Here is a 72089-nt window from a genome sequence, read left to right as displayed (position 1 = left end):
TAATGACTGACAGGTAGAAAAGGTACAGAAATACAACTTAGGCATGGACAAAATAACTGTTCTCACTGGCAGATGAATTTCCAGGTGTCAGACTGTTCAATAGGGTGGCCATAGTTCATATTTGTACAGTACCTTACAGTCTGCTCTGCCTTCTGTCACATTTGATAAGGAAATTGTCCACTTAGTGTATTGAAATTTCAACTGCAGACCTCTGCAGAGAGTAATCATCCATTCCTAAGGCATTTTCCATCCCGGCTATCTGGTGCTATTTATTGAACTTTTCAATTTGTTACCCATGCTTTTTGCAGTGATTGTACCTTTTATTTCTTTCTCAGCGCTCTTTCTGTTTGCTGTTGTTCGCAGAAATCTCCAAGACCAGGTGTCCAAGTACAAAGCAATTCTGCACAGTCCAGGCCTGGGGACTTCATATCTTAGACAAGGAGCTCCTACTGTGTGCATCCTTCTGGCACTCTCAGAAAGATGCTGGTTTTCTCCTTCAGTTTCCCTGGCCCTACAATTGTAATGTTTACATCTGGTACTCTTTTTTATCTGAAACGAAGCCAAAAGAACTCAACATAGGCTGAATACATGTGCTTGTAGATGAAAAGCTCTATAAGCTGGTTCTCCAGTGTGATGTTCTGCATCCAAATATGCAGAGAAAGAAGGGGGATAAAGGATCTATTGTCTGCTCAGAAAAAGCAGGATGTCTATAAATGAAAACACAGGTAAGAAAGAACCAGAAATTACCAGAATGTTGATGCATCTCAATTTCAGTCTCCAAAGTTACAAGCAAGAAAATGAGCTGCATCTCAATGATCTGTAAAAGAAACTGGGACATTGACTACCATGAGCTTGAAGCTGGTCTAATGAAATCATTCCATCAGATGTGAGCAAACAGCTGGAAGAGAAAAACTGCTGGTGTAAAGACCCTGGGATAAATTGCTCACCAAAGTAACAGCAAGTGCAGAAATATGTCAAATTTGTTAAAGTTTCAAGAAGAAAAGACAACTGCTGACCACACTGCTGCAAAGGAAAATGTGGCTGCCAAAAAAAATCAAAGGTTATGAGCCGTGAAATATCCACAGTATCAACAGAACAGATCCTCTCCTCTCAGCAGCTCTTACTGGGACTTCTGCCACTTCAGGATGCTCACAGAATGGAGGAAAAGCAGTGACTGAAGGTTTTGCTGAGCTGCACATTCACACTGAAGGGAGCCTCAGCTGATAACAAGGCTGCTGCAAGCAAGACCATGCTAGTCCTGTTGTTGCAGCTGGGATGCCCCGGGGAACTCCTGAGACCTGATCTGGGACTCTGCTGGGACTGTGGGTGATAGGGTAGTGTGTCATGGTTTAACACCATTTGGCACTCGCTCATTCCTTGCTGGTGGGATGAGGGAAAGAATCAGAAGGGTAAAAATGAGAAGTCTCATGGGTTTAGTCAAAGACAGATTAATAGGCAAAGCAAAAGCCATGTGCACAAGCAAAGCAAAACAAGGAATTCATTCACCACCTCCCATGGGCAGGCGGGTGCTCAGCCCTCCCCAGGAAAGCAGGGCCCCATCACCTGTAAGGGTGACCTGAGAAGACAAATGCCATCACTTGAGTATCTCCCCCCACCTTCCTTCTTCTTCCCCCACATTTTTACACTAACAATGATACCATATGGTGGGGAATATCTATTTGGTCAGTTGGGGTCAGCTGTCTCAGGTGTGCTGCCTCTTAACTTCTTGAACACCCCCAGCCTCCTCACTGAGATTTTTCTTCTGTATTTGAGGTGTTATTTTAATGCTGTCAATAATTCAGCTAATTTTGATGGAAAATGAGCCCATCTGCTCTCTACTAGTGTAAATATTTCATTTATCATCGTGCTTTTTCCAGCTTTCAAACTTATGCTGCTGAGAGAGCTCAAAGGTAATCCTGTGCATCTTGTGAGTGGGACAGAACAAACAGAAAGGCCACAGCACTGCTAGCTCACCCACTCATCCCTCCACAAATCCATGCTTTTCCTGTTAAAGTGCTTTAGAAAGTAATATTACACACCAAAAAGATTAAGCTTTTCAAATGAAGGAAGAAGCTCTGTCACAGCTTGGTGAGCAGTGGGTGAACAGTAACTGGGAAAAAAAAAGCCTCTTCATATCATGTACAATGGAAACTTTACAGCATATTGTAGGAGGCACTTGGTTATTTTAAATCTTGTCCACCACCCTGTTCACATACACGCACAAGTAAATTAGATGTTACTTAGTTTTCACTATCTGTCAGAGAAGAGTAGGAGGCTGGGCAAATTCACCAGAAGAGACATGATTCCCAAGAGTATCCACAGCTTCAGTTCAGAGCTCAGATCAATAAGGTATTCCTGGGCCTCAGAATAAAGACTTGTAAATATGTGCTTGCCACCTGATTCTCTTTGTAATATAACCAGGGGGTATGTCTCAACAAGTGATAATTGGAAAACAACGACATGTGAGAAATCACCTTTCTTCAGCAAGGAGACAGCCAAAAACAGAACTGAGCAGATCACAGCCCAGGGCACTGCAGGGTCTTTCCACGTGAATGAGAGCAAGTGAAAATGGAACGGCAAAATCAGAGCTGATGACAGCCTGCCTGCCTGTTAGATCTGACCTGAAAATGGATTTTAAAACATTTCCAACTACTATCACAATTCAGGCTGCATATCTTTGTTACCTGCACACAGAGTGGCATTTTAGAGGGAAATGGGTGTCTCTTTTTCTGGCCATGCCTCTTAGTAGGCATGATGTATCCCCAGACTCTTTGGCTCAGTCTGTGGTATCTGCTATGCATTTTTCTGTGCCAAGCACACCTATTTCACATTGAGCAAATTGTTTCAGGAGTAATGAAACTGCCATTTCCATCAGACATGAATGTTGTGCCAGCCCTGGCTTGCTGCTGGAAAGCAGGGTCCACTGTGCAGGTTGGAGCTTGGCAGCAATAGATGGGCAGGATGGTTTTCAAGAAAGCAGCAGGTTTTTAAGAGAGGAGACCAAACCCAGGGTCTATTTGGTTTGGTACCCTGCTTTCAACAACCACCATGGCTGGGTGCCTACAGGTTTGGGCAGAACAAGATATCCCAGGAATCTGGAAGTCTTCTTCCAGGGAGAAGTCACCAGACTGGCCACTACACAGATCAGATTTACGTACATCAGTGTAGCTTATTTCACCATCAAGAGCATTTTTGTTTTGCTTCTGACAAAGTGTGGGGAGAATCATCAGAGAGGCATCAGAGAGCCCCACTGTACCTAGGTTACCTGCATGCCTAGATAGAAGCATGGCCCAAGGGAAGTGCAGTTTTGTCTAAGGTTATTTTAAGGAAGGAACAAACATCTCATCCAATTTTCTGCTCTTTGACAGCAGCCAGATCCATTACTCACAGGAATTTTTCAATGTACCTGTTGAGCAGGACAGGCTGACTAGGAGAAATCTGAAGTGCAGGATTAGAGCACAGGCTTCTATTACAGCACGTGCCTTCCTCGTCTGTCTTCACCACACCAATCACCTTGAGAGGAGAGTGACCATGGAGATTTAGACTGGGCATGGAGACAACAGGCAGCTACAATAGGATAAAGAAACAGGAAAAGAAAATAACACACTAGTGATCAGTGTTGAATCATGATATTCCCCTGGTGGCGGATCCGCTGTCTGACTCCCTTTGGGGAGCGAGTGGCTTCTGACTGTGACAGGTAATTTGTTCTGTACTTTTTAAACTCCAAGAACCACCATCACTTTTCCTATCTTGTTCAACATGCAAAAAATTAAGGGATCACCTTCCTTCTCTGGACTATGGGTTTAATTGTAATTTGGGATCTGTAGTGTTTGGTAGGTTTGTATTTCAAGGGAAAGATTTTTTTCTGTGCTCCAGTGATGGTCATGGTGTGGTTGGTGGGTCACCTGAGGAGGTCCCTGCTTGGACTCCCTCCTCCTCTGCCAGATAAAGCAAAAGGATAGCATGTTAAGTTAATCAAAATGGTTAACCAAATTATGAGGCAAATGACCTCATAATAATAATAATGATTGAATGTTGTGTTCTCCCTTCATAAGGAAAAAGGAGAGAGTAAAGGAGTGGCTGACAGCAGCCCAGCACAGTCCTCTGGGGTGACCCCAGTGCTTGGTTGCAGAGGGTTACATCTTCCCATGAGGTGATGAAGACCATCTTTCCACAACACCATTTCTGCTTGTTACAGCGCTAATGAAGAATGAAAGCAAGCAGTGACACAGCGTCAGCTCCCATGGGACATGATCACCATGTTTCTGGCCAAGACCATCAAGTCTCCCCCCCGGCATCCCAGCTCCTTGGTCCCAAACAACAGGACTAAAATGCCCATTTCACTGAAATCCATGGGGAGATTTCCTCTCACTCCAACAGCACTGGCATTTCAGCATTTTTTTTCTTCGTGTGACAAAATGCCACACTTTCCCAGAGTGATTTTTTTGCCCCAGTAGCAAAGTTTCAACTAGTATTGGATAGACTTTCACCTGCCTTTGGCCTTGAGTGGTGAGATCTCCATACTTGGACAAAGAGAAAGAAACATTTGTCATGTAGTTTGAATTTAATAAAGAAAAAGAAAAAAGCAAAGGAAAAGCAAGAGCAAAAGAAATGGAGGAAGACAGAGGCACAGCTGAGGGGGCTAGGACACCTGAAATGAGATAGTCCCAAGGAGACAGAGCATTAAAAAGACAGTAGGTCAAAGCTACACATTAAATTTATCACCAGGCTGTTATTTTTATATAGTTGGGTCATCCATCCCAGGGATGTTTTTTCTAAATGAGTGAAGCATATGGCAAGCTGCCCTTATAGTTATGTGCACATACACGAGTAAAAGACCTTGTCCTAGTTTTTGCCAGAAATTTCTGTGTATACTAAGAACACAAGGAGATTTTTTTTCTGATTCCACTTGCCCTAGGAACATTCTTTTCCCTCTGTTTTATAATAACCCTGCTGTGAAGGTGGCACATAATAGAATTCATTGTATTTCATTTATCAAGTTTGCAAAGATACACAGAAGATATCCCTTGAGGGTTGGGAAGTCCTGATATTCAGAAATAAAAGTTAATGTCTACTTTGCTGGTGCAATGGGAAATTTTATTACTTTCAGAAACATATTTCAAGTTGAGAGACAAAGGTTTTAAGCAGATCTTTGGGAGAAAATTGTACTTTATTGAAAATGGATATAGAAGTAGATTAAGTCTCTTTCCATACATAAATTCAGCAATGCTTCAGACTGCTTCAAGAGGTCTGGCCGGGTTATGAAAAATCTGAATTTGTAAAACTGATAGTCAAGTTTACCAAGGGACATCTTACAGGGGGGCCCAGTGTTTACATTAAAGCATCCTGAATGCAGGGAGGCATCTGTAAAACCAGGCAAACAAAAATAAACTAGACAATTTGAAAATCCATTATTACTGAAAAGAATAAGCATGACAAACACCCTGGCAAAAATCTGAAATGTTATAAAATACTGTAGCAGCAGTAACTTCAGCAGACAAACTGGAACTTGTGTCTTGGAGGGATAAGCAGAGTTTTGTCTTCTGCTCTTCTGGCAGTGCCTAGATAATCAGCTAAGGTTTGATGCCATTGCCTGAGAGCTAGTTAATGTCTCAGAGAAAAATGCCATTCTCTGGTGTTAATGTTCTGCTCACATCAGTGGATTTGTAAAGCAGAGAGGGCAGGACATCACCAGGGAACTTCAGCTATGTTGAGCCTCTTACCCAGGCAGGACTCTTGGCACCAAGAGAGTCTGAGATATCCATCTCAGTTCCTCAAAGGGATGCAAAGGATCTAGCACAGCTCTGAGATGGCCTGTAGTTGGCACCACTGCTGAGGAGATTGGCTGCTCTGGATGCTGTTCTGGGGTGGTGACAAAGTGCATCAGACCTGCCTGAGCCTCCAGCAACAAACAGGTTGAGAGATTATAGCCTCCATAAAGGAAAATAGTGTCCTGAAGGGTATCAGGAAGTGATGCTGTTTTTAATCTAGTACCATAAATTAATAAAATTCCTTCACTGTGGGTAAATTATTTTTTCTCCTCAATATTATTCTAAACAAATTTGTTCTGCTACATGTTCCCGATGCTCACCAGGTTTTTCTGTATGTCCGTACATTCCTACCAACAGATAGTGTTTTGTAACACAGATCAGGCTGTGCATGGACCTAGATTAGCAAGGAACACTCATATATGCTTTCAGCTTAATGGAAAAGCAGAAAAACTGGAATGTCATTTGAACATTGCTTCCATTGAATCTACAAGAGAAAACTAGAGACAAAGTAATTTATACAGGGAAAATGCAGGAGAGAATTCTACTGGAACTGGAATTGTGTTGCTTCACTAAGGTAAGCATTACTGTGGATAGCAGATCTGTGCCAGAAGTGACCTGGGATGGGAATTTATGGGCACAGAGAAAGAGAAATTTCCATAAATAATGAGAAAATAGAATCACAGAATGATAGAATGATTTGGATTGGAGGGGACCTAAAAGATTATTTCATTCCAGCTCCCTGCCGAGGCAGGGACACTTTCACACAATGTCTTGTCCAATCTGGCCTTGAACGCTTCCAGGGATGTGTTCACAACTTCTCTGGACAGTTTCACTACTCTCTGAATAAAAAATATCTTCCTTATGTCTAATCTGAATCTACCTGCTGGAAGTTTAAAGCCATTTCTCTTTGTCCTATCACTACATGTTCCTGTAAAAAGTCCCTCTCCATCTTTCTTGTAGACCCTTTGAGATACTGAAAGGCTGCTATAAAGTCTCCCCAGAGTTTTCTCATCTTCAGGCTGAACAACCTCAACTCTCTCTAATTGTATCATAAAAGAGGTGCTCCAGCCCTCTGATCATCTTTGAGTCCCTCCTCTGGACTTGCTCCAGCAGGTTCACGTCCTTCTTATGTTGGGGACCCCAGAGCTGGATGCAGTACTCCAGGTGGGGTCTCACCAGAGTGGAAAAAAGGGAGAGAATCATCTCCCTTGACCTGCTGGTCACACTGCTTTTCATAGAATACACTGAGTTAGATAGGACTCATCAGGATCATCAGGTCCAGCTCCTGGACCTGCACAGGACACCCCAGGAGTCACATCATATGACTGAGAGCATTTTTCAAACACCTTGAAGTGAGACTTGGTGCTGTGACCACTTCCCTGGGGAGCCTGTCCGAGTGCCCAACCACCTTCTGGGTGAAAAACCTTTGCCTGATATCCAATCTAAACCTCCCCTGACTCAGCTTCATGCAGTTGCCTTGAGTCCTGACACTGGTCATGAGAGTGAAGAGATCTATATCTGCCTCTCCACTTGCTCTTGTGAGAATGTTGTAGCCTGCAGTGAGGTCTCTCCTCAGTCTCTTCTCCAGGCTGAACAGATCAGCTGCTTCTCATACAGCTTCCCTTCAAGGCCCTTCACCATCCTTGCTGCCCTCCTTTGGACACTCCCTAACAGATTAATATCTTTCTTATATTGTGGTGACTAAAATTTCACACAATATTCAAGGTGAGGCCACGCCAGTGCAGAGCCTGGCTGGTGATGCTGTGCCTGCTGCCCCCCAGGACTCAGTTGGCCCTCCTGGCTGCCAGGGCACTGCTGACTCAGATTCAACTTGCTGCTGACCAGAAGCCCCATGTCCCTTTTCACAGTGCTGCTTTCCAGCCTCTTGTTTCCCAGTCTGTATATACATCCAGGGTTGCCCCATCCCAGGTGCAGAATCTGGCCCTTCCCCTTGTTAAACTTCATATGGTTGGTGATTGCCCATCTCTCTAATTTGTCAACAGCTTTCTGCAGGGCTTTTGATGCAGCCAGGGACATGGTTGGCTTTCTGAACCATCAGTGCACATTGCCAAGTCTTGCTGAGCTTCTTGTCCACCAACCTCCCCAAGTCTGTCCCCTCAGGGATGCTCTCAATCCACTCTCTGCCCAACCTATATTGGTGCTTGGAATTGCCCTGGCCCCTTGTACTTGGCCTTGTTGAATGAACTTCATGAGGTTCACAGAGGCCCGTCTGTCCAGCCTGTCCAGGTCTCTCTGGATGGCATCCCTTCCCTCCAGAGTGTGGACTGCACCACACAGCTTGGTGTCATTTGCAAACTTGCTCAGGGTGTACTGACAACAACCATGTCACCAACAAAGGTGTTAAACAGTGCCAGTCCCAGCACCAACCCCTGAGGAATGCCAGTTGTCATTGGTCTCCCCATTAACAGTCCTCCATGGGCTTTGTTGTAGAGAACTTTCCCTATTGGGCTGTATCCTACTTGGATAATTTTAAATAAAATTTTATATTGTCTGTCTGGGTTATTTAGGTCTTTTGGGTTGTTTTTGTCAGTTGGGTGGTCTGATAGCTGTGATTACCTCCAGGGCAGCTGGCCTGACCTTTCCTGGGAAGTCTGTGCTCTGCTGCTGATCTCTTTTAGCTTCTTCGAGCTTCCTAAAACCTTCTGAAACCTCCCCCTTGCTCAGGAAGTCATTCCCTGGCTGTAAGCCCCACCCTAAGAAGCACAGCTCCTATAAATTGGTGTCTCCTGTTGCTGGGAGTTGCCACCACTTTTTGAGTGTGTGGATGATCTTGGCCTCTGGGATTTCTGATGAAGACTCCAAAAAAGCTGGTTAACGTAAGTCCAAATTAAGAAGGAACTGGACCATTACTTTCAAAGTTTTGTCACATGTCTAAATTGCCTCAGGAACATTGTTTAGATGTGATCTGCTTCTAACTAGAAGGGTGAAGCTTCTTTTGCCTGGAAGACCTTTCAGATTTGAGGACAGAAGAAAAAGGGAGTAGAAAGAGTCTCAAAATCTGTTTTATGTACAGCTAAACTTCTCCATGGCAAAGAAAGCATATGGTATGAATGCAGAAACTCATTAGTGCAGACCTTTGGGAGACACTACAATTAAGCAAAACAGAGCCAGATGAACATTTGAGAAAAACAAAAAATCACCAGTGCTGGAGAAAAATAACTGAAAGCCAAATAACTACAGTTGCAGACTCACAAAAAGGATATTCAGGAACGTGATTTCTGGGAAAGACTTTTTCCAAGGAAGGTTTTCTGTCTCTGTGAGACCAATCCAGAGATGAAGGGAGTAGGTTAGCCCAGTCCTCAGTGGTGGTGCAGGAAGATATGTAGGTTGGTAAGCAGAAAGATAATGACATTTTTCTGTGGACTATTTCCACTTCATAGTATTTTAAATATTTGAAGAATTTAAGTTTCTTCCCTGGGCTACTTAGATTCTTCACCCTTTTTATAGTAAGGTATTCTAAAATTAATATACAGTCCAGAAATGCCATGAAGACAACTTTCCTATTTCCAGAAGGAAATATGGAGTCACAATGGAAGATAAATACAGATGACCTCACACACCTCCTTCAGTCACCAGGAAATTAACTGCTTTAAATCTTCTTTTCTTGGCCTTTTGCCCACAGTTACATGGCTTTCATCAAGAACTCATGCCTACCAGCCTTTATGGTGCTTTTAAACCCTAAGCCTGAAAAAGAAGATCTAATTTAGTTGATTGAAGGAAAAAATTAGAGGGAAACTACAGTTTGTAAGGAACAGTATTAGCTGCTTCTACTACATTTAACTAGGATCTAGAAGCTAGTTATAGGAGGGTGTGTTTTAAACATGTACAAACTATGTATTGTGGTGATGATTTATCAAATTATAGGTTCTGCATTCAAAAAGGTAGTGCCTCATTGCTACTGGTACCTTTTGGCTAAACTGGATTTCTCTATCCTTTGTTTGGAACAGAATTATTTTGAGTAGAATTAATTAGAAGCTGAAGTTTTCAAATAATATGCAGGTTTTGTAGAAGGCTTGTCCAATGACCTTAAAATATTGGGGGTTTGATTTAAACGTCAGATCCAAATTTACTGTAATGTTTTAAGTTACATTGTTGGATTTAAAACCTCTTGCTAGCTTGGTACTTCTCTGTTGGAGTAGGCAGAAAAGAGTCATGGATGAACATTGATTACGCACATCTGTGTAACGTTCAGGTGAAACCAGCTTGATTTTTCCTTAAAAGTACCTTTTCCTGGTCTAAGCCTTTCCCAAGTGATGAAGATTGACCACAAGTGACTTGCATGCAAGGACTCAGTCCTAACTGTGAGCTCCTCCTGGTGAGAGGTGCTCTCTCCACCTCGGCAGGTTGTGCTGTAATGGGGAAGAGAGTGGTGGCTTCCCTGTGCAGCTGTGATGTGCTTGAGGTGATGAGATGTAGGAGTGGGATGTCAAGGCACGTAGCTCTGTCATCCTCACAGGGTTCTCTCACATGGGCTTCACCCTGGGCTTTCTACTAGGACAGACTGGGAAATTCCTTTATCAGGGGGAATGAGAGTGGAACTTTGTAGTTAGGTAGCTTCTCAAGTGTTCTTGCACAGTGTATTCCTGAGGAAAATGTCAGCTTCTGTGGAGCAGGAAACCCCAAGTCCAAGGCTGCCAGGGAACTCCTGGCAGCTAACAGCTGAGTACCAGATTCTGGGCCCTGGCATAACAGCATCCATTTTTCCTTTGGGCAGAAGAACACTCAGGCAAAGCTTTTTATCTGTGTGCTCAAAATGGTGCATAAGCCAGGCACTACACTGCAGGAATCCAACAGCTGTGGTACTCTTCTTGCACAGTGTTGCCTACTTCAACCAGGCACAGCCATTGATACCATGTGCCCATTTTTTTCACGTTTAGATCCCATCTACTGCACTGCCATGTACCCAGGCATTTTGCAGACCAGATCCTCCTACCATAAGGAAGAAAGTGTCAGGTTAAGAAAATCACTGTTTTTTAGTTGTTAACTAAAACTACACCGATTAATACAAAACCAGAAGTAGCACTCTTGAAAGACAAGAGCATGTAATCACAAATATCTAGAGAGTAAGAGTAGTCTTTCCCTCCAGTATGGGAAACATGTCTGGGTTGTGATTTTCCACTGATGATGCCTAATTTTGCACGTGCGGTAAAGGTGCGCTTTGTTTTATGGTACAGAATGAGGACATGTAGCCTCAGTTCCAGAAACTGGTCCCTGAATCACAGAATCAGTTGGGTTGGAAAAGACCTCTGAGATCATCAAGTTCAACCTATGACCAAACACCACTATGTCAACTAGACCATAGCACTAAGTGCCACATCCAGTTTTCCCTTAAACATCTCCCAAGACAGGAACTCCACCACCTCTCTGGGCAGCCCATTCCAATGTTTAATCACCCTTTCTGTCTTTTGGTGCAAAGTCTTGGGCCTAAAATCAAGCAGAAAATTCTTTGTTACTGTTGAAAAACTGGGTCAGAGATGACAGGATTTTGAAGAAAGACCACAGAGACAGCATGTTCATGTTTGTACCTGTGATCTATTGTGCAGGCGGGTAATTTTGTCATACCCTGCAGGCCCTGTCTCCCATCCTGCTGAATCCACCTCCACAGCTGGCAGACCTTATGTCTTCACCTCATTTGCAATGAAAATTCACAGTTCCCAGTCACCTCACTTTCAGTCCAGCCTCAAGGATTCACTGTCCTATGGCTCCACTGTACGTAGGCACCACACATCTGTCTGGATTTGGTACCTGCTGTATTTCCCTCAGGGTGTCAATGACCTGCACATCACACTGAGCCAGAAGAGCCCTTTCCTAACAGAAATGGCATGTGCAGTCCCTTAGCTAGGCCTAACACTGCTCTCTGGGGAAGGCTCATCCTCCTCCTTCCCAGCTCTGCCTGTTGAGAGAAACCTGCATCTGCCCTCGAGGGAATAGCTCTGGGCAACCACACTGCACCAACACCTCCCTGCACAGCTGTGTGCACCAGCAACTGAGCTGCTTGCTCAGCTGTACCTCACCAAAAGCAGCTTGTTGAAGATCAGCAAAACCTGCCAAACACCTGCAACGCTCCAATGGTCACATCACCCTGCCGAGGGAATAGCACAGCAGAGGGGGGAATGATGCTGGCTTTGCTGCTGCTGTGAGGGTGACTTAAATATTCCTGATTTCCTCTTGCATACAGCAGGTCTGCTCTTCTTGGGCTTGGTTTTAAACCTTTTTAGTATCAGCTTTGAACAGAGCCTCCCTGTAATTCCACAGGGTCAGTGGTGAAGGCAAGAGATCCCAGGGATCCCAGACCCAACTCACATGCCAGGGAGCAGCCTGCCACAATTAATGAACTGGAACTGCTTCTCACAGATGTGAAAATGAAACTTTGCACTGGAAGCACCAGTGTCTTCTGCACTTATTTCAGTCTTGAGATGTGATCAAGGAAAACCTACAGCTCATGTTGCTAAGTAGCTGCCACCATAACAAATCCTTTTGTGTCTTTTCTGGCTCACTGCTGCCTCCCTCAGCATCATCCAGACTAGTAACAAGTTTGCATTTATATAATTACAAAATGCAAAATGGTAAAATTAGTTTATTTTCAGGGTCTCTCATGTGTTATTTGACCAATCAGAGAAACATTCCTAAGCAACAAATTTGGCTTTGAAATCCAAATATTAAACTTCTATTTTTTCTCACAACATTTGATTGTGGTTTCTTATTCCTTAAACATCAGCATTTCTTTTGTTTTGGAGATTAGTCCTGTAGTCAAGGAATATGAGAAGCAGATTAATTTGTACAAAGACAAAATTAGCTGAAGTTTTCTGCAAAAATACTCAGCAGTGGAACCGTTTATGGTATTCCAACCCCTTCATTTCAGACTTAGCAATCCAGTGCAATGTGTGGTACACGCTGCTGGCAAAGCACACATTGACTCTAACTCTGGCTTACTCTCCGGTAACATGAGGGCTGATATATTAAATTTCACAAAATGAATAGAAAATTAGTGTGGACACATCTGCTGGCAGAGGCTGGACTTGAGCTTTGTCATCAAAATACCTGATTTGAAGGAGGACTTTCAACTTCTGCCTTGAAAAGCAGAATATTAACAGTGGTGTGCAAGTTGAAGATGAACATGCCAATAAACCAGTTGTAACCAGGCCTGGGATACCTGAATTCAAACAGCAATATTATGAATAACTTTCTTAGACTGATTTAACACACATGCAAAGTTGGCACAGCCATCCGAAAAAGCAATCCTCGCTCCTTTGCTTCTCTATTCTCCTGCCCGGTGCTTCTTGTGTTATGCTGGAACAAGTTTCTGTACGGCTGCCCAGTGCACAGGATGTGGGAATTGATCCAGCTGGAGAAAAAAAAACATTTCTTTTGGTGGGTTTTACCCTGAATCAGTTCCCACCATCCTCAAACTTTAGAAAACTAAATTACCAGCACTACCTGGGCACTGCAAGGCAGGGAAGGGGAAAGCATTCCAAAGAAGTAGCAAAACAGTGTAATTTAGAGAGGAGTCCTTGCACAGAGAACACTACTGGCTTTAAGCCTCCATCTGCTCCAGAAGGATGCCAAGTGTCATGAGCAACTGTTTCTCATCACATGTATTCTTGATCAATGTCAAACGTCAAACAACATTTATAAACATCCATGATTAAAGGTCAACCACACAGTCCTCAATTATTTAGTGTTAGTTTCAGGCTGTTTTATGACGTTTAATGTTTTTATTGAAAACAAAAGTTGGGCAAACAGGAAAAGCAGGGGCAGCTGGGGGAGAGCATATAGAGACCCAACTCATGACAACCAAACCATCTCTTGTATTCTTCCTGGCTGCTGGGAAATAGCTACAGCCAAATGAAATCGGAGGGTGTGTTCTCCCAGAAAATTTCTGGCACTTCATTCTACTTATAACACAACATTAACATTAGTATTTGGCTAATATGAGTATTTTCTCCTAGCTGACTTTCTGGATTTTTTAAATTCTGCTTGAAGATGTTCTGAACTAAAACAAATGTAAAATCAGCTCCTGTGATAATAACCAAGGAAAACCTTCCCTTCTTCTACCTCCTTTCTTGTCTATCCCATGGCTTTATCAGACATTCTGAGGTCAGCAAGAAATGCAGAGAACTGTCCTTTCTTCCTTGTGTGTTGAGACCACCTATTTCTTGGCCCTTCTGCTTTTCTATGTTTCAGAAGCTCACACTATATAGCTGAGCCATTCCTTGGAGAAGTAACAGAAGAAAAATCTTTGAAAAAGCACAAAATGAATGTAAGCCTTTGAGGAAAGAGGTTGCACAAGTAATGGCCATTTGAGAGCTTTAGAAACAGAAAAATTTATGAGCCCCATTCCTTCCAAAAGGTAAGGTTAAATACCATCACAGACTCAGGTGTAGCAGAGGGATGCAATAGAAGGAAGAATAACCCTTTGAAATTTTACTTCCTTTATTTGCCGGTGTAAGACATCAGCTGGAAAGATCGAAGCAGAAAAGGCAATCTCATGCCTACAAAAGATGGGCTTAGCTCCACATCCTCAGCACCATGTATCTGAGCCTCCAACAAAGTCATTGAAGCAATGTTGTACAGAACAGCTGTCAGGTCAGTTGCTTAACAAGTTGGTTTGAAATCATGAAGCCTGAGTTCCTGTGATACCTTTAGATGATAATTTTAGCTAAGTCTTGTGAATTAGGAAGACTCCTCTACTCATTCCCTTCCCAGAAACAACACTATTTAACCTCCAGCTGTAGATGACATCACCTGCCCAACTTCCTCCCTTCAACACCAGTTGAAGTAAGAACAGAGCTCTCTCTTGGGAGAGCTGGAGCAATGTCTTCAAGGTGGGTCAGACACACAGGGCAGGAAATCATTCAACAACTCAGTCTACTTGAAGGAATATTTCATTAGATTCATGAACTGTTTTCCTTTTTACCCACCAAGGAGGAGTAATTTGGAAAGCAGGGCATGCATAGTACCCCCGCTGTGAACAGTTAAGCTTTGCAGACAGAAGATGGGGAAGATGGGAGGATGGAGCACGGAGAAGCATTTACAGCAGTTCCTTCTCCTCACTGCTGCACTGCAACACTACAGCCAAACACACTAGAGACAGTCCAGCCTGACTGAGAAAGGAGTGAGGAACACATTTTACAGTAATGTTATCAATCTAATCTAAAGCTCTCACAAGACAGCTTTCTGAAAACTAGGTATTACTGAACTGCAAGAAAAGCAGCTTCCTATATAGCAAAAACTCAGTTAATGCTTATGGTTAATTCCTTAAAAACCATTTAGACATTTATTTGAAGAGGAACTATAATAAAATGCAGATGCTATACTTCTTTACAAAGGTATTGGAGTACTTTAAAAAAACCACAGCAGTCATAGGGAAAACAATGAATGCTGTGCAGCAGAGAGCGTTTCTGCATCTCATCATGTGTGCCCGTAACATGTAGGGAATATACTTCCTGTAGGTACAGGAGAAATACAGAGCACAAATGCTCTATCACCAATCCTGAGACCTTATTCAACAGCTGACCAGTTTATTACCACTAAACCTGCTTTCCAAAAAGTTAAGTTTGTCAGTACTACTTGCAGGCCATAGGCAGATCTAGTAACAAATCCTGTATATGGTAAAGCAGAGCTCGCATTCAGTGCCCTAGATTAGTGTCACCAGGCATGTATGTTTGTGCAAAATTAACTTGTCATGTAACTGAGCAACACTGATTACAAAAGTGTACTGGATTTTTCCTGAAGAGGTCGAACGTTTCGTTCTAGTCTGAGGGCCCCAGTTCCCACACTTCTCTCCATTACACAGCTTGAACGAAAGGAATCAAAGTTACTGTTTTCCAGTGCAGGCAAGCTGTATCTACATGCACACACTGGGGCTGGCTCAGCCTGCATCCCATGGGATGGGCTCATCTCCTTCCTTCCACAGGTCCCTCCAAAGCACGACAGTCACCTGTATGTGGAGCCCAGGCCAAGCCAGCTCTCTGGATCCAAGCTGGCTCTTCACCTTCCCAAGACAGCCCGTGTCAATCAGAGTTCATTGCCCCGGCCTCTGTGTGAGTTCTGCAGGTAACCACATGATTCCAAGGGAGATGCGCTGCATCCATAGGTTTGAATCCAACCATCTGGATCTATCAGGGGCACGTAACTTCAGAGGCACTGCCATACAGGCAGAGGCAATTCCAGAAGCAAGGGAACAGCAGAGCTAAAGGAATTCAAACTGGATATGTTCTGGCATTCAGAAGAGACAGGCACAGAGATGAATCACATTTTATAGACAGTCTCCTCTAATTTTCCACAGAATGCTCAAACAAAAGCATAGTATGGCCAGTAGAATAACTCTCCCTTCCCACTGGCAACAAAATCTATTTACATATTCAAGCTTTAAATCTCTCAAATACCTAAATCCTTACATGTCCACTCCTAACACCAAAACAACCTGTAAGTGCTCAACCCCTCCTACACTAATGGAAGATGTTCAAACGATACAGCGCTAACACATAACAGCTTATAACACAACTTTTATTAGAAAAGTTATACACAACAGCATCAACTATTTTCAAGAATATTAACCTTGAAAAGCAACAAAACAGACTAAAAATGTGTAACAAGAAACTAATAACCTTCTCTATAATTAAACATTCAAGTTATCTACAATGTATCTTTTTACAAAGGGGAAAATTATGGTTTTACAGGCACATCATGTTGAAAATAAAGCTGCAGTAACTTTATACAAGTAACTTTTTCAAGGATTATTAAATCATGATCATCATGTAGTCTCACAGTTTTTCAAACATTCACATAATTTTACAGTTGAGTGTATACTGAAATTTCAGTCTCAAAACTATTTCAAAAAAGTGCCAACATTAAAACCAGAACCTTGAGTGTGAGTAATTTTGCCCTAAAAAAAATTAAGACAGGTCTCTATAATCAACATATTCAAATAATTTTTGGTGCTACCTGGTCTAACAGTAAAGCTTCATTCTTTAGAAATAAATTCATATTGGAATTTCCTTTGCCAAGCTGGTAAAATGTTTTGAACACAGAAGTGTACATTATCAGAACAAATTGATACCAAAACCATAAATATGTGCTAAGAGCCATTAATGCACTACACAACTAAGTGGAATTGTGCCCATTTGTACTCTATATTCAAAGTTTGTTGCCCTTTCAGTATAAGTGGTATGTAATTTAGCAACTTATTCTTATCTTTGTATGCCTGCTTAATAAAAAAAATCATATCATTTACAATCTAGAAGTCTGGTTTAACAAGTCTGGAGTTTATATACAGCTCTAACAATCCTAAAGCATTATGATATCTTAAAGGTCTAAGTGAAATGACTAGTTTTTATTTGTCACTTATTAACAGTAATTAGCCATCATCAGTAGTGGACCATAATGACATGATTAAGTGAAAAGGAATGTTTTGTCTAAAATGCTTAACATGTTCTCTCCTTTCAACGCATCACACAGAGGAAGTGCTTTCCACAAACACTCATTTCCCCTTAGCATCAAGGGCTACAAAAATCCAACTGCAAAAATGCAGTGACACAGCAAGCTGACATATCAGGCACCACCTTTCATATTGGCAGCTGTAAGAGACCCACGGTATGCACAAAGATCTAGAGAAGGGGAAAAAGCCCACTACAAATGAGAAGCAGGCCGAACATTTCAGATGAGTTTGGCAAAGTTTTTTATCAGACAATAGGTTGGCCATCCATGTTTACTTGTATAGGTTAAAAATATCTACTGAATCAACTAGTCAAATTATCGTAAGACATTTTAATTGATACTCAACATCACATGCACCAATATTGCACACATCTGCTCCGAGGTGTTAAAACAATCTTTATTTGGGCACTTGAGCTGTCTGGTTTCTGCAGCTGAAAGTCAAGTCACCCACCCCAGCAGTTTCACTAAAAATTTGAGTGGTAAAGTTAAAATACAAACCCCAAGATAACCCCAGAATAAAACCAAGGACTTTATACAGACAATAAAATCTAAATTTTCTGCAATGGTCTTGTGGGCCCTACAGACAGGGCAATACACATACACACCAGTGAGACGGGCACTAGCTCTGCTCTACATCACCTTTCAGATAATGTGAAACCTGGGACCAGGTGTTGCAATGATGTCACTGTAGGGTTCCTCCTGGGTCAGCTCTATAGCTTGCTGTTTTTTAAGTACCAGGAAACTGTAGAATTTTGCAGCTGCTTGTTTCCTATTTGTATTTCTGCACAGCTCAAGCAAACTGATAGATTCTGCTCCAGTCTTAGCAAGAGCTCTCTGAAAAACACAACATTGATATGACAAATTAAAGAGAGAAAGACACAGAAACAACGATGTCTCTTGGTAAAACTCTGTTTGTTGTCAAACCCAGGGTACTGTGAAGGATTTGGAAGGACCTGACATTGGATGAGCACATTCCAACATGTACATGAAAATTTCTATAGGCCTCCTATCTAAATGAAACCAAGTAGGCTTCCCAGAGATGTGTGAAAAATCATTCTTGAATCTGGTGAACTTATTCCAGTACAACTTACTCCAGTTGTACTGTAGTACAATACAAGATTTTCTTTCTGCAGTAAGAACTAACCAGTCTTTTTTGACTACAGGACAATTTTTTTCAAATAGGAATAAAAAAATATCAGGTTTTATTTCTCAAAATAAAAAGAACTCCAAATATAATCAAATAAAATTTCAAGAGATAATGTTCTTTAAAAGATGCATAATTTTCCCAAGGCGAAACCCTGTTTATTTCTAAAATTCCTCTGTCTGAAACTAAGTATCCCAAGTTGCTTACATTTTCTCAAAGTCTTGGCGAGAATGTATTTTTTAAAAAATCATGAAAATACATCTTCTTGCTGGCTAGGACAACAACTGACATCAATTTATAACAGAACCTGCTCTGCAATATCTACTAGATGAAAAGATATTTGGCTGGCCCAACCAAATTACTTTATTCTTAATCAGATCTCAATTTTGAATCTCATTGCAGACTTAATGTTTCAGCCATCCAGTGTGATGCTCTTTTGGGTACAAGGAAGAAAGAATTGAAAAAAGACAGACACGGTCCAAAGATAATTCTGAAGCTCTTTTCAGAAGTTAGGATGAAATATTCAGAGAGGAAAACATTACACATTACCAATCCAACATCTGCATACTTTAGAAATATTTTTAAGCTACAGTTTTACTGGTTTGGGCTGGGACAGAGTTGATTTCCTTCACAGCAGCTCATGGTGCTGTGTTTTGGAGCAAGCAGGCTGGGGGTGCACCAGGAGTCAGGAGGGGACAAAGCCAGCACAGCTGACTCCAGCTGGCCAAAAGGACAATCCCTGCCATATGGCATCATGCTCAGCACATAAAGCCAGGGGAAGGAAGAGGGGGGTGTGTGAGCATTTGCGACTGTGGCACTTACATTCCCAGTCACCATTACATGTAAGGAATTCCTGCTTCCCTGGAAATGGCTACCTGTCTGCCTGCTGTTGGGAAGCAGTGAATGAACTCCTTATTTTGCTTTGCTTGCACGCAGGATTTTTACTTTACCTATTAAACTGTCTTTATGCCAGCCCACAAGTTTTCTTGCTTTCCGCCTTCTGATTCTTTCCCTCATCCCAGCAGAAGGCAGACCCTGAGTGAGTGACCACGTGGGGCTGTGCTGATGACCAGGGTTTTTTTGTTTAAAGCAATCTTACTTAAACTAGCAGAATTCTTGCAAGCATGCAAAAGAACTGACTTAAATCGCATTAGTTTACAATGTAATTTGAACTAAATTTCAGTGTATTAAAGTATTGTAAGGGCTATTTAGGAGTTTAAAATTAAGTTTTCATTGTTTAAATATATAAGCAAGTAATTTTTATGATACAACTCTACTAACATTTTCCAGAAATCAAAAAAGCTTTTCCTTGATACATCTTAGTTTTGAGAAACTTAATAGAACAGACACTATTATTAAATCTCAGTTTACTGAAAACTCAGCTGCGTTCTCCCACTCCCTTCCCCCAAAGCCATTACACTGGAAGTTCAGAGATTATTAAACACTGACAATGACCTTTTATAAGCAAAGATGGAGTCTACCAATTTCACAAAAAAGCAAGGATGACTTTGGAAAACAAAACCAGCTTAGAGTGATGAAACTGAAGCACTTCAGTCACAGGAGATTCTCAGGAATTGCCAAAATGTTTAAGGAAAAAAAGGGGTAGGAGCTACAAACTTGGCTGAAAGGCAAAGGTAGTCCAAGAATATGTGAAGGAGACCACAGAGCAAACAGTGGTTTGTGATTCAGTTCAAGTGCATACAAGGAGTGTTCAATCATTGTATCAGAAAAAAGCTTTTGAGTTCCAGCAAGCAAGAATCCATCCTAGAGATGGAGTCTGTGCAGACTGAAGCCACATCCTGGAAATTGGACAAGGTCGGATTCCCACACTTGTTAGAGATTAGGCTTCTCATGGCATGGAATTTTTCCAACTAAGTCTAGCCAGGAGTAAATATCCTGTAAAAGGGTTTTAGCCCTAGACCTTGTTTGCCAAGGGTTACACAGCACGAAGTCAGAGGTGGTAAGGTTTCATTAAAAACATAATCAAACTAATTTATTTTAAAATTTAAATTTCTGGGAGTCTTACTTGCACACCCAGTGTGGACGTAAAGGTTGAAAAATTTCACTTCAGATTTTCTTTGGAAAAAGGTGACAATTAAATGAATAGAGACTTAATTTTAATTTAATTATTTTATGTAGATTTAATCAACTATATACATTTTTCCCCTCCAAGACATAACTGATATTTTAAGCTGTAACATCTACTGCAAAGAAAGCTCCTTCTTAACCTTTTAACTCAGGTCAAAGACATCAGTGGGCACACCCAAAAGTTATTTCCAGAGAAGGAAAATGATCATGTGTACCTGAAGTCCATGGAGCATTTGTTGAGTCCTCTTGTTCCATCTCCTTTCTTCTTGATCCTGATCACCCCCTGTGCCATCTTCCTCCTGCAAGTAGATATAAAATAAAAGCTGTCAATGAAGTTTGTCTTGATAGCCACAGAATATTAAATACTGTAGCTAAGAGACAAGTTATATTTTAGGATGTGGTTGGTTTTCTTGCAAAAAAATATTTTCATTAAGTAGCACAAACTAATTAAAATGAACAATAAGTTCAAAATTTCTTGTATAAGGCATCATAAACATATAGAATGTTTTAATCCAGCCACATATGAAAACAGGAGAACCTTCTAATTCCAAACAGAATGTGTATGCAATTTATAATATGAAATAACACAAATATTATAAAAGTAATCAAATATTTTAAGAATTTACATTTCCAAAGGCTATTATTTCCTAAGGACAAACTAAAGACTTTTCTTATGCCATTTACTGAATCCACAGTCCAATACGTATGGGAAACACATAAACTCTTTCTACACAGAATTCTTACCTCTTCTTCCTCCTCCTCCTCTTTCTCCTTTTCTTTCTCCTTCTCTTTTTCTGGCAGAAGTTCTAGCTCTGGTATCAGCTGGCAGATGTTTTGGGGCTCCTCTGGAGGCATTTCTACAGGTGGCATTTCCAGCTGTTGTGATGGTGGATGCTTTAAGAGGACACAATACAGTTAAACAAACAGTATAATTTTGTCAGTGCTTTGACAATATAATGATGATGCAACTGACCAGTTTCAGAAAATCCAAGTATCCAAATCTCAGCCATTTGTCAGCAGTTTTCATTTTTGAAAATAGAAGAGCAATTTTGTTTTGCTATTCATATGTTTATTTTTAATCTTTTAGATTCTACTCAAACCAGAAACTGATACCACTACAAGGACAAAGGCTTTTCAGTAACTTCACTTAGTCCACCATCCAAACTACTGATCCCACTTCCTGGATTGCCACATGCAAATTTAAAATTTGAAAAATGACCAGATACACTGCTACATGAACACACTTTTAACTCAGTGGAATAAGACATCTTCAGAATATCAAAATGCTGTTCTCAGCAATACAAACGGGAAGGAATTAAAACATAAGAACCTTGCAAAGTTTCAAAAAATGTAAGAATGACTTTGGTGCTCAAGTATTCTCAGCATATTCTCAGTAAATATTTATATCAAGAGGAAAACCCAGAAAAGCAGTTTAACAGGATGAATAGAGTCAGTTTTAATAAAATTAATATACAGTACTCCCCTCATGAATCTATACACAGTTAAGTGCTTGCCAGTAAAGTTACCCTGACACCGGAAACTGTTTCTATACAAACTCTAAAATGGCTAAGCAACTTCTGACTTGGTCATACAGCAGGTAAGACTACAGGTATGTTGCTAGAAGCCTGACCCGTTTGGTGTGATCAAAGCATTCCCAGCACACTCACACCTCCCCCTTTCACTGAGTTCAGTACAGTTGATGCTGATTTCACCCCATGACATGGCCAAGAGGAGCAGCAGCTGCCACCCTTTTTAATAAGATAATATCTAAGTGTCTCATTCTACAGCGGAAATCTGTTAGCCAAGGAACGTGAAAAGGGAGGTTAAAAATACACAAATATGAGACATAGCATAAACCAGGACTGCTCTCACCAGGCAAGCATTCAAAGAGAATACACCTTTCATTTTGACCATTTCCTTCCTCTCCCCTTCAAAATATTGTTTCCTTTCACACTGCATCACAGCTAGTTTCCAAGTCTACTCATAATTCAGCAAGGAATTATTTTCAGACAATCAGAGTTTCTCTTTGAAGCCTTAAGCCTGGAACACTAGGACTGTCTTAAAAATGAAGTTTGTGCAGCTAGCACAATCCCTGTGGGAGCTGTTCAGATACACTTGCCAAGCAGAACTTCATCGCTTTGCAAACAATATACTTAACTTGTTGAAGACTTTTTCTGGAGGAAATAGCATCATTTCTTTATTCTACCTGCATTTTAAATGTTTCAGTAAGCCTCACTTAAGAAAAACACCAGAACGACTACCCAGAGGCAAATGTTCTGATACTCCTCTAGTGAATCTCCCAGGACTAAAGAAAGCTAGGGCCTGTTTCATTTCCTGCTCAAAGACACTTCACACTTCTCATTCTCCATTTAAAAACCCCACAAAAACCAAAATTTTACTCACGGGTAACACTGGCTCAGGTTCTACTTGCTGCAGTTTGCGTTTCACACCTGTCTGAGGCGGTGGCGGTGGCATAACGGATTCATCCAGATTGGTTCTGCTGCCTTCCATCATCGACTCTTGTAAGCGGTTTGGTTCTTCCAGAATAGGTTCATCTGTATTCCACAACAAACCTTGTTTTAGATACTTTAGAATGTAATTAGAAACTATAACAAAGTCCAATCTGCTATTAATTTAGAGTTGAGCACTCTTAAGAGCCTGCATAGCTTTTGCAGTGACTTAAACAGAAATGGCAGAGATGCGCATACAACCTAATCCAACACACATTTAATCCACCGGTTCAAACAATTCCTAAGCATCCCCTATTTCTAGCAAAAATAGGTTATTTTAGGTCACAGACTGTACATCAAGCTAAACAACCATTACAAAGCTCTTTGCTTCATTCATAATCTTCGATGACTTAATATAAAGCACAAACAAAAGAGAAAAATAAGCTCCAAGGGAAAGCAAAGCATCTTTGACAAGACACAAACCAATGACATCTCGTTGCTGCTGTTGCTGCTGCTGCTCCTCTCTGGGAACTTCTGGGTTTTCAAAGTCTTTAAGGAACTCATCAAGGTTGTCAGCTTCTCCACCTTTCCTCCTCTTTCTTAGGTCTTCTGGTACCAGGGGTGTAAGACAGCGAGTGAAGAGCTACAGAGGGCAGGTAACATTATTCACTATTGCAGTTCTCAATGTCCCTTAATTTCATTTTTGCTCAAGCAATTATGAGCTATCTTCCTTTCCTATTTTTAAGCTCCTCTCCAACAGTACTCTAACACCTAAAAAAATAATGTATTTCTGTAGCTGATAACACCAATGCTTAAAATAGTTACCTTAGTTGTTTTAATATGGTTTTTTTCCCCAGTGATGAATATTGCTATCACTGTATCACTATTCATATGCTGATGTTTACTATGTATGAGGCACAGTCCTGAATACTGTCCATTTAAAAATGAACCTGCACAAAAACATTACCTTTAGTAGCCTGTTATTCCACAAAGGCTGTGCAGGCAGAGAGAAAAGCTTTTCAACTCCACCGGTTTCTTTCCACATCATCAGTTTCTTAGTAGGTGGTGCCAAATCCAAAGTCGTTACAATATCAGAGTAGTCACTTAATTGAGCTCGAATAGTCTTGCTATCCAGTTCTTTCACGCTGTCCACAATCAGCTTTCTCTTCCTCTTTGCTTTGGTTTCCTTGACTGTTGAGATTTTTAGCAAGTAATGAAGGTTAGCTGAGATACCACACCATAGAAGGATCTTGCAGGTTCTCTATAGGTCTTATTAACCCAGGTATAAAGCTGTGCACAAGAACCTAAGGCAACATTAGCTTTGGGAAAAAGACTGAAAAGCTATAAGCAGTGTGAAAGATCAAATACTAGGAATGTTGTCCCATAAACAGCATTTTTGTGCAGACTTGTAGTTTTACTGAATCTACCTAAGTCTCCATGTCCACAGCTGCACATGCCTCCCTCCCCTGTGGCTTGTTAGGCTGGTGCAAACCCTGGCCACCATGTCGATTAGAGGGACAGAGCACCTAAATGAGCGAAGGCTCAGAGAACTGGAATTGCTCAGCCTCAAAAAAAGAGAAGGCTGCAGTGTGACCTAATTGTGGCCTTCCAGCACCTGAAGGGAGAAACAAGATGGAGAACACTTTTTACAAGAGCATGTAGTGACAGGACAACAGGGAATAGTTTGAAACTGATAGACAGTAGGCCTTTACTAGATATTAGCAACAAATTCTTTACTGTGATGAGTGGTGAGACACTAGAACAGGTTGCCCACAGAAGCTGTGGCTGCCTTATCTCTGACAGTGTTCAAGGCCAGGTTGGATGGGGCTCTGAGCAATCTGGCCTAGTGAAAGGTGTCCCTGCCCATGGCAGTGGGGCTGGAACTAGGTAATATTTAAAGGTCCCTTCCAAACCCAGTCATTCTATAATTCTAATCACAGAGTTAGAGTATCACACCAAGTTTTTCCTCTAAGCCCTGCCTGAGCTTTGGTGGAGTTATTGTGGCTGGTTACCTAACCTGTAACTCTCACCTGCTCTAGGATGACTCTACTGTACATTGCTTACAGCCTGGCACTCTGCAGAAGGCCCTGAAGCTCTGGCAAATGCTGTCTTTGGTGGTCCCAGCAGAACAGCTGGACCCCTGTGCCAGCCTGCCACAAGAGGGCAGTGCCAGGGCGCTCTGATTGGCCAAGCAGGGCGTCAGGGTCTGGAGCTCAGTCTTAAAACATAGGACAAGCTACTTTCTTTCCAGATCTTAATTTTTTAATAAAGCAGGGATCTGTTTATAATCAGCCAAATACAGTATTGGTTAAAATAAGAAAGTTTCTTGTATTAAAGAAAAAGACAAGGAAATTACCTATTTAGGAGAAATTCAAATATAAAGATACATCTCCTGAACTCAGCAATCTATTAAAGCTACAAATCACTAAAAGAGCACTCATTCTCAGTGTAAGCAGTCACTTCTGGCCTTCACACATAGCATATCAAGAACTGTGCTGCACTACAGATAGCGTATTAGAATTAAGGACATGATGATTTCTATTTCAACTCAGTGCATTTTTACTAACATGTTGACCAAAAGCTGCAGTATCATGCTGCTGCACTACTGACTGCAGAAACTACAAACCACTATTCTCCAAGACCATCCATGTAAGCTACCTACCTGGAAAGTACTGGAAAGCTAATGTTAGAATAAAAGGAATTCAGCACTTGGTCCCTGGTTTCTCTCCCAGCTGAGCGGCAGAATCAGCAGCAAGGCTTGATATCAATTTCCACTCCATCAAGCTAAGGTAATCTCTGACAACCCATGTAAAATACTCCCCAATAGCTTACTCACCAGTTATATCAATAGGCTCCAGAGCAAAAGCCTCCTCTTCGTTGGGAACAAGCGTTGTCTGATCAGTCATAGTTGGTAACGGTTCAACTGGATCTACCGAGTCCGGGCTGTCCGGTCCACCCACTGCCAATTACAACAAGCACCTTGCACTACTTCAAAACATTGAGAAACTGTGCAACCCTACCCATCCCTCCTCCACATCTTCAAGTGCTTTACCACATTTCATACTTCTGAGCTTAATATGCTTTTAAGGAATGAGAATCAAAATTAAATTAGTTGAACAGTAATTGTAGATCTAGCCCTAGATCATACTCACTTGATACATTATCATCATCATCCATATCATCGTGGGGAGGTTGCTCTGGCATCATTACTCCACTTTCTGAGAGTGCAGGTGGGTCATCAAAAATACCACCATCATTATTACTGAGAAGTTTGTCATCTGAAGCAACCAGATGGAAGAATCAGTTTTGCATCCACAAATTCATGAAATAAGTATAGACAAATGTACAAAATACAGACAAGTTAACTACAACATAGACAAAAACAGTGCAAAGGTTAGAAAACTTCCAATGCTTATACAGAAGAAAGCAGTAGCACTTTTTCAAGGTGCACATCAGCTCCAATTTTAAGCTTACAGACAACTCTTATTACAATACACTTGCCATATATTTGCATCTTACTGGGTTTCTTAGAACTTCATTTGAAATATGCCTACACTTAACATGCTGTGTGTCATCTACACTGCTGAAGCACTTACAAACCACAATTCCACGGCTGACGGAATAACTCTGAGAGGGATCTTCACTACAAAGAAAACAATTTCCCCCGACCTACCCAAGAACTTATTAACGCACAAGATAGAACAGAGGAGAAACAAATTTCTCAAACTTACCTAATATACCACCATCATTTCCTTCTCCAAAATTATCATCTTTGTATTGGTCTTCATATTCCAGGTGATTAGACTTCTCATTGAGGTGACTGGTGCTCTGTTCAGGTTCCAGTAAGAGGTTGGAAGCACTGGTGCTCACTAGCATGTCATCCTCAAATGCACTACCTTCTCTCATCATCTCACGATCGTCCATCCCAAAGTCACCTGCAAGAACACAATCTCACTGCCATAAATGAAGAACCAAGATGCAACAGACCTAGCTAAGAGATCAGCAAAGGCCCACATGTAAGACCAAACTTCATCTTAATTGCAAAGTTAATGACAAGATGTAAGAAATTATGTCCAGCAATACCATAGCAAAAGTACTGTTGAAACCATTATAAAAACAACTATCTCCTTTTCAAAGCATTTTGTTGTACTTATCTGAATTGATATTAGCAAGATCCTACTAATTTTTATCTGACCAGAAACCATTCAATGGAATTCAAAAATGTTGTACCTTATGCCTCAAGGCTGGGCTTCAAGTACAGAGAGCAAAGCAACACAGAATCAACACCACCATCAATTCCCAGATTATTCTTTCAAAAAGAAAATTACTAAATTATGGATTACAATACAGTACACTGGGAACTAGACATTAAAATACAACTGTCTTTAGGCTTTGATTCAGATTTTAGAACACAGTCCTTGAAAAGACAGCAAAAGTAGTAAACTCGTTGCCACTGTCTGCTTTGGCTTTAGAAATCTCCCAACAGTTTCTGACAGAGAACATGCTTATGTTTAAAGCAACAGCTGACTCCATATTCCCATTACATTTGAAAATTACAATTGACATAGTACTTCACTAATTAACCTGAATGAATAATTTTCAGCTTTTCTTTCTGCCTATTCTAGGCAGCTAGAAGTTTGCAGAGCATTAGAGGACAGACTTTATGGAGAGACATGTACAAAACAAAAATTAAACATACAAACACAGAGCATGTTTGAGCTAATTTGTTTTGTGTTTAGTAAGCATTCTATAGTAATTGCAAAATGTGTCTTACAGTTACCAAAATTAGCTAGAACACATAGTAACACATGAGATCTTTACCAAAGTCATTATCCTGGAGGATACTGATGTTGCCTACTTCTTCTCTCATTGTAATTTCTTCCACTCTGCTCTGGTTCAAACTGAACTGCTGGGCCACATCAATATCACTTAAACAAGCAGAAGGCAATTATTAAAAAAACAGACAAAGCCTGCTTAAAGAAATGTGACATTAGTTCATAAAAGGTACATTTTACACTTCAGTCAACTATTGAAAAAACTGATAGTGAAGACTGAATAGGAAACATTACTTAGAACAGTAAGTCCATTCATTACTGGTTCAAAGCTACCCAAATGATGTTAGTTCTGGAAATACAGCAGAAATCTCTCTTACTCCTTGCTGTGTTTGGGTTACTAAAGGCAAAATTAATAATCAAGAAAAGACTTCATCCGTTTCATCTTCAAAAGCTATTAATTTAGTTTATCAAAATCTGTATTTAGAACCACTACTATATTTAGAACCACATTGTGATATTAAGGTATGTTTCTTAGAAGAACATAGAATTTTTATGCAGTTTCAAATTAGTATATACTCTAATTTGAATATAAACTAAATAGAACAGGGAGTAAACTAGAAATTTCATTATGAACAATCCAAAAGAGTAGCATCAATTTTTTCAAGATCAAGAACTATTCAGGTTGTATAACTTTATGTTTACAAGTAACACATTAGTAATCAAAAGCTTTAAGAATTAAAAAAGTGCCACAGAAGGTCCACTGGAAAACTTCTTGATCTTGTCTAACCTGGGAATGTATGTGATGTAGTGACTTGCATAGAAGAAAAAGGAAAATAATAGATATATAAGTTTTTCAAAAGCCTCTGTAAGGACAGCTTAAACTTCGGTTAAAATTGCATGCTATAATCAATACAAAGACCATAGCACACTTGCTTAGTAAAGACTCTACAGATTCTTTTTCTTTACAATCAGCGACGAGTTAGCTGTTTAAAACCAGGTTCTCCTCAACTAAACACGAATATTATTTGCATGGAAGTAAAACACCCTCAAGCTTACTCTAGATCAGGAAGTGGTTGGTCGAAATCATGAAATTCCTCGGGTAAGGTAATAGCATTGTAAGCAGCCTCTCGGTTTTCCTCAGGCAGATCAACAACTCCTGCAGAGAAGAACACCCGAACTTGAGTTCCCATTCCTTACAAGGACCGCATTTTTCTCTCTGCCTTTAGCATTGTTCACCCTGCATGAGCTTCTTGTCTTTAAATTTATTGAACTGAACTGATGCTGAGACACCTACGAAGAAACCTTAGATAATGTTAGTAGTGAGATTCAGACTAAATTCAACATATATACCCTCAAGCTCCTGCACTGTTTGTATAACCCTGGAAGCCTCAAATCACTCAGTATTGTTTGTGTAGCACTATGCAGAGCTGTGCAGCCAACACAGGCACTGTAGCACACTACAGGTACCTGTTATAAAATAATTTTATCATGATGCACAATATGAACTGTTGAGTTCTACAATTCAGTTTGGGTAAAGCAGTGGCAGCACAGCTACTGCTCTACTCTGGTCATTTGCTCAGTTCCATGAGCTCCAAAAATCCCGGAACAGCACTGACTGTACTAGGCCACACAAACTCTTAGGATTCTGCATGTATGAGAGCTGAGTACCTAAAACACATACATACCTTTTTTTATCCTCTGGAGATGCTTAGTCTGTTATTCAGCAGGCATTCTGAGAGCATGACTATCAGATTTGGCATCACAAAACCAGTGCCAGTAGTTGGTACCTCTCTTTTATACCAAGTCTTAAGAGTTCAGGACACTTGAAAATGCGTGGGAAAGCAGGTTCAATTCCTTCTGTAACTTGCAGATTTGTGTTCTATGCTCTGCCTTCTGACTCACACGTACAGCACAGGCAATTCTGAGGTGCAGACACTTCAGAAAGACTTTGCCACTGTGCTCCCCTCCACAATGGACAATCAAAGAACCACAAAGAACCACTGTCCACAGAGACCAGGAACAAGCACGAGTCTGTAGCTTACTCAGTGTTGTACTTGGCTAGGAATGAAGAAACCTAGTCCATCATCTTTTCAGGGCTATTCAGTATTTTTAACTGTTGGCTGCTTAAAATGAAGTATGTAAATGATTCTCAGAGCAGACAATCAAGACAATGCTTAAGCCACAAAACTGATAAACTGAGACCAAAGACAAGTGCCTCAGTTTGTTTTAGGTCATCGTGCCACTTTTTGTACATCTTGGTTTTAAGGTGCTTCACCTTCTACATGCATGATGTTGGGAATGGGAAAACTGGAACAACAAATTGCCTTGTGAAATTAAAACAAATTTATGTGTTCTTATCACCCAGGGAAGTTCAACACAATAGTAAACAAAAAAATTGCCACTGCAAGATACATAAAGTTCAATGCCTAAATCACAACCTAATTATCAGGAAATGAAGATAAAGGCATTATACACCTGAACTGCTCTCAAGTTACTGCTGCACTGGCTTTCAAGAGTTGCCTTTTTAAAAATCAAAAAGTCTCCAAGTTCAGCTTTTAAATCTACTGCACTCACAAACTTAAGAGGGTAGAATGAGATTCAGCAGCTGTGAGCACCCAGCAGCATCCCTGCCACAGCTACACTCCAGCTGGAAAAAAAGTTTCCCAGGTCAGAATTAAAGAAAACTATCAATTGTACGTAAGCCAAATAATTAACTGCTGGATGGAAAGTCATTTCAGGTATTAATATGGAACACCATCCCCACGAAAGATCTTAGAGTAAGCAACAATAGAGAGGGAAATCATGCTGCAAAAATACAAAAGGGAAAATATTTTTCTTGCACACATTACAGTTCACATTATTTCTAGAAACTAAAATGTTAAAGTGGTAAAAAACCAGTTTACTTATATATTTCTTCAGTAACTCATGGCAAAGCAATCCTTACCCTTCACAGAAACAAGGCCTCTGCTGTGCTTCTATTCTGTAAGACACTGGCCTTTTCAGACAAAAGGTGAAAACCACGCAGTGTATATTTAACATCACGCACCAACAACAGCCAAAATCGTAACTGAGATTTTAAGGAATCAGTGTTAATAGGAAAAGTTTTCATTCAGAATTCAGTTAAAATACATTTTTCAGCAGGTAAGTCAGCCACACAGCCAGCCTGAGGCTGCACTAAAGAAAATAACCTCTGCTATAACTTCATGTAATGCTACAAACATAAGATGGCAGAATTCTATGCCTTCTTAATAAAGATATTTATCAACATGACTTATCAGAGTGCTTAGACAAAGACAGATACCTGGACGAAAAGCCATCTTAATCTTAATGAAAGCCTCATTACAGTCTGCAAGAAGGTATTTTGCTTTCCTGTGGTAGATTCTAACAACGCCGAGTAAAAGATGTCCTGATGTTCGAAGTGCCATCTTCACCTACAAACATGATCAGTGAATTAGAGGCAGCCTTACTTCTCCTTTTATGACATTTCAGTCACTATTCAGTTACCCCACTCAAGAAAAATCAAATATGCAAAACAAGTCCAAAAATCAGCAGAAAAGTGAAGAAAGAAAGCATGCAAAGTCTACATCCAAGATGACACTCTATGTCTCACTTACGGACAACCTGGAAAATATCAGCAAATTAACAGCAGCTTACTCCAAGAATTCCCAAACACTGCTCTTAGTGAAAAGAGAAAAAGGGACGAAGTCCATTTTTATCACATCCTTTTTCTAACATCTTTGTTATTTTAATTGTGGAAGAAGTGAAAAACACAAAAAGTTGGACAGCCATAAATAATGATCTGATGAAGTAAAATACGATTATAAATGGTTATTTGTCACCTTTCCAATTTTCTGTCCTGCAGTTAAAATCAGAGATAAATAGTGGAAGATACAAAGGGCCCATAAACAAGCACTGCCACATTAAAACAATTTTAAGTTCTTTTCCTCTTATCTCACTGCTTTAATATGTAATCAAGTATCTCCTCTGAGAACACAAAACTGATAAAAAAAATAATCCAGAGAAGGACTTTTAAGTACGTTAGGCTGAAAGAGCATGAAACTTGTGTTGAAGGGTACATGGAACAATTCCCTCACAGAAAGATTAAGCCATCCAGAATTTAACCTCAAACTGTAAGATTTCAAAATTTGTATTGTCTACAATGTCTTTCTAATATTTCACCCAATGAACATGTTACACAAAGTTAAACACATGAAAGAGTGCCCATTAATTTCTCCTCTCTCTAAAAGAATGCTACAGCAGCTCACTAGTGAGTCTATGAGCATTACCTTCTTTATCAATCCTTCCAGAGCTCACAGTGAAGCAAATCCCTGTTCTGGAAGTATCTCTGTGATTGTACTATACATCTTCCACTTATACTTAGCAGTTTCTCTGAACACATTATAGAAACTGCTAACATTTGAATCAACTAAGTAAAAGAGAAAAATAAATTTTCTTTCTTTTTCAAATAGTTGCCTTTTGTGTAAGACATTCAGACATCTGTTGTGACAAAAGTCACAACCATATCACTACTTCACTAATTCTAACATGAAGTTTCATTGTCATCAGTAGCAAAGGGAAAGAAGAACAAAAACATTTAAAAACATCAAGCTACTAAAAATTTCCTCTGGTTTCCCAGTAGAGTATTTCACATACGAAGAGACATTTCCACCCTTTAAAACAGCAACATTAAGAACTTTATTTGCCTCACTGACCCTAATAGGAACTTCTGCAGGTGTATGTACAAGTTCTTTTGACTACAAGGAACATCACATTAGTGTAAAATAAATACCTTTGGGGAAATGATACTCTCCACGCTGCTCTCCAGATTACATTCAAAGACATGGGCTTTGGTCAGCTTCTTATCCCAGTGGGCCGCCAGCCAGATTTTGGCCAGCGGCCCACGCTTGCTCAGGACAAAGTGGGCATAGAACATGGTCCCAGATGTCTAAAGCAAGGTGCAAACCTGCAAAAAGAAAGACAAATATTTTTTCTAGATTTTTTATTTTATGAGGAACATCCTTGTAAACACTCCCCTTATGCTCAGAAATCGTGCACATGTTTCCTTTTCAACCACTAAGGTCAGACTATTTGTTTAAAATATTTAAGAAGCCAACAACTTACAAGTGGTGTTCATGTAACAGCATATATATATATATGTTACATATACACACACACACATATATGTTTATATATATATGTATACACACACACACATACACATATGTTACAGAGGAATTATAAAGCAGAAGGAACAGCAACCAACAGCATTTACACAATTGAAAAATGTTTGCCATCCCTCAAGAGGAAATAATTTTGATTATATTAAACTTCATGGTAATGATACCAAATTCTCATAATGCAAAGAAACACATCTCAGTTGCCAGTCCACAGTAGTTCTCTATCACTTCCATGTTTTTCTACTCTTAATTCAGTAGCTACCACTATACTATACCAGTAGATATTCTACATTGTTTCAGTAAAACATTCGCAATTATAAAATATACAACCCTAAACTTTTTGGACTTCATTATATTCTTAAACAGGAAGGACAATTATGCCTTTATTTCTGAACAGACTGTGCCCCGTTTCATTTTTTTTTATTCAAGTGTTTAGAAAAATGGTGAGAAAATTGACTGCTTTATTCCAAAGATCCTTAAGATTCCACTTTCTTTCTCCTTCAGCAGAAAAAACCCCTTCCTTTTATCTATTTGCCTCATAACTACCTTCTTATATGTCTGTTGCCAACACACCAAACCATGGTGAAGAAGAACAGAATGATGGCTTCTGATCTAAACATGCCAATTCAATGCATCTGTTAGCATGTGATTCAACAAGTTGAGGGAAAAGTTAAAATGCCATTTGTATTTGTGGAGACTGTGTATGCACTGAGGCCAGCACCTCACAGGGATGGACATGTGTAAGCTTTTTTAGGAAGCACAATGAAATAAATTTTGGAAGTCTCCTTGCTCAATAAACATTATTTAAAGGTACTCTACCTACTCTTTTCATTTCCCTAGTGTTTTTTGAAAGACATGACACCGTCTCAAAGGCCAGCAGGCAATTCAATCCTTTGTATATTTTCAAAGGCCTCAGTATTTTTGTGTGTGCAGAGACGCAACTTCACAGCAGAGCATTTTGGTATCTTGAGTTGCTACCACAGCCATGCAGTGATCTGGTCACAATAAACCTGTAAATTATCCCTGAACATGAGGAATAGGGAAAAACACAAACATAGAGTTGACAAACAGACTTGTATTAGCACACGAAAATCACTCAACAACAGTTGTGCTTTGATAGTGGAATTTGGCACAATTATTAAAACTCGTAGCACGAGTTTCACAAAACTTCAGACACAGTTAACTGTAACCCTAAAAATAGATTTAACGTTTCCTGTTAAATGTGAAACACACTATTTGGATAAATTGTTTCTGTCCAAGTTGCACATCACTTTAAATCTGTTTCTCTTCATCCATTACTGAAGCCTTGTCACAGAGAAACAGTGACAATTGCACTATACACAGTTTTAAAGTGTTTCAATATGAACTATTGTTAATAAACTAATTCTACTCCCTAAAGCACTAATTTCCTGTCACAAATGAGTCTCAGTCACTTCTAAATTTCAGCAGATGCTCTGCTCTGTAAGGTGATATCTGGGTTACAGCACCTGTACAAAGCCCACCTTTATGGTTCTGAACTGTTTGGTGCCTCAGCACAACTGGCACCAATGGCTGCTCCCGCTGCCTCCACAATTTCTTCTTTCTTTTCAGATGCTCCTTTTCTGTATTTCAGGCATTTTGTCGATCTTTAATTCATAGGACAGTCTGCTGATGCAGTGGCATAAAAGGAGCAGTAGATCTTCTGGCATAATTTGTGGCTGGGATGAATGTTAAAAGAACCAAGTGGCAGAGTGCTCATGCAGACACACAGAACATAACAGGTCAGAATTGACTAAAGAGGAGCTGACGGCTCTTAAAAGGTGAAACAAAACTGCCAATTTCTGAAATTGACTGGATATGAACCAGGACCCTCAAACTTGCCCTAATTACGCTTTCTTCCATCTTTCTTGCACTCCTCTAAGGCAAAAAGAATACATACTCACACAAGACCAAATCCTGATCTTGCCAAATTGAGGTTTTAAAATACATGAAACTTTATTTCAATTAACTTTAAAGTTGCTTCAATGTGCCACAATTGTCTTCAAGTTCCTCTGCCTAAATTGGTCACCAACTGCACATTTTAAAAAGAAACATAAAAAAGGCTGTATTTCTATACACAGAATAAGTGAACGTGTACAGCAAAACTAATGTAATACTGGTACTACTCTGGTAATTGATCCTTCCAAAGTAGCAACAAAAAAATTTGGTAGATGCCAACTATGAACTTCATCTTAACCCTCAACAAATTAAGTCTTAAAGTCCTTCTGCATATTAGAATGGCCAGCTATCTAAACTCTGAAAAGTGTGCTGGCACAGTCAGTCTCATCCTTCAAGGCACTCAGAAAAGTGCTTAATGAACTAACAGTTGACAATAATACTGCAGACAACAGACAGAATATTCAACGTATTTTAATTTGACTGTGGTTCACTTCAGCCCATTAAACCCACCTGTCTGCTCTCCATAGATCAGGTTATGGAAACACACCAGGCCATAAGTAAAGTTGTCTTCAATTTCAATGTCACCACTTTTGTTCCTGTTGTACGGCTACTCCAAAACTGCAGTCATGCACAGCTAAGTAGACAAGTTCCATACTATAGTTTAAGAAATCAGCCAGGCATTTTAATTCAGTTATCCTTATGCTATTCCTCAGCCTCTCTTCTCTGCTGGTTCCCCTCCGTGTGCATTTTCCTCCTGTACTGTCCCTGCTTTGCTAAGCCACGGCAGCCCTGGGTGACCCAGGGAAGGGCAAGACCACCCTCTGCACCTGCAGCAGAGTCTGAGCTGGCCCCACCAGACTTCAAAAGTTCAGAACTCACAACCCTTCCCTGTACAGTCCTTCTGACAGGACTGAACCTCCCTGCTGGGGGCACTCACAGTGCTGTCACCCTCACAGGTTTCAGGAGCACAGTGAACACCTGCTGACACTGAAAAAAAAAATTCACCACAAACTCCACCCACAACATTTTACAGCTCCGTGTCTCTTTTCACCACTACCTTATTTGATCTCTTTCCTTCAGCCACCTTCACAGTGCTCTGGTTAATACACACTTTTCCAAATTTTAACACATTTCTCTGTGGCACCTGCAGCTTTACTGAAGTTTAGGGACAAGTCACCTCAATTTCTTATGCCCACAAAATCAATTATTGAAAAAGAAGAAATTGAACTACTTTGACTTGGCACACCTTTGAAAAATGCATAGAGCCTTTTCCATTTGTCTCCAGGTCTTGGTTTTTCATCAACTTCTGGTTTTTTTAAATTCTATGGCTGAGGTTGCACTACCAGGTCTACTAATTACTCAAACCACACCACTCCATTACAGGAACTGTTCTCCAATTACAATATACCACACACCTCCATAATCAGATGGAACCAGCACCCCACTGAAGTTACTCATTCAAAAAGCAGGTAACTCACAAGTACTCCACAGAGTTGGAGACTGCTGAACCCTGGGAACACCATCCCCCTCCTCCTACAGTTCCACATTCATACCTAGGCCTCAGCAGGTATCCTGCCCTTGGCCCTACATTCAGAATGTTCACTCAACCAGTGGAAAAGAAAACTTTTTAATTTAAGGCGACCCTTCATTACCCCAACCTGCTTTATGCAATTCCAGTTCCAAGTCAGGCCAACAAACCTGTGGAAACCAGGTATTAACACACTCCTTAAAGGTACAAAAGTTCAACAGAAGAACAGAATTCCTTATGTTGCTCCACCTTTTGCAGCAGTTACTCCTCTGCACTGTTCACCCAAAGACCCCAGATGTAAAAAATTAACTTTTTAACATTTTGCCTCTAAGAAGTTAAACTGGGGCAACTACTCTCATTTCTTTGAGAAATCCCGTATCAGCAACACGGATGGCAAGACACGATTAATTTCATTGTCTAGTATAGTAAGGTAAGTTTATTGTAAGTTTCACTAGTTTTTTGCTCCTCCTTTTATTCCCCGCACCACACCATTTCCTCTCTAGTTAAAACTTGAAATCAGTGGCCTTTGCTTTTCCAAGTTTCTCAGAATGTCAAATATTTACAAATGAACCTTCACAAAATAAAACCCATGCCTGGCACTATTAACGCTTTGACGTCCCCTATTTTTGATGACACAAGTTTTACTGAGTAAGAGGGTAAGGAAAGCTGCTCATTGCACATGGTCACGCAGTGTGGGCATCAACAGTAACTTCTCCAAATTTACAACATTTCCTTTATGTATCTAAATTTTAGGAAAAGCCTTTTTCACTGAAGCAGTGCCATGCCAGTAAGCCACAGTGACCTAAAATTTCCTTTGCTTTTGATAAAGACACACCTTCTTTTACATTTAACAGCAGAAGCCCTTCTATTCGGGATCACTGAAATTTTAACAACTGCAGCAAGATTTATATGAGTGTCCATAAGAGGAGGGATCTTGGTTCTTCAAGAGGCCGGCATTTTTACAGGGGCCTTTATATGTAGCTCAACAGCCACAGCGCCCAGGCAGGAGTTCATGTTACTAGCGAGGACTGCGAGAACATTCAATACTCTGCTTCATTCGTGACAGAAGGTAAATTATACTACAAAACAGGAGACTGGCAGATGAGACGTCACTCGTTTCCCCCTCCCCAGCCTGCAGCAGCCCCGCTATCCCTTCCACGAACCCACCGTCAGGGATGTGTTACAGCGGTGTGGCCCCCGCAGCTCCCCGGGAGGCGGGAAGGTCCCTGTGGATCCGCACGTGTGGACGCTCCCGATACACGGGCCGAGCCTGCCCCGGGCCCTGCCAGTGCCGCCGCCAGGCCGCGCACAGGGCCCGGCAGCGCCCGCCCCGCACACCGGGCCCGCACAGCGGCTCCGCCGCGCAACCCCCGGGCAGCTCCAGCCGGCCCCGCCGCCCGCCGCACCGCGATGGCTCGGCCGGAGCGCAGGCCCCGAGCCCGGGCGTGCCGGCAGCGGCCCGAGAGCCGCGCTGCGGCCGAGCCCCGCCGGGGGCCTTCGGGCGGCGACAGCGACCGGAGCCGCTCCTTACCCTGCTGCGACGGCTCGCTGCTCCTGCCGGGCCGAGCCCGTGCCGAGGCGAACCGGAGCCCACCGGAGCCGCGCGGGCCGGGCCGGGCGGTCGCTCGCACACTCAAGATGGCGGCGCGGCCCTTCCTGCGCGCGAAGGCGCCGTTCAAACCGCAGGATGTTTACGGTCAAATTCCCCCCGGCCCCGGCGCCGCCACCGCGCATGCGCCGCACCCGCAGGGGGGCGGGGCCACCGAGCGCCAGCGCGGCCAACTGCGCATGCGCGGGGGCGTCCCCGGGCGGCCGCGGGGCCTGAAGGGGAGGCGGAGGCGTTTGAAACAAACATTCCTCTTTTTTTTCTTTCTTTTTTTTTTTTTTTTTTACATCCTTGTCCCCGTAAGGAGCTGAAGCACCAGGCCGCGCTGATTTCTGCAGCCTCGCCCCCGCTCCCTGGGGCGCTGCAGGTGTTTTATGTGCTGTGGGGCAGTTCGGTCACTGCACGTGGCTAACAAGTCCACGCACCACCAGTTTTCTTTGCATTGGTTGGATTTCAACAGTAACAAAATCATTTTCTTGATCCTAATATACTAATCTATGATGGCCTTCTGCGACATAACTGAGAGAAGTGTAGCTACAACTGGGCTCAAACCGGAGTCTATGGCTGGGTGAAACCAATGGAAAGGGAGCACAAAGAGAGGGGGTTCTGGTCTCTCTGAGGCACTATGAAATCTGAAGCTCCAAGTATATAACATTCTGGGTCAACAGCAAACAGCCTTTAGCTCGGAGACACAGAATACAAAAACCTTACTAAAATAACCTCTCTGAAATTACATTTCCTGAACAATGGAACATCAGTTTGCAAAGGTAATGTCCGAATGCCAAGAAAATCTGCCTACTCAGGGTTTAAGAAGTATTATTGCTATTTGTGACATTCAGATAATATATCTTAGTGGATGATAACATCAGCAAATAATATGTAAAGACATGTGGGCTGAGTCTCCTGATTCCTTAGATTCAATTTTGAAGATTTCAGCCTTCATTTTTGTTCATAATGTCTCACTAGAATCTTTATTCAGGATAAACACTGATTCTCTGTATGTCCCAGATGGATTTCTGTTACATACAGTAATATTTCAATGGTTTTCCTCTGCAAGAAAACATCTGTATCACCACTCCTGTATTTCATACAAAATGAGTTAGTGGTCCAGGTACTGAACCAGAGAGTGCCCAGGCTATCGGACATTGACCACTGATAAGACACTTCAATTAGTTTAACAGAGCTTATACACTGGATTGAAAAAAAAAATTACAGAGAGAGTAATCAGGCATTGGAATGGGCTGCCCAGAGAGGTGGTGGATTCACCATCCCTAGAGATTTTTCAACACAGATTGGACATGGCGCTGAGTGCTATGATCTGGTAAATGGACTGGAGTTGGACCAAGGGTTGGACTTGATGATCTCGGAGGTCTTTTCCAACCCAACCGATTCTATGATTCTATGATTCTAAGTCCACCAAAGTATGGATCAGCAAAGATGCATTATTTGCTGCTGTGGGAAAACAACCACTCAAAGACACACTAGGTAAAGTAGTGGCACAATGGTGTGAATCAAAAACCTCAACTCTCATACTGTGACCCACATTACTGCTGAAACATCTGTAGCACAGCCTTGCTTTGGCTCTTGCCCTGTTTATCTCAGTTGCATGCATTTTAATGTGAAATCCTTCTTTATCTCAGCAGACACTGAGTATTAGTGGCTTTTGGCCAAAATTGCCTTTCTAGCTAGTAAGGGCCAGTGTGTGCCAGTTGCCCGTCTAGAAGCCCTACATCCCATTGCCATTGACTGATACCAGAAATTAATGATGGAGTGGAATTGTGGTCATTTTTTCTTAGCTTGTCACTCCCAATTCCTTAATAATTGCTAATTTTTTAGAAAAATAGTAAAAATGTAACTGTTTTTCTCATGCTCTATGCTGTTTGAGAAAGCAGCTCTATCTGTAAAAGACATCCTTCTTGAAAACAAAAATAAGAGTTATAGTTCAGATTTTGGTAATACCTACCATGTAATTCAAAGCACAAAGCTAATACATAGGTCCAGTCCTTTCCAGATAACTTTCTGTAGTCAGAGTTTGCAATTTTCCCCAAGTTTAGTTTCCAGTCATTCCATGTTTAGTTATTATAGGGCTTTAAAAGTGCATACTTCAAAGAAGCAAGTGTATGCAAATCCCAGAGAGTTTATAGTCCAAATTTGGCTCAGTTTAAAGGATTTGAATTGTTATCACATCTGTTTCTAGTGGCAGTTTGTGACTACTGCAAAGATCACTGTGTAGGCTTGTCCTTTAATTTATTCTTGAATGTATTCTAAAATAATGCCAGTCTAATTTAATATGCCTTAATTTTTCTGGTGTCTATTAGATAAATATTTTTCTGCTTCACTAAAAGAAATGCTTCTTTCCACCAAAATTATAACCCAAGATAATTAATTTGCATAATCTAAAACGAAGGTTAATTGCCCAATTTTAAAAATATTTCATTTTAATTGTGCAGATGAATGCACTTCATGAATAAGCTGCTATTTTAACTTCAGCATAAATTTCAGATATTCTGCTAAGAATTAAAGCAATTTTAGTACAGTAAATAACAAAGATCAAAATACAGTGTGCATTGAGGGCCATCCATTGACCTATCAATTTTAAAGAACAAAAATGAGCTCTCTTCTCTGTTAACAATGTATTAAATTAGGCATGGCTCCTTACAGTGCTTGTGATTAGGTCAAATATTTTTACCAACCTTTTGCACTTTGGTCCTCATAAAGGCAAATTCATTAAAAAAATATTCTCCATTACTACTGTTCGTTTACAGTTTTGTTTGGTTTTTTCACTCAGATTGGAAGGTGCCCTGAATGCCCTGGCCTGAGACAGGCAACATAACTCATCTTCCTGCCCCAATTTTTCTTGTTTTTTTCCTCAAGAACTGCCAGAAGCCGATTTGTATGCGGCACTCTGTACTTTGCTGAATTTCTTCTCGGGCTCTGCTCAGACACACGCATTCCAGATGGTACTTAAAAAAGCAAGTTTGTGATGATGGTGTACACTCTTTCTAGCATATAACAGATCACATAATTCAGATATTTAGAAAGAAACTGAGGCAAAAAGCCACTTTCAGTTTCCAGCTTCAGTCAAGTGTATTTATCAGGCAATTAAACCATAATTTTCAAGTGCAGAGCAACTGAGTTCATATACAAATAACTTACAAGAAAGGACAATGTTGGATTTCCTTTTGAATAACTGAAGTACTTGTTTTTGCCTAGAAAACATTCTCCCTTGAAACCTGAGTCACACGTAAGTCACACCCCCATCATCCAGTTCCTTCCAATCTAAGCTGTTTTGTCCAATCACTTCAAAGCACTTGTGAAACAGTTGCCAGATAAATTACTATTCTGAGCCATCAAACAAAATTCAGGATAGTCACAGTCACACTTCTATCTAGTAGAAAAAATACCATAATTTGTGATTTGATTAGAAGCTGTGTAGTCTAAAATCTTCAACATTTCATGGTGGATAATCCAGAGTTTGTCCAATATGTTGGGCCTTCTCTGAGGAACAATTTCAGCCTCTGTTTACAGCAGGTCAGCTCTGCTGCAGCTGTGTGGAAGAGCAGGAGGTGTTGGAAAGGGATCTGCTACTGCAAGTGCTCATGGAGTGAAGTTTTCAGCTGTAAGCCATGACTGCCCATAGGTCATCCATTGGTGTAATGGTTTCTGAAACAGTCATTCAGCTGCTGCCATGAAATCATTGTGTTACTCTGTCCTGAACATTAGGATACAAATATTTGCACTCCAGCTGGTAGTCCAGACTCCTGATTTCAGTGTGGCCAACTGAAACAGAATCTCATATGAAGTATGTGAAAGATGTGGATAACTGAAAACATTGCTTTCTTGCCCCTTGGCTTTTTGTTCACAATGCATCCTTTCACCAGTAGCTCCAAGGAGAAAGGTTTTATATTTGCTGGGAATTCTTTTCATGGCAAGTCAAAGAAGTTTCCTACAACTGTATGTCATCAGAGGGTGTCTTGGTTTTGGCTGGGATAGAGTTATTTTTTCTTCCTATTAGCTGGTACAGTGCTGTGTTTTGAATTTTTTTGAGAATTATGTTGAGAACACACTGATGTTTCAGTTGTTGCTAAGCAGTGCTTACTCTAAATCAAGGATTTTTCAGTTTTCCATGCTCTGCCAATGAGAAGGTGCACAAAAATCTGGAAAGGAGCATGGCCAGGATGGCTGACCTGAACTTGCCAAAGGATATTCCATACCACAGAAAGTCATGGCCAGTCTATAAATTGGGAGAGTTGCCCAAGAGCCAACAATCATTGCTCAGGGACAGGGTGGGCATGAGACAGTGAGTGGTGAGCAATTGTGCTGTGCATCACTTGTTTTTCTTGGGTTTTATTTTTCTCTCTCTTTTTCATTGCAATTATTATTATCATTACTACTATCATTATTGTCATTATTATTATATTTTCTTTTGTTACAATTATTACACTGTTCTTATCTCAAACCGTAAGTTTTACTTTTTTCGATTCTCCTCTCCACTGGGGTGGGGAATGTGCAAGTGGCACTTGTGTGATACTTTGTTGCTGGCTGGGGTTAGACAATGACAGAGGAACAAAAAGAGGTCTAACTGAGGAAAAAATGTTTGGATTTCTGAAATTAGAATGTAAATTCAGCTCTCAACATTAGCTAATCCTGGATAGATGGAATGTTGTCAGGAGCTGACACAGTACATTATGCCCCACATAACAGTACAAATAAACTTGTTTGTGTTGGAGTTTTCAAGGTCTCTATAATTTTGTTTCTTAAAATGAAAAGTATGTTTTCCCAGCTGAGGAGAAATGGTATAGGAATTCCAAATTACCTCCAGACTCAGCATTCTTGTACTGGCTTTTTTGACTCCATTACATATCAGCCTGCTTCTGCTGAGCAATTTTAAAAAGACTGAAGTTTGTTGTTATTCAAGAAGAAGACTTTGAAAGCATCCTTCCTTTTTTATTCCTAGCATATTTTGTTTCCAGTAAACTGAAGTATGCATTTACCATTTGTAATATTAATTTCCTGGAAAGGCCTTTTTTTTTTAATCATTGCAGTTGATCAGATGAAGTTTTTCTTGCATACTGGCGCTTTTTAGGTTTCAGATTTAACCAATAAACACCTATAAAGCTTTCTTGAGCCTGAAGTTTTCAACTTGCTGCTCAGTTGCAGTCTTCTTTCTTGTTACACTCTCCCCACACATTCCTGGCTTTCTCCTCCCAACCTGCTAGCCACAATTTGTGGTCATTTTTAACTTCTAAAGTTGACTGGAAGAGTGAAACTGCAGTGGAAACTGGCAGGTAGTAAATGGTCCAGGGAAAAGAGCACAAGCTCTGCAGAGAAGGGAGCAACTGAAGTTAAGTATCAGAAATAAAGAAGAAACGATTTTTAAATGGATTTTCAGTCAAGTCTGCCAACTTTATACATACTTTGAGTTCTGATGCTTCACAGCATTTTAATTGAGAACAGTCTTACAGTAATGTAAACTTTTAGAATAAAATGTACATTAGATCTCTGTCAGCGTGGTGATGTTGATGCAGTACTTGCCTTAGGAGTAGTTCAGTACTAAAATGCTGTGAGGATAGAACCAGAATGGCATGTATTGCTGATGTATATGAAAATTATCTGTTATTTATAATGTCTAAAAACACTGCCAAAATACAGTGCACAAGGAGTTTTCATAATTTCTTACCCACTATAACCCACCATACATTTCTCTAAATAGAGAACTTTTTTCAAAAAGTTTACATAATTAACTGCATTAAATAATCATGAAAGCTTCTCTAACTGTAGCTCTGAGGCTAGTACATCTCTTGAAGATAAAATACAAATTAACTAGATTTTGGCACACTGAAGCAATTAGATAGATTAGAGAATTTTAGAATCCGTGAGAATGTTAAGTATAGAATGTTAAGTGTAGATTTTTGGTCCAGTTGTTTTTAGGCAACTGGATTTTACCTCCCTTTTGTCTGACTTCTCAGGCTCCTGGGATGTCAATTAATATGGTTTTTGTGTGTGTTGACATAGAAGCTGTATTTACATCACACTATTGTTTCACTTATCTACTCTACTTGTAGTTGTGCTGTGTTGGTGGGCATAAGTCTGCTGAGGTAAATTTGTTAAAGAAGACAAATCTCTTTCTTTGGTAAGTGTATTCTTGTAGGCCTTCCAAATTATGCTTTCCTGCATTCCAGCATCAAACAGATAACCACGGTGCAGGCAATAACCATGCAGTGATCTTCCTTCTAGTTACATTACAACTACTGTACCAAATGTACAGTGTGTTTCACAAGTCTGGAAACAGCCCTGCACAGAATGAATCTGCTCCAACAGCTGCTCCTGCTGTTGTTCATCTTTGACGCAACAGGGACAATATAGGAGTTACAGATTATTCTGAGGTGGAAAGGTCTCACAAGGATCATTGAGTCCAACTCTTAAGCGAATGGCCCATATAGAGATTGAACCTACAATCTTGGTGTTATTAGCACCATGCTCTAAACAACTGAGCTAATCCCAGGGTTAATATTTAGCTCCTGTTTTGGAAACCATCATCAGCTGCTGTGTCTGGCCCCCAATGGTGCAGTTATCCACTGGTGACATACTGAAAACAGAAGGTACAAGTCTCTCTCAGACACTGATGTTGGAGAATGGAGGACTCTTGAAAGAGTATGAAAAATTATGTCAGGATGATACTTTGATGCAATTACATTATAGGTGATGTCTGGAAATAAATCCTGACACTTTAAATTTTGATTTCATATTCAGAATTACATTGACTTCCAACCTAACTAGCTTCTATTGAGTGTCCTCCAAGTCTTCCTAGAAGCTGTCCCCCAACGAATGGTGTTTAAAAAGGGAGTGAAGAGGGCATAAATCCTCTTCCCCAAGCTGATCATGTCATTCAAAATAAATTCCATTCTCTGCATAGAAACAATGCATCATGGTAAAGTAAAAGTCAGCACATTGAACATGGGTGAAACATCCCCATTAGTGTGACATGACTATAATGAATATTCTTACTGCAAGGTAACCTTGTAGACAAGGCTGAAGTCTTGGGGAAAATGGTAGAATAGAGATTCTGACTCTAACTATGTGACATTAATGGATGTTGAGCAAGGTTGCCCAGTGGTACAAATCAGCCCACCATTAAATCAAGTACAGGAACTTTGTAGAAATACAGTATTTCATATCTGATGAGTATCAGGTCTTAAAATCTTTTAGGACTGAAAAGGCAGTTTTCTCACTGAACTTGACTTTTTTTAAGCTACATGCTTTTCTTTAGTACGTTTTTACATTTCACAATTCCTATTCACAGTTGCTTTACACTTCACAGTGGTCATTTAAATATTTTTTCAGTACAAATTGTCTGGATGTATCTATCTGTTGAAATTTTCTCCTGTATATTTTACTGTTACATATAGTTATGGCTATATTTGTTTCTTTAATCAAGTAGGACAATTAATTACACCATTTGAATGGGTGACATGATTTATGGAGAATTATAGAAGATAGAGCAATATGGTGGATAAAAAAAGTATTAAATAATGAAGCCAAATGCTTTTCAGCCATAAAAACCTATTGTTATATATGCAGTATAATAGCCATAGTATCCAATTTCTAATACTATTAAACTTGTCAGCATAGTTTCTTCATCTTCATAATCATGAATGATTTTTACAGGATACTGTAATTTCATTCTGTTAATAATAAAGATCTGTTTTATATAACTCCACAAACAATAAATTTTTGTAGATGAATAAATCATACTTTATATGAAGGATGCATTTATAAATACCTCATGTAGAATTAATAGATGATCAATAAATGTTTTAAGTAGATTACAGCTACATACAGAATATGCCAGAGGTGCCTGGAAGCTTGTAAGTGGAAGATGTTAGAGATTTTCCTATTCCAAGGTCACAAGGAAGCCATACATAGACATACTGGCTGTTTTGGCCATCTTGAAAAGTGCCCAAGATGCAGTTTGATGTGTGTTTGTAGGTTGATGAACCAGAAAAGTCTCCTCTGGATGTCATCCTCCTGCAGACAAATACCAGGACCTGGAACAGATTAGGGATAGTAATGGCAATCTAGGGAGAGATGTTCAGGAAATGGAGCATCTCTTTCCATTTGTCTGCTGCACATTTAGCCTTCATTTACCTTCTCCATTTACTTTTGCTTAACCCTGGAGAGGTCACATCTCAAGCCCTTATAAAGGCTGGACCCTGCCCCATGCCAGGGAGTTGTCAGCAGACTGCAGGGGATGACTAAACCCTTTGGTGAGAGGGCTGGAGTATGTGGCAAGTGAAGACAGGCAGAGCAAAGTGGACTTCAGCCTAGGGAATAGCAGGCTCCAGTGGGCTCCAAGAGCAGTCTTCCACTATTGAAAGGGGGCTTTAGAAGAGACAGGGTAGTGAAAGAACAAGAAGCAACAGTTGCAGGCTGCAGTGACAGAACTTTTGATTTAAATATAAGAAAAAAAGCTTTCCCATTAGCATGGTTTAGCTCTGGACTAGGCTGCCCGAGGGTCTGTGAGTCTTTGGTATCAGCAACTTCTAACTGGATGAGCAGGAAATAATGTTGCAACATTGTTAACAAATCCACACAAGTCCTTGTGAATGTCCGGGCCCTGAATGTGCAATGAGCATTAATTTCACTGATGAGATCTATTTGGAAACCCCCACACTCTTCACAGCGGTCTGGAGTCTCACTTCTGCCCAGTCCTACCTCAGCTATTCTGTGGGTAAGTTTTTGCCCAGCCCTGTCCCTTGCCGACTTGTTCATGGGAGTTCCTGGGCTGATCTTGAACCTGTCCCATCACTTTGTATTTTTCCGGTGGTCATTGAGCTGTCACCAGCCCCTGTTTCTGTCAACTCACCTTTTTCAGGGGCAGTGGGAGTATGCCTAGTGGATGATGCCACTGACTCTACCTCTGCATGATCACCCACAGCTCCCAGTTTGTCTGCCCTCCCAGAGCGGCCACACTTTTCCTGTCCATGAAAATAGGACTGGAAGGTGATTTACTTAAAAAAAGTTCTGATTTTGCACTCGCTCTCTCACACTCCCACAGACAATCATGAGGACATATATACCCAGGTAGTCTGTCCAGCATGCAGACATCAGGATACAAGTGGTCTGCCCAGGAGTCCTGTTGAAGGATAAGGACACTGATTATTAAGATCTCATCTTGTCTCCTGGTCTCTTCTTAGGTTGGGAGTTAAAGCTGATTTTTACACATGCCTTCTTCTACCCTTTAGGGCATCTCAGTAATGAGTTTCTCCATCCTATCCCACATGTCACCTCTATAAGTTGTCAGCATTTGCTCACTCCTTTTTGTCTCTGATGTGGGTCTCCTGAAAAGCTGCTATCTATCTGTTAGTCATAGTGAACTGCTAATGTCTGGTGCCTTCATTACATTCAATGCGCAGCCCTCAGAGGTAGGGCCACCCCCACAGCTTTGTGTTGTCAGCAAACTTTCTGAGGAGGCTGTTAACACCAGCCTCTGTAGCAGAGTAACTGAGGTTCTTGTTAATAGATCTCTTGAGATGAATTAGAGTGAAATGACACAATGACAGGTGTATATACAAGGCAGATTTACTTTAATTTCATTTCAATGCATAGGATGTATATAGCCATTTTTGTTTATTCTATAAAAATATAAAAATATCATGAACAAAATATATAAGGGAAAGAGAGAAAGAGACAGAATGGCAAGAGTAGATAGTGGAGAGGAAAGACATTGCCACCTGCCAATCCAATGACAAGACTTGATCGATGCAACTTCAGTGTCAGGGGTCAGAGTGATGGTCATAGCCTTGCTCCATTGGGGGTAGATGCCCACACAACAAAGGGCTCAACTGGTTATATACATTCAGGCTTATGTGGGAATGTTCTGATACCTCCAGTGTGGGGCGTTTTACACTGTCAGATGCAGATGCCTTATCAGGAGGGAGAAGATTGGCATAATAAAAAGCATTACTGCAAAACTTCTGCAGTTTGCCTTTCCTGTAGTTCTGTGACATAGTCCAAGTGGTAAAATGCAGCCAAGGATTGGCTCTGTGGGGAAAAAAAAAAAAAAAGAAGATATGCATTTCTTAGAAAACATTTGTGATAAAAGTACTGAGCACCAGGGATACTGGTCTCTTGGTAGTCTGTTATGTAAATGATGGAGTGAGAGGAATTACAAGGACTGGAAAAGACATTAGGTTTTTGCAGAAAGTAAACAAAATTTGATTAAAAAGTACACAAAGAAACAAAAAAGGAGAAGTTAAAGAGTGAGAGAACATTCTTAGCTAAGAAGATGTATGTATATTAATTAAAAAAGATATAACAAGGACTGTGGCTCATCTGTCTGAGAAATTGGATATAAACTGCAAAAAGCAATTGAAGTATCTATACAGTAATTACAAGGGGTTTGCACAGAAGTAAGAAATTAGAACAACCAATGCAGAATATGAAACTAGATAGGAACAACATGAATAGTGAATAGCAGTCATCTTTGTAAAGCATAAAATGCTCAGAAATAAGTAACTTGAAATCAGATTTTCAGAATAAATATTAAAGGCAGTTTGGAGTTGAACAATTAGGTAAATACTAAAGCCTATAAATAGGTGTCCCCTTTATGAAGGAATACAAAGAGAAAAAAATAGTTTTACTATCCCTTTTGATTATTGATTCTTAAAAAGAGACAGAAAGTTTCCTGAAGGGGGTGAATGCAGTTTGCAAGAGATTTCCCCTCAGGTTTTAATTTAGACATAGATGCAATTCACTATAGGGTTTCTCATTCTGGTATAGACTGAAGAACAAATGTTAAAATCTAGATATTTCTGAGCCTGGTGTTATATAGAACATGCACCAAACAGCCACAGAATCCAGCAGAAACAGTACTATATGAGACTTACTTTGCATTGTGATGTTATTGAAAATGTAGTGATTGAAAAATAGTTCAAAATGAGTGATCAGATGTTAGTTCAGCTCCGATTAAATAAAAGGGTAAACCAAAGCAGATTCTAAGGGCCACAAAAACAAAAGGTCAGTTGATGTGATAGCACACATGTAATTTATCCATGGAAACAGAAAATGTAATCATCAACTGTATCAGAATACCTCCAGCATCTAAATGAAGTGTCATTAATGTCTGAAATTCTGTGACTATGTCTGTATATGAAAATCAATGGCTCATAAACTTAAATTGTTATCCCCTGCTTCCCAACTGCCACACCTAAAAGACAAGTCAAAGATCCATCTCCAAGCATCTGGGATTGCCCATGACTTGCTCTGTCCTTCAAACTGTGTGTTGTTCAGAGGAATATTGGGCAGTGTGGGCTAAAGCTGTGCTAGAAACAGGCTAATGGTGTGGTAATGTGGGTGATCCTGTACTTGTGCCCTCATGCCATCTCTACAGTTTTGGATTCCTAGAAACACAGACTTGACTTGCAGCACTGGCAGGTGGGAGTGCTGAGAGAATCTGAGCAGGGAACCTGTTTATGACACATGAATAAAAAGGATTGATGTATTTAAGTAACTGAAACAAAAGCAGTGAGGGACACAATGGGGTTTTCTTTTTCCAGGAGAGGTAAATGCCAGAGAAAGTGAAAATTCACATAAGCCAACTGGCAGTAATGACTCAAAGACAAACATGTATGACTTTCCACAGGAAAACTGAGGCTAGAAATTAGAATTTCTAAACATGAGAAAACTATTACTTAAAGATAGCAAGTTTAAGAGTCAAAAGAACTCCTGGACTGTTTTTAATATAAAGCTTGGTTAGTTTGTGAAGAAAGTAATATAATATGATTGGCAGATTGTTTCCTATTTGACATTCCTGAAAGCTGTGATTTTATTTCCTAAATCTTTATAGATAATGTCTATTCAGGAAGAACATTTCTATTTCAAATATAGATAGCTAAAATGCGTTTAAGCAATCTTGTTATCATTTTGCTACAAAAAAATAGTAATTGTTCTGAGTTGTAACTTTTTCTATATTTGCACTTTGATGGGGATGCTTCTATTTGTTCCTAAATTATGCCATGATGGGCCTAGTTCTGAAATGCTTTTTCAATCACAGCTCCCTGTAAGACATGAGAATCTAGTCAGCAAAGGAGCAAAGCAATCAAACTGGGATCAAAAGACAGAGGGGCTGTGTCTGAGTGGTGCTTAGGCAAGGTGTACTGTAAGACAAGGGATAAAAGGGGAAAATACATACTGTCAGCCTATGGGAGACCCAGGGTGCCAGGAAGCAGAAAGGTTTTTAATGCCTCCAGGTACTATCTGGAAATATCACTGGAAAAAGTCTTACTTACATCTTTGGGATTTTAAGTTTCTGGTGGAATTTACCTTGCCTACGTTGTCCTAGTTTAAGTTTGTAAACCTGTCCCTCTAGCCTTACATAAGCTCAATAAATGGGCAAGATTGAGAAGGAGATGAGAATGTAGCCTGCCCCTAATCTGTAATAGACTGCCAAGTGTAGCCACCAGCAAAAGCTTGTAGTGGGACCTCCCATACAATTAGAAGGCAGTATTTATAAAATTAATAAAAGAAAACATGAAGCATCTAATACAAAACTGACCCATGGCACTCATGGTCAGACTCAGGTCAAAAGCTAAGTAAGATATGTAAACCCCATGATATTTATGTAGATAATATCCCCACATTTAGACAGATTATTTTCTACAGAAATATAAACCCTGTATATGATTGCATAAAGCCACTGCTACTGTGTAATGAAAATAAGGGAACATTTTCTCCTACATGCAGGTTTGACTCCAAATTGTCTGTCCCACAGTCCTTCACTACAGGGCTTTCAGCATTTTATATTGACATCTGTTACTGGCCAGTGTTTTATTCAGTGATATTATGATAGCAAATTTTAATAAAGAAAACAAATTTTAATGTAGAATATACATTGTCTAATGGAAATAGCAGCAATAGGAGAAAGTAAGATATGATGCACAGTAATAAAGGATGCAGTAAATTGGCGTTGCCACACTGGTCTCCCTTCCTTGTATGTCTGCAATCTCATCTCACCATGTAGAACATTTTTCAAGCTTGCTTTCTTTTGAGGTGACGCAAAAGATAAAGGAATTCCCAACTCTGGTGATACTGTAGATATTTTAGAATCAATTTTCATTTGATGGAAGACCTTCCATGCTCACTGTAATAGTTATATCCAAAAAGCTGCAAGTAGTAATTTCCAATCCAAATACTGCAACCCCAAATTTCATCTTACAGTTAGGAGAGAAAAAGAGACTTTTCACTTTTTACTGGTCTTGTCTCTCCCTGAAGTGCCCTTCCTGTTGCCATCAGAAATATCTATACATACCTGATGTGGAGGTAGAGCAGGGTTAATCAGATCTAAATGTGTACACATATAGATGTATATTTGCAAAAGCTCAATTCAGTGAAAATGCTTATGTATGGTACCATAATGATTATGTTTATTAAGCAGGAAGCCACATTAGCTGCAGAAATACTTAAATCTCCTTTCCTATAATTGGTGTGTCTGTGACTACATAGTCACTCTACCTTTACCTTGGAGAGCACTAGCCTCCCTTTTAGCCCCTAGCTAAAATTTTCTCAAAATATTCCTCCCTCATTTCCTTTAAACCTCTTCCCCCTGCTTTGTCCTCAGTTTTTTGCCATGGGCAGGGCAAGAGAAAGCATGTACTGTGGCTGATTCTGGGCTGCCAAGGTGCTAGTTCCTTGGATGTACCAGGATACGAATTCCTTGGATGGTACTGTAGATATTTTAGAATCAGTTTACATTTGCTGGAAGAGATTTCATGCTCTCTGTAATAGTTATATCAAAAAAACCTTGAAGTAGTAATTTCAAATCTAAATACTGCTGACAGGCCAAACACGACAGGTAACTTGAGCACACTTGTCTTCTCCAACGGGTATGCTTTGTTTAATTCTCCTTCTTTTTGCATTTTCTTCTTTTCCAAAAGCTTTTAGGAACTCCAGGCTGCAGAATCTTCAGTCCCCTTACCATTCTTTGTTTAACTGGCCATCTGGTTCAAAAGTTATTAGGGAAGGATTGACAGAGAACTTAATTAAATAAGCCTCATTTCCTTTCAAATTCAAGGTACCAGCTTGCTCTGCTGTGGGCAGCATTTTGCAGATAAAGCCAAACATAGATCAGTAGAATCATGCTTGTATTATGCCAGACGCCAAATTCCTGCTTCAAGCTATTGGAAAACTAAAGCTGCTAAATCCATCTGAATTGCACAATGTGTAATAAATAATTATTTTTCCCATCTTGGGGCTCCCTCTATTCAAAGAAAGAGACAAACTGACTTTGGTTGAAATTTGGGAAAAAATGCTGCTGTAGAATCACCTGCCTACATACCTACCAGTGTTCTAGTTTCAGTCTAACAACTCCTGCTTATCTCTAACCAATGTAAAGCAGCATCAACATCAAGAGCTGTTTTTTTTCAGTTACTAACTACATGTGTTAGTGTGAACATTTAACAAGCTAACTGGGGCACAACAATCCCAGGTTTTTTCTTGCCTTTATCAGTGTAGTGTTTTGAGAATGAAAGCCATATATGTATACACACCCCCTCACATACTATTCTGAGGTCTTTATGTACACCCAGAATAAGGTTTTGCATAAACCTTATACAATCAGCAGAGCAGTTCACCTAGTCAGAACATTATGTTTTATAAAAATGAAGTTTTTCTTATAGAGGAGCAAACCAGTACTATTTACCTTTAGTGTGAAAATATTCCTTTGGGTATAAAATTGACGTCACTAAAACCCATCTGAGTTCTGACTTAAAATATAAATATTCCTAGAGATGTTATAGCTAATATGCAGAAATCCCTGAGCTCTAAGCTTTCCAGTAAACTTTCTGTATATTCTCAGCTCCCAGCAGTTAAACACCACATGCTGTTACAAATTTGGTTTTCATGCTCCTTCAAAGTAAGGTAAGTTAACCTTGGCACAGGGAAAAAAACCCCAAACAAACCCAAAACAAAACAGACTGTAGGAAAGCACTTGAAAATCCCTAGAGATGGGAAAATGTCCACAGTGACCCAGGGAGAGTCCCAAAGCCAATTTCTGTGAAATCTGATTATAGAAAAAATATTATTTAGAGCACAGAAATTTCTGTCCTGTGTATAGAGGGAGGAAAGTACCTATTAGTCCTATTCATTTTGCACGTATTGCACTGCTTCATAGTCATCATTTATTTTTATGTACTATTTGCTTTTGTTGTTGTCATATATCAGTGAAATCCTGTTTTACCTTAGTAATGAAAGAAAATGAATGAATGGGTATACTGCAGTGAGCATCTCCTGCATAACTACAGGGACAGTTTGGTAACGAGATGCATCGAAGGAGGAGATGTAGGAGAAGAAGGAGAAGGAGGAGAGGGAGACGGAGGAGAAGGAGAACAGGGAGGAGAACAAGGAGTAGAGTGTGAGTATCTGGTTTTAACTAATGAGGACTGTAGAATTAAGCTGGAGGACTGTATTGATCTAGCCTTGGGTCTTTGTATGCTGGAGTCCAGTCGAGTTTAGCAGCAGCGCTGACTTTACTGTGCCATGATCCAACAGGACTGAGATAACAGCAGTTACATTGGCAATAGCAGAAATAACCAAGGAGCTCCTCTTCAGATTAGGACTTGGACTAGGGAAAACTGGTGAAAAAAGGGTATTTCTGCATTCTGCTGGGTGTGCTTATTTATCCCTGAGAGTGGTGTTACAGGTGAGCAGAGTTTGTGGGGTGGACACAAATGCAGAACCATAGCAACTAGAAGTTACAGGGTTAGCCAGACTCTGGTGTGCTAGTTTGGATACTTGTTTGGACTCTTGACTTTGATGCTTTCCAGGACAAGCTTTGGGCCAGAAACACTTCAGAAGCTTTGGTCTGACACACAAGATCTGTGCATGCCTTCATGCACCACACTTCTGCAAGCAGAAATACTGGGGAATATGGTGCACAGACATCTGTCAAAAAACAAAGGTAAAATGGCTCTGCACTGAAATTAAAAAACATAGCAGGAGACCACTTGGCTCCAACACTTCGTGCTGGCTGATGTTTTTAAGCTACCACTTAAAAATAAGCAGAAGCACAGTCATTAAGGGCAGGTTGTCTCCTTGGACATATACAAATGACAGTAGAATCTGTTCGAACAGCTGAAATCCTATTGTACTGTGGTTTTTAAAACAGTTTATTACCTCCATAAAGTCAGCATCTGGTTTGCTCTGCTATAAAAACTCTCTAAGAGCTACTATTTCAGGCAACTATGGATTTGCTATATACTTAAATATTGTTTATCTTACAGCAAAGTATGACATTACAGTTAGTGCACATGCAAATCCAGTTTAATAGGGTTTGAGCTGGGATTCATCATACATTTTGTTAACCCCTTGTCCAGGTTGCCTGAAATGGAACAGCATCATGCATTGTTCCTGCTGTAATCTTTCAGCAGATCTTTGGTGGCCTGAATAGAATTTGAGTGTTTTTCTAATCGTCTTCTGTGCACCCCTGGGGTATGGCTCCTTCTCAGGATGTGCCTGTCATTCTCCAGTCTGTACAGAAGGTCCCTCAGGCAAATAACGCCTCCTGTAGGTACCTTGGAAATGTACCCAAACAAAGATGGGTTAAGTCTGAGCCTTACAGCAGCCCCAGTACTGTGCAACAGTACATTTGTGGTGTGCTTTATCTCACCCATATTCAGTCATTTAGAGGCTGAGATTGTCTAAGCTGGCTGTCTGCACAGTTAGTGGGCTGACACAGGTACATCCAGGAGGCAGTTCCTCTTACAGTGCTAAACACACTTCTTGAGGTGTATCTTCGCATGCAGACACTTGTCTCCCTCCACTGGCTGCAGAGGTTTCTTGGGTAACTAGTTTGAACTAGAGGGCCAGCTTCTAGACAAAAAATTGTGAAGAGAGATGTACCATGGATGATGACAGAAAAGTTGCTCTGCAAAGTTTAGGGAGACATTACCACTGATAGCACTGAATGCAGACTTACATTTTAGGAAGAGACCTGCATGACAGGCAGTGAAAATGTTGTAGCTGAGGAAGAGAGTTCAATGTAGAAAAGGACTTTTCGTATAGCAGCTTTATTTTCTTTATCTAGATCTTGATTTGAACATCTACCAGAAAGGACATGTAAGTGCAGAAGAGAACTTCTGTATTTTTGGACCCTTTAACAAAGTTTTTACTATATTTTTATAAAAACTATCTATCTCTACAGTTCATTTCTGATGGTATTTTTATCTTGTTTTTTGTCCTTTCCCTAAAAGTGTATAACACACCTTTTTAGATGATTGTTAAACTAGTATCTACTTCAGCTCAGATGATTCCTAAAACTGTACTGCAGTAGTATGTCATATCACAGAATAATTTTGTCCCTGGCATGATATTGCATTGCTAAGATACCTCTTCACATACAGCAGAAACAGAGCACTGAGAAGACCTGAGACATAAGGGATGGGATGGGAAAAAAATGCAGCAGAGTCCTTTTACAGAAAATTGCAGGTTTAAAAGGTGTTTAGATGTTGTTTTTAACCTTAAAATTGTTGTTTGTGTTTCCTTACAATATGCAAAGAAAGCTTGAAATGTGTTATTTTTCTCAAACCCAATAACAATTTCAATCAGGAAGTGTCTTTTCAAACTGTAAATTTCATGCCTGCCAGGGAAAATGTAACAGCTGTGAGAAATGCATACCCAGCTCTGAAACCTTCTTGGTGCCATCAGTTGTCTTCGAGCTCACTCACCAGTTTAACCACAACCACTCAAGTGTCAGTGTGTTTGTCTGGAGGGGGAGAGCATGGTCCTTATAGTTGTGTGTGCTGTTATTTTGCAGCATGAGCAAAAGTGAAGAGAAATAATATTTTCATTAAGCATCTACTTGTTTTTCATAGACCTGAGATTTGGGACACAAGTTCACATCTAAGGTTATACTTGCATATCCTTTTAGAAATCAGGAGAAAAAACTGTGACGTTTGGGGCTGGAGGAAGGAATGAAGTCAACTTTATGGGCCATTTTGTGGGCAAAGAGAAGTGAGAATGGTAGAGCAGAGGACAAAGCAACAATTTAACACATTTCTGGGCTGTGCTGCTGAAGACTGCACATGTGTAATGCCCACATCACCTGCTCTACTGGCCATGCTTCCTGGGAATTGTGGACCACTGCTACAGGCTTGTTGACAGGACCTTTGTAGTGTTTGAGTTAAAGTCCTGTCAAAGAGGCTCAATGCTTTTTCTTCAGTAGTGCTGCTCCCAGTCACGAGTCAAATAACCTTAATAATTACATCCAAATTAACCTTTCTCTCACCTATTTATTTTCAAAATCTTCACTGAGGACGTTTTTCTTCACACAGCTATAACATATGGATATTATTGTTTGGAGTTTATGTCATTGTTGAGATTACTGTGTAATCTGATCCAAGAAGCAACAAATATCACTGTTAAAGGTTCAAACACAGGAAGGTGGTGTTGGGAGGAGCCCCCTCAGAGAATTTTTCTCACCATACCAACACAAAAGGTTTAGGCTTGGAGTCCCAGGACTGAGGACAAAAGATAGCTGATGACTTTCAGATTCAATTAATGGTGGGGTGGAGGTGAGAAAACAGAACCCCAGCACCTGGGGGTGGGGAGAAGTTTTTCTTTCTTTGTTCCCTGTGTGCTGGTTTGATTTTTTTTTTTTTTTTGGGGGGGGGGTTCCTTGGGCAGCTGCAGAAAAGGAGCCACTCCGACACAGCTGCTTCAGGACTCTGCAGACCTTTTTTTCCCCTCTTCCTGGGGACCGATTTGGACTGCAAGGAGATTCCTGGGAATTATCACCATTTCCTCCACTCGAGGAAAAGACTGAGAATTCACCTGGCAGCCAGCCAAGGTGTGACACTGACACTGTCCATAAATACAACTGATCCAGGAGGAACCTACGTTTTGTTTTTACTTTTGGTGCTGGGGGAGTAGTTTGCTCTGGTCTGTTTACAGTTATATCTATATCTACATATATATATATATAGTAGTTAAGAACAGTTATCCTTCTTATATCCATTTTCTAATTAAAGGGTTTTTTTCTTAAATTTAATAAAGAGTGACATGATTATTGTGGAGGAATCCTCTCCTCTGCTTTTTGGTAAACATTTTGGGGTTTCCTTCAAACTAAGACAATCACAAAAGCTGAAAACACATGGTCTTTTCTGCTCCCTAGGGCAACTATCCAAAATGATTTTGCCTCTGGAGATAAGAAAGACAAGAAATATGTAACAGATATACTGATTTATTTTCTTCTGTTCTCTAGCTAAGGTCTGGCAATTCAAACACAGCGGCTGGAAACTTAGTTCTCTATAATATCAGTTTTACACTGGAATAAAATTGATAGATTGAAGTAAAGAAGCAGTCCCAGTATACATTACATATGCCAGGCTAGTGCCAGGGGTCTCTGAACTGTTTTAGCCATTTCTGATGAAAGAAGTTCAGAGAATCCCTGTAGAGTTGAAATAAAATGTCAGGTATTTAATATTGAAGATTATGATAATGTTAGAGCTTATGCTTTAAATCCTTGCATAGGAGGATGAAGTGGTTTTTAAAACTTCTTTGGTCAGTGGGGGACTGTACAGCATCACAGTGAAATTTTCTTCAGTCACAGAGTGTTCACATGCCAACTCTTCCCCAGCTGAAAGCTCAGCAAACCTCACCCATCTCCTGTCATAATGTCCGGTGCATGCCCCCATGCTTTGCCCATTGCACTCTTCCAGCTCTGCCTTCACTCTTCTTAGTAATAAATTACCTTGGTCCCAAGCTCTATGATGCCAGTAATCAAGTGCAGCCATTTTCTGTGATGAATCTCAGCTTCATTAGCTCTGGATTCCAAGCTTGGTGATACACAGTGTTTCTGTGTATGGTATCTGTTACCAGATAGGGATGGGGGGAGAAACCCACACCTCTAGCCAGCTGTGTCTGCTGAACTGTGCAACCCCAAGGGAGAGTTTTGTGGAAAGCCACTTGAACTGGCCTTGCAGAAAACATTTGTGTGGCATTTGCTGTCTTTTCTCTGGAGACCTCTGTCAGCATAACAGAACTGGCACAAGTGGTTTGGTTGTGATGGGCAACAAAACAAGGTACAGTGGGACAAATGATACTGAGTTTATCCACTAAGCAACAGCACCAGGATTATTAAATGCCAGTATCCATATGGTATCCACGTTCCTAGTCCTTCGCTCAGACCTGCTCTGCTCGGTCCTTCCTCCTGTCCTCAAGGCATGCTAGGAGTGTTTGTCTGTCTGTGGCTCTAGGCAACCCTCTGTTTGTACTCTCTCCTCAGAGGTCATGCAGCAAATTGCCCTGGGGTCGCAACTCCAGTACTCAGGTGAGGGTGGGGAGGGCAGCTCTAGTGTCACCTTGCAGGCTGAAATCTCACTGGGACAGCTCCTAATCCCAGCCAGGTCAGGTCAGTTTGAAGAAAGAGTTAGTAATAGGAAAGAATCTATAAGCATGAAATACAAATTTATAGGTTCCACAAAGATTATGATGTTAAAAATAAGTATATCCTAATTTTTTTAGGCATATAATTAGACTTAAGTAGAACTCTAGCAGTTTTAAAATAAATGAAATGTAAATCCCCAAATCCTGAGTCCCATTTGTTCTCCCTGGGTTTATTTCTTCTCATATGTAAAATGATCATGTACGGAGTTTTGTCACTTTGCTGCTAAATTACCATGCACCATTACTACAGGTGCCCTAGTAATACTTTGAGTTAAGTAAATCTTGCAGCCTTGTACCTGTTTGGTTCTTTGCTCCTAGAGGGCCATCACCGCACATCACTGACTACATGGTCAAGTGCTGTGTTTGCTTTTCCATGTAGGAACAAACTCACAAGGACTTGCAATTGGACCACAGCTGGTTTTCTACTAAGCAGCCATCAATTATTAATGAATTTCAGTCATTAAAATCCAACCTGGATTTGTCCTGAGTTTGTGGTGCCCACAATATTTTTCAGCTTGACATGACTAGTTTCTGGGGAAAACTACAGGTTTGTGAGTTGTATGCAATGCATCTTCTCTCTAAACTTCTGGTGGATCTCAGGATGCCATGTCTTTTCATCAGTCATATGTGCTTTTGGTCTTCAAGTGTTTTGTGCCAAATCTCATCTGCCAGATTTTATCATCCTCTTATACTTCCTTTATTCAGAGTGAGAATTTTGAAAGCAAGTTAGAAGTTGTGTCAGCATCTAGATGAGAAACAAGTGTAGGGAAATTCTATCTTTCTGTATTTCCCACTAGGATAGAGTAGTGCAAATGAGAGAAACTTGCACTTCTGGAAAGAGATTCTGAGTCTCCTTCTTACTGGAAGTTTTACAAAAGTTCTTGCCTCTTATTAGATATAAGTTGATCTGAGTTGTGAGAAATTCAGATACTAATAATCATCAGAGGTATTAATGTATAGATTTTTATAGATTCTCTGAAATTTTTGTCAACCCAGCTTGTAATTAAACCATAAATACATAAAGAATATGTAATCTTTGAAAGCTTCCTCCTACCTACATTTTAAAATAGAAAACTGACTACTGTATTGCTGATTTTGTGCTGAAAAAAAATCCATTTACAAAGCAGATAAAATTCAATCTTGTTTTGAGTGGTTTGAAGAATGATTGCTTTTTAAAAATGTATTTTTTGTTTAACATCATTACCAAGATCAACCTGCAAGAGCTTAGGTAGAGGAGGTAAGTCTGTTAAATGAACTTAATTATGCTAAGGCATACTTAATCTGGTGGACTTTTTAAAAATACATGTTTTATTCTCATGTCATTTTTTATTTGGTACTCTTCTACCTCAACAAAAGAGAACAATATATTTAGAAAGCTCTTTTAACAAATTATTTATCTTGTCCTGTTTCAGGAGTTAGGTGTGATCTGCAAGGATTTATTTCTTGTCGGTTGTAGGGACAGTGCTCAGTGCTCTAGCATTTTCAGTGCTGGATATGTAAAGTCATTTTTATATTTCAGATTAGGACATGACAGCCTTAGTCAGTGGCTTACTGTGGGTCAGCTACTTATTCTACTCTCAACTATTGCAATGCTGTTAGCACTCCCAGTGCTCCACTGTGTACCACGTGAGGGTGTGGCGAACAGCAGCTGCACACTGTGCTGGCACTGGAGTGATCAGTATTTTGATGTCTGAGAAAAACTTACTGAATTTGTCAGGGTCCTGTAGCTTCATGGCAGTATGGGTGTAGCACCCAAGTACCAGTATAGCAGGTTACAAGATTGTCACACCTTGCCATGGAACCAGGGCATAAGTAGTCGGTGCTGGGGAGTGAGTAGAGCCTGTCTCATCAGCAGCCCTTCCAAGCAACATCAATTGTTAGGTAAACCACAAGTAGCTTTGAAACTGGGAGATAGCCTCTTTTGCCATGATTATTTAATAACTGAAAACTCATGAAAGATCTGTGCTGACTTTCTAAACTAATCATCTAGGTACAAGTTCTCCATCCAGATGGTGTGAGGTAAGTCAATCTTCTAGTTACTTCTAGTTACTGAGGAAAAGCAGCCCACATTAATACTTCAGCCTCGAGGCTGGTGTGGCCCCTGTAGTCCTGTAGTCTCCTCATCAAAAGAAAGCCTGAAAATGGGTGTCCCTGTAGAGTTTATTTTGCAATTCATAGGGCTTTAAATCTATTAATCAGCCCTAATCATTCTCCAAAATGTTTTCACCCCAATGCTAATGGATAGATTGCCCCATAACCAAGGGAGATTTTATGATATTTTGTCTAGTTTGATTGTACTTTTAGTGTCTGGATGGCTTCCATAGAAACTAATCTCTCATCTCTCCTTCAGGAAACAAGGTTAACTATAGCATCAGTTTAATATATGGCTCTACATCTATAGAGACTTCTGGATCCTGTAGTTGCAGGGGACAATTTCAATGTGCAACCCTTTGCTAATATTAAATAGCAAAATCTGCTTAAAGACAATTAAAACTACTTTGATTTTCCTACCTCCTCTGTTTACTCTCCATGAAATCCAAACTCTTCTTGCTTTCTCTGCCTTGGAGGGTAAGATTTTTATGTTACCTCCTTACTCCCTGTTTGACACAGTCCTAATGCCCCTTGTTCTTTTATTCCTCAGCTCTTTCTCTCCTGCCCTGCCTCCCTTCTCTGGCACAATTAGGCATCTAAATATTCATTCCTGTCTAGTATTTATCAGACTGTCTGTATTATCTAGTTTCAGTCTCCACTGGGACTCTCTTCACCGATCTTCTTTCCTAGACAAAGAGAGGGCTTCTTTCAGTTTATATCTCACTTACTGCAGTCTTCAGGACCACTGGCAGTTCCCCACATATTCTTTCTTCCCATGTTATCCTCTGTTTTCTATTTTTACATCAAACACTGTTCTCTTCAGCACCTCCTCTGGTAGATCCTCCTACTCCCTCCACTACCTGTTGGCACGCTTCAAATTTTCACGCTCCGTCCTCCTCATTTTATCTTTATAGTCTCTATTTCAACTGCCTCATCCCCCCCGCAACTGTTTTTTGTTGCTTATAAGGTTTTTTCCCTTCTGTTGTGATTTTTTGTCTCTAATGTGACTTCTTTGGTGTTACCTTGCTGTTTCAAACTCTCTTCAAATGAGACTTTTTAGCTGTCCCAAGGATATTCTTTTCTTCCTTTTCTGTTTGTTCAGAATGTTACTGTTATCCTTGTCTTGTAGCCTTCCTACATTCTCTCTTTATATCTCCATCTACTCACTTATTGAATCTAATTATTTTATTCTATGTGATGTTAGCAAGCCTATTCATGACAATTTGTCTTTATTGCTAAAATATTTGTCCCTTTCCCCCCTCATTTCTAATCATCCTTTTGCTGAATCCCAAACAAATTTGCTAAACCCATCTTCACCGTTTCTTCTCTAACCATGTCTTCCTCCAATCCAAATCATTTCATCTGCTTCCTGAGTCTTAATCTGTAATCCTTTTGAATGCCTTGGATAATCTGTCTGTCCAAGAACATCTTTGAACTTACTAACAAACCTTTTTTTCCAGTCTTCATTTGGGGAGGACTAAATATTCTACGTCTTGTTTCTTCATCCTATCTCTGACACGAGCAGGCAGTTGAATGCCTTTAATGCTGTGGTGTTGCTCACACCTACCACCAGCAGACATATCAGAAATACCACAGACTAGAGAGACCATAGATAGATGCAATGGTATGGGGCTTCTGAACTGAATTTACTAGGTCCCTTTGATTGAACACTGATTTATTTGTGTTGCTTTCTAGAAAGTCTCTTATCAGTGCTAGTGACCTGTTATTGGTATACTTTTGTCTCCAGGGTGAGATGGGGAACAAAAAGGTAACAGGGAGAGATTTTCTGTACTTCCTATATGAATAGGGTTAGATGAATCTCATTCCTTCACAAGAAAACATAAGCACTTCCCTGCAGAACCAGCTGGAAACATTAAAACAGGACAATGGGAACATGTAGCCAGCATTTTAGCCCTGAAATAAGCAGTGTGACAAGTAACACCTTTGTCTTTTTATGTATTGTTTATAGGATAGACCTTTGTTTTATCTTACAGCAATAATGTTCATGTCATTCCAGAAAAAATGGGTTTTGCAGTTATTAAAATGCAGAGGTGTTTACTTTCAAATTATATGCTGCAGCATTTTTTTTCTCTTGAGCACCAATCTTTAAAGAGATACATCAATAAAATTCACTGGTACTGACTTAATTACATCTCTTTCTAATTCTAATTGCTCAAGTTGGTGCAATATCCTCCTAGGGACTAAGCTGCAACTGCATTTTGAAGGACTGTGTGAACTAGCACCTTTCTTAGGTATCACTGTGGCAGCCTCAGAAAAAAAAGTTCAGGTTAAGTCCATGGAATATGCACAGTGCAGATTTCCTGGTCCTGGCTTACCTTATTTTGACCTGCAAATGCTGCCACCAGAGGCTAATGTAATACTTACAGGATTTGCTGCTGAGTTTGCCAACCAGGCTGTCAACTGTATAACTGCTGTGATACACAGTTTTGTGGTATGTCTTAAGACCAGTATGTCTTAAACTAGACAACACTAAAACTGGACTCCTTGAGGGATAACAAGTAACCATAAAACAATTACTTCCATTAACAATTAGTCTGTTCTGGAATTTAACTGTGGCACTTCAGTGGCAGAACACTGTTACATGAGATCTCTGGCTGCATGATCTCTCTGTTTTTGACTGCATTAATTTTGCTGTACCTTCAGATGTTGCCAAGATCATATTTCATTTGTTTATGGGGCTCCGTTAAGTTGGCATAGCAGAATTGGGTTATTCATACATTTTCATATCTTGTGACTAAGTGACTGTATAAAATGGCAGTGAAAGAAAAAAAAGAATTAGCAATATGTAATATCTAATATTAGCAAGACAGTTCCCCTTATCAGTCTGCAGTAACTGAAACTCTTTTCTCTCACCTTTCAAGGGAAAATACCTTCTATTTTCCACTGAACATTTAAATGGCTGTTTCCTGTTCTGTGTCTGTAAAAGTAACAGAATCATGGAATAATTTAGGTTGGAAAAGACCTCTGAGATCATCAAGACCAAACTTTGACCAATCACCACCTTGACAACTGGACCACAGCACTAAGTGCCATGTCCCATCCTTTCTTGAACACCTCCAGGGATGATGACTCCACCACCTCCCTGGGCATTCCATTCCAATGTTTAACAATTGTTTTCATGAAGAAAGTTATTCTGATGTCCAGCCTGAACCTCCCCTGGCACAGCTTGAGACTGTGTCCTGTCATCCTGTCATTTGTTGCCTGGGAGAAGCGGCCAACCCCGACCTGGCTACAATCCCTGAGCTCCCCCAGCTGGTCCTTACAGCACTAGTGCTCCAGACCCTTCACCAACTCCATTGTCCTTTTCTAGACTTGCTCCAGCCCCTCAATGTCTTTCTTGTAGAGAGGGGCCCAAACCTGAGCACAGGATTTGAAGTGCAGCCTCACCAATGCTGAATACAGGGGACTGATCACTGCCCTGGTCCTGCTGACCACACTATTTCTGATACCAGCCAGGATGCCACTTGCCTTCTTGGCCACCTGGGCTGACTCATGTTCTGCCACTGTTGACTAGCACCAGGTCCTTTCCGACTGGACAGCTTTCCAGCCACTCTGTCCCCAGCCTGTAGGGCTGCAGGGGGTTGTTGTGGCCAAAGTGCAGGACCCGGCACTTGGCCTCGTTGAACTGCATACCTCTGGTCTTGGCCCATCGATCCAGCTTGTCCATATCCCTCTGTAGAGCCTTCCTACCCTCCAACAGATCAACACTCCCACTCAACTTGGTATCTTCTGCTTAGTACAATCCAGCAGGATTAAACCCTGACAAAAATCTGTAGCGTAAAAATAACCAGCCATTGAAATTTACTGGTAACAGACAATGGAAATTCTTAGCATTCAAGTGTGAAAAGTTCACCCATTTTTTAAATTTATCATATGCACAAATGTTAATTACATTTATAAATGCTTGAAGCCTACGAATTTTAGGAGCACAAAAGAAACTATAGTAACCTGTTAGACACTTGTCCTTTTCTTAGACTTTTCTTTGGCACCCTCATAAGTGAGTGCTAATAGAAGGGCTGACAACACAAGTGCATTTCTGATGCAAAACACCAAGGACAGGATGAAGGGTCAAACCTTTAAGAAAAGAATGGAGCCTTTTTGTTGTGGAAATGAAGCTGCGATAATGTTCCCAGACTATAAACTGGCAGCCTGGAATGGCAAAAACCATAGGAGCTTTTTCAAATTCTTTATCAATGTCAGCGGATTTTTTTTTATTCCTGTTGGGGTTTGAGTGAAGAAAAATGTGAAATTTTATGTGAACAGTTTGTTACAGTATATAGCTCTTAGCAACAGGGCTGGAGAACACAAAAACAAAGATTTTATTGTCTATTCATGAGCCTATTAGCACTATTAAAGAGATAAAAATTCTGTGGACCTAGGTGTTCTGTTTCCAAAAATTAAAAAGCATTCAAAAATTAGTCTCTGCAAAAAGTCACCTGTGGACAGGAATTCTTAGTAATCTTTACATGACTGCTCAGTTGTGTCTGTTTTACTCACTAAATAGGCAAAACAGCCTGTAGCATCATCTGTCTAAGGAGGTTGGTAATTTAATGCCATGATTATTGTGACCTCTAGGTCATGTCGGTGGGCTAAGGATACCTGGGATGTATTGCTGGCCTCTCCTTCTCTGCTGCTGTAAAAGCCTTCCTCACTCCTGCCTCTCTCACTGCACCATCATCCCTGCCTCCCCAGTCTCCTACAAGGACTTTAAGGAATCTTATTTGCCTTGCCTCCTTGTATTCAACTATGAGGGTAAAGAAGGTGAATTTTCCAGACAGCAGAACCAGTCAGGGGGAGGTACAGAATTCCAAAAATATTTATTGGAAAACATTTTATGTGTTAAGCTATTATTAATAATAGAATAAAGCTGTTACTGTTAGTGACAGGTAACAATTGGTACCATTCAGTTACCCCTCTCAGTTGCTCATTTTACTCAGCTAGAGCAGGAGTGAGAAGGCCAACCCTGGGTGTTCATTGAGAAGCAGAGGTCATCCAATGCACCAGTGGCTTTTAGGAAGGTGTTCAGAAGTCCCTTCCTTCCCTATATAAACCCTTTAGACTGTAGTCTGTGTCTGCATATAGCAGCTGCCACCTCCTTGGCTATGGTGTGAGATACAAAACCTTGTGCTGATGCTCTTGCGTGGTGATAGCCTTGGACACACTCCACAGGTTCTTGCTATTCTGAGTTTATCAACTGTCTCAGATTCAACCAGAAAACAAGTCTCCAGAGCTTATCACCTCTTATGAGACTTTCACTCACTACGCCTCTGTGTACGCTTTTCCTCTTGCTGTTTTCTGGTAACAGGTTCTGTGTACACACGTGTTTGTATATACAGGGCCCATCCACCCCAATTCACCAAGGTGAGGGGGTTGTGACAGGGATCAATAAAGCATAAGCAACCCTTCCTGTGTCTCCCTGCAGCATGAAGTGGATGTTCTGTTTGTACTATACTGAAGAAAATTCCCATATGGGGATAAGTCTGTACTGGATACTTCATCATGACTTTGAGCTAACTCAAGCATCAAAGGGATCCCCTCCAGTTCAGCATGGTCTTTCATGCATCTCAGAGAAGCCTGGTGGCTCTGTCTGTAGGAATGTCCTCTTTAATGAGACATGCAATTTAAAGCTAACACAGATGTCTCTGTCCTGCATGGCTATGTTGGCTGTCCCCAAACAGCCAGATAGAGCATTTGCCCTGAAGAACATGGAATTGTGGGCAGAATATAATAAAGAAAAATGGCACAGTGGATGCAGAGAAGCACTGAAATACACTGAAGGTCTCTTAACCCAGCCTGCAACATGACCCTACAGACTAAACTGCAGTGAATCAAACCTCCCCATTTTCTTAACGCTCAGGTTATTGCTTTTTTTTTGTTTTCCCTTAAAAACATAAAACAGATCCACAAGACATAATCAAAAAGTTAATGCCAGATCTGGGCAAAAAGCCCAGAAATGTCTTGTGCCCAGTTGCTTGTCCTGTGCATTAAAAATTCTTTATTCTTTTTAATTTCTTTTTGCTAAAATGAAAATTATGCTTAAATGCAACTTAAAAGAAACTTCACTGCTAAAAACTTGTGCCTTGATTTAGCTGAGGCAAGGCACTGTCTCTACACAGAAGGTCTGAAGCTGCTCTTTCCACTTTGCTTTGATGGATTCTTTTTGCAGAAAGGCCAACATGCATTTACCCCATGGAACAGGAAACATAAACTTCATATTTTTCAGCACTAATTCCCCAGCCAGATTTACCAGGTCTACTGAGGCACCACCCAAGCCCAGAAGTGTTTGAAGAAATGATTAAATCTCCTTAGCAGTCAGTAGGGTGGAAATGTGACTGATTTGCACTTGCCTAATATTTCCAGTTGAAGGAAGAGCTAGCTCTTCATGCATTTTTGCACTGAAGGTGGCCAAGAATTGATAAAAATATGTATTTTACTAGTAATTTTACATAAGCTTTACAGGTATGGTAGGGCAAAAATTGAAAATACCTGTAAGAAAGAGAAAAGCAGCTCTCTCTGGTAATGCACAATAATTCCCTTAATCTGTCATTCGGGGACCAAAATGAACAGTATAACCCTCTTGTTTACCCATCTCTGCCTATGAATAGTCATATATTTCACTCACATTCATATTTGTAACATTTTTAACCTAATCATCAAGCAATATGTATGCAAGGAAGATAAAATACAATTCCTGCTCACTGACCTTTCAGTCCCTTAACATATAAATTGTTTAAGAAAGCCTACTGAATATTTTCTTATCTTCTGTCACTGGAAATTTCATGCTCCCTGTGAGACTTGGTAGGATGTTTAATATAGACACTGCGTGGTGTGCTGATTGATGGGACACATTGCAACACCGACAGCTTTCCATGATTTAAAACATAACAAACCACAAAACCCCACAACAATCACAAAACATTTTAGAAGCACACATTTCTAGAATGACATTTTGCCCCTGTGATGGCCTGGGCTCCCCTGGAGGTGGTTTCAGGGTAGGTAGAAGGGTCTCTCTTCAGTAACTAAGCACAGGTCCCCACCCCTGTCCCTCAGGGCCAAAGCTCTGACCTATTAATACATCCTTCACACACAAGAGATGTGCACAAGGGGACTATGCTCTGTAAACACTGGTCTCCAGGGCCATATTCTGGTATGGTAGAAAAGCCACCCAAGGTGAGCTGTAAATGAGAGAGGCTGAGTTCTGCAATCAGTTTGCTTATCTACTCTTTTATATGGGTCTGAATCATGAGTCATCTACTGCCACCACCTACGACTACTCGAACACTTCCATCAGTGCTGCCTCCATACAATCCTAAACATCAATTGGACTGATTATGTGACTAATGTGTCTGTTCTTGAACAGGCAGGGGTCAGCAGTATCGAGGCCATGCTGATGAGAACGCAGCTGCGCCGGGCAGGGCATGTCTCCAGGATGGAGGATCACCGCCTCCTGAAGATTGTGCTCTATGGTGAACTTGCCACTGGCTGCCACAAGAGCGGAGCCCCAAAGAGGAGATACAAGGACTCCCTGAAACAACACCCCAGCCTTGGCCATATTGACTGCCATCAATGGTCCACTCTGGCCTCCAATTGGGATTCATGGACACACCATTCACGACTCTGCTGCTTCCTTTGAGGACGCATGCAGAGTCAGTCTCGAGGTGAAAAGACAACGCAGAAAGAACCGTTCCTTGCCAATACCGCCTAGGGAGACGTTCCACTGTGCCTTTGTTACTGGACTTGCCTATCCCGTATCGGCCTTTTTAGCCACCAGCACGCTTGCAGCAAGCGTGGGTAAAGCCCTTCCCAAATATTCATTCGCGAAGCCTGGCCATGATGATGATGATGATGATGATGATGATGGTTTCTCCAACCTATACATTTTATTTAAAAGTAGTTCAGGTACTTGCACATCCCTGCAGCCGTCAGCACATATATGTGCTTTGAAACCACACAAGGTCCATGTGGCTACCTCAATTAAATTAAGGAAGGGGCGGAATTTAATGTTAGCTAGAGTCTGACTTGAACTGTGGCATCCTCACTAATTGTGCTCTTAGCTTAACCTCTGAACTTGGTCCATCTCCTACTAGCAAAAATCGTTGAGGTGATGTTTTGGCTTCAAAAAAGCTGAGCTGTTAAGAAAAGCTCAATCCTAGCCAGCAGCTGGAGTGAGAAAAATGTTGAGGTTACAAGAAGTCATTAATGCTAAACCCAAGCATTCTGGTTATCACTGCACGCCTCCAAGATAACTGACAAGCTTATCTTAATACTTGTGAGCCAAGCAGAGGCCAGCTAGGGTAAAAAGCTACTATCCAGGTGCATAAGAGAGGTTTGATTACAGTGGAAGCAGCTGATGAAGGAGTTCCTGCACTAGTCTTGCTTCCCAGGTTTCAGCCCCTCAGACCAAGTGAGCATTCCAGGATCTCGCCAGCATGGACAGCTCAAATTGGAATGTCAGGGAGCTCAGCACAGGGCGTGTGCTGCAGCAAGGGAGTTTCAGGCAGCACACTCCGACACAGAAGTGGTGAGGGCCCTGTGAGCAGCGCTGAACATGCAACGAGGCACTTGCCAAGGCTCCTCTTCCAGCACACTATTTCTTTTCCATCTGCCTGATGCAAGGTGGCCAGAGGCAGCTCACCTCTGGAGCCTTGTGGCAAAGAAGGTTGTGTCAGCTCTGGTGGTGTTCATAAATGGTGGGTGCTTATGTAATTTATTCTGTATTTGCTTGGTGGATTTTGTTTTGTTGTGGTTGGGGTTTTTTTTGTGTGTGGTTTTTTGTTGATTTTTTTTTTTAAATCTAGTCCATGTAAAAGAAAGATGACCTTTTGAAACACAAGTTACTTCAGTAATGCTTCCACTATATGAATGCTAAATACAGAGTATATTTCTCTTATCTTTCCTTTTAAGAATGTTCTGAGAAATTGAAATGTCTGTAGCACTGTCGTATTAAAAAAAAGAATTTAAATTTAATTTGAAGCAATTATTCAAAGAAAAGTTCTAGTAAAAATTTTATAGTCACTAGTTAAACATTAATAATATTCAATATATTAAAATACCGACAATGTTTTACACTTTGCCATAAAATAGAAGAGTCAAATATCATCCCTATCCTTTCTGCAATCAGTTTCATAAATCTACATCAGAGAAAAGCACATTCCTAGTCCAATTAAATGCGTGTAATGAAATATTTACATATAGTTTATCACCTTGGGTTATAGAATTGTTAAGAGTTAAATCCAAAACTGGGAATTTATTTCCAGTACATATATTTTATTAATTGTACTTTCAGAAATATACTTTCAAAGTTAGGATGGGAAAATGAAGAATGGAGAATATAGGAAAAACCAAAATCAGGACTATATAGTTCTTAGAAGTCAGAGCTATAATTTGCTTACATTAATTATAATACAGTCTCAAAATTAATCTCCTTAGTGCTGCCAGCAGGCTGAGGATGTGATCCTTCCCTTCTGCTCAACCCTGGTGAGGCCACACCTGGAGTGTGCAGTACTGCCCAGTACAAGAGTTACAGACATACTGGAGAGAGGCCATGAAGATGTGGAAGGGTCTGGAGCATCTCTGCTGTGGGGAAAGCCTGATAGAGCTGGAAATGCTTAACCTGGTGAAGAGAAGGCCTGGAGTCAGAGATCAGGGGGATCTTACAAATGTATATAATACCTGGACAGAGGGTACACAGAGGACAGAGACAGGTTCTTTTCAGTGGTGCCCAGTGACAGGACTGGAGGCAATGGCCACAAACTGCAACATGGGAGGTTTCTCCTGAACATGGAGAAACACTTCTTCACTGTGAGGGTAACCAAGCACTGACACAAGTTGCCTAGAGAGGTTGTGGAGTCTCTTACCTTGGAGGTATTAAGAAAACATTTGGACAAACAGCTCTAGGTGGCCCTGCTTGGGCAGAGGGGTTGGATCTGATTATCTCCTTTTGACCTGTCCCTTCCAACCTCAACCATCCTATGATTCCTTGAAAGGGACAGGACATGAGTCCTGTGTTCCCAAAGATGCAAATTAAATTAGTTTTCTATGTTCTTGCGGCCATGTGTTCATCTCCAGTGATCCTTCTCCATCAAAGTGGTGGTCAGTCCCGACAACTACCATGTGTTCCTGCAGTTACAGGCTTTCAGGTGACAGTCGTTGTTGCCCATGTAAACCACATCAAACCAATTTGCAAGGAAACACTTCAGGATAACAGGGATGACACAGTTAGAGCTCACCAGTCCAGCACATCTATTCCCAAGTGACAGCTTATAAGGAACAGCCTTAATCTTTATATTTCCTATCTTGGAATACTTAGTCTTGTGGACAGTGTAATCTTGTAATGCCTTCAAAATTTCTTAAAAAAATTAATTACATTAATTTACCACATCTAATTCCATTCAGTAGGTCCACAAAAGACAGTCAGTAACACTGATCTAAAGACATTTAGTTACACAGCCCAGGCTTCCACTAGATGAATTCAAGAAGCAGCTGGTAACAGTCACACAAACAGCTGTCCAGCAAAGGTTTGAAGAACACCTTGGGGATTGCTGAGGTCAGTAGATCAGCCACAGGGGAGTAATGTAGATCATCAACTGTGAGTTCAGTTCATGGTTCTTGAGGTGAGTCTTACTCTGATTTTTACAGGCAGGCATGCAGTGCATTTGGGGTGTTAAGTTAGTAGTTTAGCAATGTAGACTAATTTCTGTTGGAATCATACAGTATTGAGTCCTTTCTTTCCAATACAGGCATAATGAAGCTGGCTTTTGCACTTGCGCAGTGGCCATCTGTGGACCTCCCATGAGTTCTGTGGGCTGGCAAAACCCTGCAGGTCAGGACAACAGGAGGGGGATCAAAGTGAGAATGCCCAGGGATGTGCACTTTGTACTGATGGAGCAGAGACTCAGAGAAGCAGATTTCTTAGAGCTAAGAACATCTCCCCCCTGCTCCAAGTTTAACTCTTTGTTTTCCTTGGTTAAGGGTAATTTATTAAGTGGAAATTCACCCAGAGTTATGAATATTTTTCTGATGGTATGCTTGCTATAACAGGTACTTATAAGGTATTTCAGGGGCAATGAAGCATGGTCAGTGCAGATGGAATGCCCAGTGATATTTTCAGCTAACATCCATTAAGTTCTGCTTATCACTGTTTGTACAAATTTTATTGATATATATTTTCTATATATTATTTATATAGATATATATTTCTAAATCTATGTATTGCATATTTTAGAAAATCAGCATTTGCCTAAAGTAGAAGTTTCTCATGGGCACAGCAAAAATTTTGCTAAGTTGCATTTCCCTATTGCTATGTTTAAACATAAAGAACGTGTTAATAGTAGTTCAAGCTCTTGCAAAGTTAATTACTTTTTTCCTCTGTTCACCTTGGAAACAGTTGAACTGGCTGTACCAAAATCTAAGAATCAAAACTCAAACATAACTGGCTAGAGTAAAGAAAGAAAATGTACTACAAATGGTTGTGTTTGGCAAAGTATAAGCCGCTGAAAGCAAGAGCTTAATGGGAAAACATGAGACAGCTAGAATGATCAGGATCACCTATCATGATCCACTGATCATTTAATAGAGTTACAGTGAAAATCGGTCTTGACTATATTGAAATCACATTATGGT

The 72089-nt window shown here is 40.5% G+C and overlaps 1 protein-coding gene across 1 annotated transcript; it reads right to left on the bottom strand.

Annotated features, from left to right (window-relative positions):
- Window positions 1–16280: 16280 nt before the first annotated feature.
- RAD21 (RAD21 cohesin complex component) lies at window positions 16281–38038 on the bottom strand. Its single transcript, XM_071553950.1, has 14 exons — window positions 37842–38038; window positions 32478–32651; window positions 30990–31119; window positions 28745–28844; window positions 27735–27841; window positions 26645–26848; window positions 26066–26191; window positions 25750–25872; window positions 23881–24104; window positions 23397–23556; window positions 22867–23018; window positions 21208–21357; window positions 20679–20762; window positions 16281–18065 (listed from the first exon to the last, which is right to left on the bottom strand). The coding sequence occupies exons 2-14, from the start codon at window positions 32619–32621 to the stop codon at window positions 17874–17876; spliced, it is 1896 nt and encodes a 631-aa protein (XP_071410051.1). The 5' UTR covers window positions 32622–32651; window positions 37842–38038; the 3' UTR covers window positions 16281–17873.
- Between the last annotated feature and the right edge of the window lie 34051 nt (window positions 38039–72089).

Source organism: Pithys albifrons, chromosome 4 (assembly GCF_047495875.1).
Source record: "Pithys albifrons albifrons isolate INPA30051 chromosome 4, PitAlb_v1, whole genome shotgun sequence".
NCBI classification, from domain to species: Eukaryota; Metazoa; Chordata; class Aves; order Passeriformes; family Thamnophilidae; genus Pithys; species Pithys albifrons.
Note: the sequence above shows the minus strand (reverse complement) of the source record. Positions and strands in the feature narration are given on the sequence as shown.

Bases quoted from the DNA above. Each gene is read 5' to 3' on its own strand.
- RAD21 (XM_071553950.1), bottom strand. From the start codon at position 32,621: ATGTTCTATGCCCACTTTGTCCTGAGCAAGCGTGGGCCGCTGGCCAAA. The intron at 26,849-27,734 runs GTAAAGATCTCA...GTGTTCTTGCAG, and splicing joins CCTCCAGGATAATGACTTTG to GTGACTTTGGGATGGACGAT. The intron at 25,873-26,065 runs GTGAGTATGATC...TGTAATTGGCAG, and splicing joins TGATGATGATAATGTATCAA to TGGGTGGACCGGACAGCCCG.